Here is a 72,089-nt window from a genome sequence, read left to right as displayed (position 1 = left end):
TTATTTATGGGGAGTTTCTGAAGTTAAGTCCCAAGTCCACAGAAATTGTTTCATTGCAGATGCTTACAGTAAAGCACACCACTCTGTTTCAGTATGGAAAGTGGAACACATGGACCATATGAAAATCATAGAATCATCAAACACCCTGAGTTAGAAAGGATCCACGAGGACCATGGAGTGCTGGACTGAGGGCTTCCTTTGGTTCCTCCATGGGCTTCAATATAAAGGATGAAGGTGGCTGAGATGGAAAACAACTTTCAAAATGGTGCTTGAGCTCTCTTTCTAATCATCCCCAAGTCTATATTAGCTGAAGCACTGCCCCACTGCCCCACACAAGTATTTCAATGTGGATTCCAGATGTCATCTGGCTCACACTGGGGTCTCCCTACTTGATAGAACTTGCAGTTTTGGTTTTGGGGTAAAATATGAATGGGGCAGACAAGAGATCTCTCTGCCCTTGTTGCTTGTTGGAGAGAAACCCAGCCATGAACTGTAAATGACCCTCAATTTATCTCAGGAGGACTTTCCTGGGTGGTCCAGAGCACCTGGCAAGACATTGTAAAGCAGTTTATATAGGACATGGTTGACTTAGTAAAGAAAAGATCATAGAAAAATTAAGGTTGGAAAACACCACTAAGATCATCAAGTCCAACCACATGCAAGGACTGGGATATAGGGAAGGATACACACATATTTGAAAAGCCTTAAGGTGCGACTGGGGGAATTGCAGCTCATCCTTCTTTACAATTGTCCTGGGGAAATTAGTCTGAAATGATATTTAAAAGCAGGATAATGAAATTCAGAGAGATGCTGATGATTGGAGAGCATGGGCCCACTGGCTCCCACTGAGGGATTGTGACTCAATGACCATGCCAGGAAAACGGTGGCTGAAGGAGTCCTGCTCCACTCCGTGCATTTGGAGATCCGGAAGGTTTCTATCCAGGTCAGAGGCCCTAAAGGCCTTCCTGAGGGAAATCAGGCGTTGCAGGATGAGTGGGAAACTGTTCTCGTGGCTCTGCAGCTGTCCTAGGAGAAAGTAAAGAAGAGGATTAAACAGGCAGGTAGGGTGCTCAGTCCCAGCTGTGCTGTGCTGGTTAACGTGCTGATACCTGGCTTGGAAAGAGAAACAGATGGATCTGCTGATGGCACAGAGCTAATTTAGGTAGCCAAAAGCAAGGAGGAGCTTCAGAGATGCATAAACAAGGGAATAAATAGCATGGCAGAGGAGGTTAAGCCCTGGTAAAATGTAAGCTAACTCAGGAGAGAGGGGAAATCAAGCAAATCAGACAGGACAGGATTCTCAGATAACCTGTGTCTGCTCGAGAGTGACACTTCTGCATCAGCACAGACAGGTCAATACAAACCTCTTTTCACTCTGTAATTGCAGACAAGAAAGCCAACAAAACACCAGGTTTTATAAATAGTGGGATGCTGACTAATGCTGATAGGGCCTTCAGATAAAAATCAATGCTTAGTCTTAAAAAAAATAATGCCAAAGCCATGCAGACAGTCTTAGCTGAGATCTGGGGCTCTGGACTTTTAGACTTCTCAGCCCTTCTCCAGAAAGTCAAAGCCCTGATAGCATAGGAAAAACGTGACTGCTTCTCTGTATACTTTGTGCCATTTGCAGAGGGACAAATTTGCACTTTGCTGGCTCTCTTTTTTATGATATAGGCACACACAGATTAATCTGTTCTCATCTCAGCTTTGTCCCTTCCTACCATTACTTCATTCATGATTCTGGGCTCACGGGTACAATGAAAATGTTGAAATTGCCCTAATATACATGGGGAATTCAACCTGATTAGGTGACTTGGGCTTATTTTTGCTGTCCATGCCCCATTAGGTCATCAGCAGATCCTTCAGTGCCATGACTGCCCAGTGGGACCCAAGACCCCAGATCCCAGCACCACGACTTCTGATCTCATCACACCTCTTGGTTGCCTGCCACCAGATCAAGCTGCCCAGGGCCCCATCCAGCCTGTCCTTGAACACTTCCAATCTGACCACAGTCAAGATTTTCCAAGGGGATAAATAGAGATACTGATGAGTTCCATAGCACTTCCTGTTCTGAAAGAGATCAGGGGTGGCCAGAACCAAGAGAGGCAAAGCACAAGGGGAGATCAGCTACAGGTTCAGTGGACTTTAATAAGGGAATGCTTATTAACAATCCTTCTGAACAGTCAGAATAACTGTAAGATTTACATTTATTCCCTCTAGAGTGGATTTTACCATCTTAGACAGGGCATTTTGTGGTTAAAAGCTGCATTTTGGGTGTTTATTGAAGTTCAGCTATTTCAGACCAGAGCCTTTTGGTAACTGCAGCAGTTTTCTTCCTCTTTGCTCGGAGTCATTGAGGAGGAGGATAAAGAGAAGAGGAAGAACATGGTAGATGAAGTCGTGTACCTCGGCAGTGTGAAGCAATTGCTGTCACACCTGTTATGTTAGATTGACACTGTGGGATAGGGAAATAATAGAAAATGAAACACTGCCATTTGGATCCAAGACAAGAAGGGAACTGAGGGTCTTGGAGCTACAAAACCAAGATATCGTGACAACAGAGCCCTCAGAATTGGGTAACTGATGAAAGGAGCAATGCTTGTGATTCAAGAATGGTCCATGTGTCTAGAAACAGCTCAGAGCACTGCAGAAGAGCAACACATGGTTAATGAGTTGGTAACACTAAAGAAAGCATTTTTCAGAGCTGGGTCAGTTTGGGACTAAGGAGGCAGAGATGTGGTGCCCATGTGAGCTGACCCTTGCACAGCTGAGCAAATTATTTATGTTTACCTATCTTGAAAGCAATGATTTCCAAAGAGAAAAAAAAATGGGGAGAATTTATGGAGGAAAAAAGAGAGAAAAGTTTTCATATATACCCATGTACATACCTTTACAAGAGCTAGAAAATGTGATTGTGATTTTATCATAAACTTCAGTTGCAATAAATAGACCATTTTATGTATCCACTGGGGAGGTCTGATGAAGATGAATTAGCATAAAAGTGACTCAATCTCCCTATGTCTAGATTCCTCTGATTACACTCCATTTGTTTTCTGCTTATAATGACAAGCTACTTTCACTCATCAGCAATGTTAGCACACAATTTTTTTTCTAGCTGATGATACTTACATGTTTTTTTGTTTTGGAAAGAGTTCAGAGAAATCCAGAAAAAGACTGGTATTTTTTTGTTAACTTTCAGGCTGAATGTTAGGAGAAAATTCTTCTCCAAAAGTGATGCAGTGGCACAGGCTGCCCAGGGAGTGGTGGAATCACCATTCCTGGAGTGGTCAGGAGCTGTGGAGATGTGGCACTGAGGGATGTGATCAGTGGGCATGGTGGGATGGGTTGGACTTGGGAATCTTAAAGGTCTTTTCCAACCCTAATGATTCCACGATTCTATGAGTCTCCATGATCTGGTTTTATTCACCAGTATTTTTTGGTGAAGTATCATTAAAAAATATGCCCATCCAACTCCATGTTTTCTCTCCCTAACTGGAAATTGGGTGTAATTCACCTACATACAGCATGTAGATCATCACGTTCATCCTCACCACCTCTTCTACAGCCAAAGATTCCCATCCTGCTCAGCCTGTCTGAAGTTTTTTCCAAAACTCTGGTCATTAATCCTCTCTGCTTAAACTTTTCTGAGTCTATTACACCTTTCCCCACAGTGTATGGCCAGAGTTAACATGACAATTTCAATTCTCATTCCACCAGGGATATCACTAAGTGCATACTATCATTATGCGCACGGCACGATGATGTTTTTCCTTTATTCTCAGTTCTTTTCCTAATAATCCCTAACAACGTTCTGGCCTTTTTTGACCATTTCTGGGTACAGAGCTGAGGTTCTCATTTCAGCAATTCACAAAGATTCAGCATCTCTTCGCTGAATGCTAATGACTGCTTTTGAGTGCATGACCACGTATGCATAGTTTTTTCCTCATCTATATTATTTCGCCCTCATTAGCACTACATTCATCACCTGGCAATGTAATATGTTGAGATCTCTTCTACAAGCATTTAGATTAACTGTTGACTGCCCTGAATAATGACAGATAACTACCGACCTGTTTACATCTTTCCCAGGATCTTTTTGGAATATTGTGACCAGTGTGGGCTCCAGCACCACTTTAAGGGAATTTCTAACAACCCTTCTCCACTGTGAAAGGTGCCTGTTTAATCTACTTTTTTTTTTCTCCATTTATTCAATGAATTATTAAAGCAGAAGATCTTTTACTTTACCCCATCACAGCTCAGTGGATGACATCACTTCAGAGGAATTTGCAAAGTGAAACAAACAGACAAAAAACAGATAAATCTCAGGCTTGGCATAAATAAGCTTATTCCCCCCAATTATGATTTGGGTAAATATGAAAAAAACAAAATCCATACTGCACTAGGCAACAAGTACCTAATGTATCTTAAAAACATTACAGCCCCTGCATCTCTTCAAAAGGCAGTAACTAATGGAGGGATTGGGAACCAAAATAAATGAGGAAGGATTTGGAAATATCTTCAAATGAATTAGGAATCTCTCAGCTGAGTGCTGAACAAAGGAGAAAAAGGCTTCCTGCACTGCAGCTCTATATGAGAGAGGCTGGGTGAGCCTCTTGCTTTGAGAGTCTTAGATCAAACAGAGCAGTGAAAGCACTATCACTGATTGTTTTAAAGGAAAAGGGAAAAAAGATAAGAAGATTTAGCCTTCACATTTGTATAATCGTAAAGAGAGGGGAAGGGGATCTTTGTACTGAGGTCCGTTTGGGTCAGCAGCAGGAGGTTCAGCACTAACAAACTGTTTTCTCCTCTCACCAAAACAGGTGCAATGTCTGGGCAATATTTTAAGCTCAGCAGGACTTGCCAGGTCAGGCATAAAAATATAAACCAAGCAGCACGTTATGAGAAATTAACCTGACTTCCTCTATAAGAAGAGCAGGAGTACAGATTTCTACATCAAGCCCATTACTTCTCCCTGAGCTAGAACACATATTCAAAAACTTTTTCTTTTTTTTACTCTCTCCAAAGTTTTGCATGTTAATACCTCACACATTGAGCTGTTGATGGGGAACCTTTATTTTTCTGTTTCTGGTGTGGATTATTATGCTGAACTCCAAAGTCCACTGAATCTAGCAACCTTTATCAGAAGCATTTTCACTGAATACCTGAGGTCTTCAGCTTTAACTGCAGTTTCAAAGAAAGGAAAGCTAAAGGAAGAAAGCTGATTCTTCCCACTGAAGTGTTGAATCTTACATTTGCCAAATCAGGTCAAGGGCATCGCTTTGTTTGAAACTGTTTGTATAATCAATGGATATCAAGATGTTACAATCACAAAATAAACAAGAGAGTTAGGCAAAGTAGATTATGATAGCAAAGGAGAATAAATGGAAGGCTTACCCGTAGTTGGACTCACCACAAAACACCAGAAGGAGGGATCTCCAGACGAGATCCTTCCCCACTGGTAGCCAGCTCTTAAATAGGTCTTAAATAGGGTGAATTGCCTTCACCTGTGCTCCTCTGGCTCCTCAGGTGATCAATCAGAGGTTCAGGCCAAGACTCAATAGTTCCCATACACTGCTCCTTAATGTTGCCACGACCATTTGGATCCTGAATTAGAATCTAATCCTGTCCTCCATAATCCTCATAGTTCCTTCTTCCATAATTTCTTTAGTTTTCATAAACACAATCTCTAATATATCATCTGGATCCAGATTAAAAATAGAGCCCAGAGTAGGACCTGAGGCAGTGGTCTTGATGGACCACGTGAAGTCTCCTTAGAAATCAGAGTCAATCCTGATTATATCCAAATATTTTAAAGCCAGACCTATCTGAGGTATGGATTTCCTATTGGTTCTGCATTCAGCTGGCAATAGTTCTAACCAAATTACATTTTCTTCTTCTGTGAGACTGTCATGTGAAACACAGAGCTGTTAAAGTCAGTGTAGTTGACTGATCACCTGCTGTATATATGGGGCATGTTTTCTCCTTTTAGAAATACTTATACTGATTAGATGCAATTTGTTCTCAACAACTGTGCTGGTTGTCTCCATGTATGTGCTGGTACAGGATTTATTTTTTTGTTGCTCTTTTTTTTTTTTTTTCTTTCTGGGAATTGAACTTTAGTTGTGTATGATGGTGGGGGTTGGCTTAATTAATTCCCTACACCTATAGAGCTTTTAAAAGCTGGAGATGGGGTTAACACCCATAGTGCAGTTCACAATGGATGACCAACTCACAAGACTAGAAAAAATGTTCTTCTAATGCCCTGTACGTAGAGTAGGGAAGAGAACATAAGAAAAAGCTCAGAATGTAGAATGGTAAGGCTCAAAGGGAACCAAGAGGGCTTAGTTTGCCCCACCACCAAGATTCATCTGATCTAAAACAGCACCCAAGACAAACATTTGTCCGAACTCCAGTGATGGAGACTCCACATCCATGCTGGTTAACTAATTCCAGGAATGGATGATTAGAAAACTCTTTACTGATTTTTTTTGTGTGTGTGTGTGTTGAATCATAGAATCACTCAGGTTGGAAAAGACCTTAAAAATCATGGAGTCCAACCACGACCTTAACCATACTTCCCTAACTAATGGGTAATGAAATGTTGATTCAACAGCTTCGCTTTACATACCATCTTTTGGGTGGCATCTTTTGGCTTAGGAAGATATGAGATGCAGCCTGGGTTTGAAGTTTATCCTAGGCAGAGGAATGCTTTTGCCAAGAGAGCATAAATGACTATTTGAAGTACAATATATATACTCATTTATGTGTTTCTATGTGTATCTCTGGAAACTTATCTAATAATCGCAGAATCACAGAATCACAGAATTGTAGGGGTTGGAAGGGACCTCCAGAGATAATAATACATATGCATAAATATAATTCCATAAGAAAACATATCTATATGCTGTCATGCCCCCACAGGCTAACGTTTTGTGAAGCAACATATACTTTTGTATGCCTAAAATAGGTTAGAAATGAAAATGCCACAGCAGCCAAAGTTAAATTGGATCTGTACTATGAATCACCAGCTGAAAACTGTAGTAATAAACATGCATAAAACAGTGGCAATTTACACACAGATTAACATTGCTGCTGTCAAGGTAGCAAGACTTTTAAACCCATTAAAATTACTTTGCTGTAATAAAAACAGGGTAACCCAAGGACATTTCCTTTCTCCAGTAGTTTGTTGTGAAATTCCAATCTGCGCCGAGGCAACTTGTAAATGACAAAGAGCTTTTGGGATAACTCAATGCAACTGTAGTTTCACTGTGCCAGTGTGATGTTCAAATGAGTGTAAAGCTGGGCTTTGGGTTTTTGTGGGCCTTTTCTTTCATTTTGGTTTTAGTTTTTTTGCATTCACCTCAGGTGTCTTTGAAACTCTGCAACCGAAGACTCAGTTTCACAAGGAGAAATTATAATGTTATTCTGCTTACAACCATGTCGCCTCGTGAAGCATTCTAGCTGTGGACAACACTGGATTTGGGACATTCTCTTTCTGAGAAAAACATCATCCCTCCACAAAACAACTCAAATTTCTGATCCATGTGTTATTTTATTAGCCTTCATAGCAACGACAGATCTGCAAGGAGACAGCAATGGGGATGAAACAGGCAGCTTCGTTATCTCTGAGCAGTGGTGCTGTTACTTAATTATGGTTAGATTTCAGTAAGAATTCAGAGTTGAATGTTGGGCCTTGGGGTTTTCCTCTCCATCCATGAAATATCTGTGGAGGAAGGGAGAGATAATATAGATCACAGGTGCTGGACTCAAATTATTTTTTGGTGAAATACCTGGATTCTTGATTTAAGGTCTTACTGAGATGGTTGCATTTGCCAGCTGACTTCATCCTGGGCAGAGCCCATGCCTTGCTTGAGTTTTCTTTACATAAGGGAGACAAGTGAAGAAAGTTCAGCAATTTTCAACCTGTGTGAAATGTTCTGCTTGGGACGGCATTGTGAACAGGAAATGGGAGAGCTGGGCATAATAAAAGGAAAACAGTGTTTCCAGAAAATGCACGCACACAAAAATTTATGCCTACTCCCCAGCCTTCAAACCCCAAGATACCTGTTATCCAGCAGGATTGTACAGAAGAGATCTTTGAAGTTAGATAATTTTGGCTTATTGAAGTGAACAAAACTGAACATTTTGCTCTTAGACCTTTTATTTTCTTGTGTCGTGGGACTTCTAGATGGGTTACCATCTCTACTTCTTCCCACTGGGGACTCTGCCTCGCAGCACACCATAGGGATTGGGTGGTGTGTGATTTGTCCTCCAGGACAAATGTTAGTCTGAATTTTGATGATGCACAGAACCACAGTAAATATCTTGTGTTCCCCAGGGGAGAAGGAGAGGCAGAACTTTGCTTTCTGTCTGTTTTTTTTTTTTCCCCCAGTATTTACTTCTGCTCCCAGCTCATGCCTTTTAACATGCTCCTGCAACCATTTTGTACACGTATATCAATGGATAGCCTAGGATGTTCCGAATTAAACATGAAACACCTACCTTCAGCTAAACAGATTTTTTGCTCTAGATCTCTGTAACAGAGTTCAGACATCTGGCTCATACTTAGACATCTTACTGTAATGGAGTTGTTTTCATCCATGAGCTGATTCCCATCAAGCTAACCAAGCAGAGCAAACATAGCTGTGAACAGTTTCAGTGTCACTACACATGATCTGCACCTCCATGGAGGGGTATTTAGATGTCTGAAGATGGGAAACAAATGGATTCCATTGCACTCAATGGCTGAAGTTGCCTTGGAAATCTCTGGGCAGCTCCCAGCTCCAGCAACAATCCTGTCCTCTGTGGAAAGGTCTTCAAAGCAGGTCTACTCAAGGGCTGATTTTTAATTTCTGAATGGCATTCAGCAGTAGAAGTTTTACTGTGAGGATGTGAACACAGAGATGGCAAAATGACCTTGTTGACCTAATGTACATTGAGGACTAACATTGAGTTTTCTCTCTCTACGTGGTCACTTTGGCCTATGGACAGAGAAACAATTTAACTATGGCATGGATGGGCTAACTAATGTCCAAACAAAGAGGACATACAAATACCTGTATCAGAGTAGGTCTTTTTTTGCTGAGTAACTGTTCTGTGACAGTAGGAACTATGTTAAGAATATAGGTGAAGAAAAAGCCAACCATGATATTACTTGAAATATTCTCCTAGCAGATAACAGTCTCTGTCTCAGGGATTTTTTGGATCAAAGATTATATAAATGCTTCCAAATGCCCTTGATAGACTTCTTTACCATGAAAGCACCTCATTACTGTTCTAACCCCTATAATCTTTTGGCAGATGCAATATCTTGCAATAAGTTCTGCAATTTAAGTTTGTGCCATGTGAAGAATTACCTCACTTAGTTCATTTTGATAATTGGATTTGATGTCATTTAGCTCCTGTGTTATGAGAAATAGTGAACAATCATCCATATTCATCTTCTTCCTGACACTCTTGATTTTATCATCCTCTGTCATGTTATTCCTCAGTCATCTCTGTTTTGCAGGAAAATGCACTTTATTTTAATTGTTCTTCAGATAGATATGCCATGTCTTTGGGCATGTTTGTCAGCCTTTTTTTGAACCCTTTCTAAACTAGTCTAACCTGAAGAATAGACAATAATCCAATTAGAGATACATCACAGAGGTGAAAGGCTGTTTTTCAGGTTGTTCTTGAACTCTTTCCCAGAAGTCCTTACTATTTACTCTTCTCCTGCCATCAGATATTGGCTCAATGTTTTCATCTTACATCCCCTCTTGGTTTTCCCTTTTGCCTTTCCTCTTCCAGTGTTTTGGTTCACGATGTATCTCAACCTTCACAAAGCCTCAGCAGCATTTTCACCAAGCTCTTGCAAGAGCTCTGCTGTGTCTGTCAGATTTTGTTTAATGATGTACCTACTTTGGTTGATGATGATGGTAGGTCTGTGTGCATAATGACCTAGAGAATGGTGTAGGGGCAGAACTACCTGGGTTTGACCACTGACCTGTGCAGAAAGACAGGAAACTTGGGACAAAAGCTTGGGAGCTGGAGGAGAGTATGCTTAGCTTTTTGAGGAGCCTATGTGGTGCAGCTCACAGATGTCACAGCCTGATTGTCTTATCTGGCCTTGGAAAAGCCTGTACCCAAACTGACAGTTGTATTCCTACTTCCAAAGCAGGTTCCAGGCTCTCCTCAGCTTTCGCTTCATCTCATCGGAAACCAAACCCAGCAGTTCATCAAATGCTGTCTCAAATGCAGACAAGTGCTGGAAGGCTGCATGAAGATATACACGATCTTTTAAGGGTTGCAATGAAACAAAATGGCTGAGTCAAACTGGGAGAGATGTTGGACCACCACCACACTTTACTACACAACCCTAATCCCTGACTGTGCCTTAGTTACACAGGTCATACAATGTTACACCAGTTACACAGGTCATACAATGTTCTCCATGGATTAAATTTGGGATGAGGAGAGATGCTCAGCCCAGCACTGTGGTTCTGGTTCTGAAGACTCACTTAGCCCTTGTGACTATGGCATGGGTCTTGCTCATCATGCCCTAAAGAAAGTCAACTAACAATTTCCTCATTGAATTCAAGCAGGGCATCAGCCTAGCTTGTCAGTCATGCAGAAAGGAAGGAAGTCCCTTCAGAAAACTGAGAGTGGCATCAGCCAAGAGCATCCTTTGCTGCAGGCTTGCCAGAAGACACAGCATCTGCCTCCTTCAGTATCAGCCTGACTCAACCACACACAAGCACAACCAAAATACATAGGTCAGTCATGACAACCTCATCCTGGAGCTGTTGAGCTGCAGTCAGAGAGCTGTTTCTGTAGGACACACAGCCTTGGGCTCTGTTCCATCATTTGCATTGTAAAGAACTATTTCTGGGATACCTCTGTCGGATGTTTTCAGAGCTCTGTTTCTTCCTTCACCACATTTCAGTCTCTGTTATATGATGCTGCCCTAGAGTTCTGTGGAGCAATTATCTTCTGTTCTTAACCTGTTCTCCCCTTTGGGATTTCCAGCTTAGAGCCCCTCCCATGATACACAGCCATGAGGAAACTGCTGCCTGGTATCATCAGGATGCATTTTGGGAAGTGGACTATCTAAAGTGAAGCTGGAGCATGTGAAATGCTGCTTTATTTCATCATGGGTAGGTTTTTTTTTTTTGTTTGTTTGTTTGTTTGTTTTGGTGAATGAGGATGGAATTTGAACTTTAGAAGAAAAACTATTTCTTTTCTCCCTAGTGAAATCTTCAATAAGCTGAGATTTCAGTTTTCATTAAAAAGCTTACCCTGATGGAAGTTTGTTCACCAGATCTGAGCATAACCATAGGATCATTAAGATTGTAAAAGACCACTGAGATCATCAAGTTCCCACATCAACCCATCCCCACCACGGCCACTAAATCGTATCCCTCAGTGCCAAACCTACTCTTTCCTTGAACATCTCCAGGGATGATGACTCCACCACATTTCCTGAACACTCTTTTGAAGAAAAATGTTTCCTAATCCCTAATATGAACCTCCACTGGAGCAACTTAACGCCATAACCTCTTGTTACCTGTGAGAAGAGGCCAACTTCTACTTCACTACAATCTCCTTTCAGGATGTTGTAGAGAGAAATAATATCTCCCCAGAAGAAGAAGAGTCTCTTCTTCTTCTGACTGAATAATCCCAGCCAGACCAAACAATGACATAAAAAACTCAAATCCCATAAACCATGCAAATCCCACAGACTGTGCAATAGCTTTCCCTCTTCTTGCTCTCCTTCATTCCCACAAGTCATGGCTGCATCCACACCCCTTCTGCTACATGTAGTACCTGGGAGAAGGCATGGCTTGGTCCAACCCCTTTATCCCTATGTGGCATGAGGTAGACAACATTCTCTTCTGACTTGTCATCACAAATTCTTGCCTGTGGGAATGATAATCCTTGTGGAATTAAAAAAAAAAGCCTTTGTAAAAAACACAGTGGCTGGTAGCATACAGATTTTACTTCCTCCCTCCCTCATCCCCTACAACCTCTGTTATAAAAATCAGACACAGCAGCAGTTCACAACCATGTTTTAGACAGGTTTGTGCATGTATTTGGTACAAATAAACAAAAATATGTGCATTTTGTTTCATAGAGCTTACATCAATCCAACATTACTTGAATCACAAAACAGAAATACTCCGGCTAATAAATACGTCTGGGAATGAAAAATAAAAATCTATACATAAAAAATTCCAATGTCTGCTAAAGAAAATGTACACTTATATACACACTGTAAACAATAGTAATGCAACCCAACTGCTGTCCAGCTCAGGCTGACAGGGACGTTCCTTCTTCCTCAGATGGGACTCATGAGAGTCTACAGCTCTTCACTACTCAACACTCGACTCATTGAAGCAGCAAGCTCTGATGATGCAAGAGTGGCACAAAGCCAGTGTGATGAGGTGATTGCTACTGGATAACCAAGGGATGAGTGCTTTGGGAATGGCTCGCTTGGAAAATTTGGAGAAATGGGGTCTTATCCTCAGCTGGTCACATCCCTTGTTGGTCCACAAAAATCAATGGGATCAGATAAAATTTACCTTCTGAAGTCTGAGCTCGTTTTTCCAAGCTTGGAGTTTAATGGAATCAGAGGGAAAAGCGCAAGCTTAAATACTTAGGTCACATTTCATACAACACTGTCCTTCTTCCCCTGGAGCACAGGCAGACCCAGTCTCCCCTAAATGAGGATGTACAGAATCCAGTCCCAGTATGGATTCTTCTGATGCAATATCCTAAAAGAAAGGAGGGCCTTAGGTGAGAAATGAGTATTTTCTCTTAGTGTGGAGTTTGAGATTTTTTCCTACAGCACCTTGTAGAGTATCTTCTCTGGGCTGATTAAACACCCACAGCTGCAATGGGGGAAAGTAAATGGGCCAGAGTGTGGGCACTGTTGTATGTGTATGCACAGGTGTGCTTACACAGATTTAATCCTCCTTTTCTATCCTGTGAGTCTTTAAAAGATTGGGATTGAGAGACAGAAAAAAACCTCAGAATATTCCTTCTTTCCCTTCTCTATATATTACATATGTAAAAGCAATAAAGAGAGCGTGTGTGTCAGTATGGTCATGGGTGAGCACTTTACTCAGTGCTATGGGTGTCTGGCTGGATTCCCACCGAGGCTGTGCAGCAGCACTGAGGCAGATCTGCTCCTAAGCATCAGAAAGAATCCAATGGAAAGCGCCCATCTTCCCCTTGGCTAGACTTTCACAGGCAGGTAGTAATGCATTTGAGTTCAGTGTAAATGCAGTGCTGCCCATTTGTCTTGATGAGGTTAACGGCTGGGAGGAAAATATTTGGTCAAAATCTGCAGTAATTCATCCAGTTCAGAGTCCATTGCATTGAGTAAGGGGCAGAAAGGTGCTATGGGTGCTGAGATAGGGTCTACTCTGAGTGCCATCTCTCAGCATGGGTTTAGATTTTCTTTAAAGCAGATGAACAACAGGTAGGAAGTTGCATTCTCCATACCATGCCTGGGAGTTCTTTGTCTCCTTTGACAGCCATCCTTAAAATGATTAGGTGGATGTGCAGTAGGCATGCTCATGAATGATTCCTGAAAGGTGTGGGGGACAGTGCTGATGTGGACTAGTTTCCATACAGAATATACTCAGCATTGTCTCCACCCTTGATCTTTATGTTCCCATTCTTAATTCACCTTCAGATTCAGACTGCCTCCACCACCTATGTGTCTCATACCTCTGCCCATGGCTAAATCTTATAGTCATTATTTGTGGAAACTCTTAGGCTCATTGACAGTCTGAAACTTGACAAAAACAATGCTTACAATACATGGCCAAGAAAAGTTTTCTTAAATGTTCAGCTCAGGATCTGTGAGCTTAGGGCTGAGCTATCCTGTCCCAACTGCATCTTCCCTGAGGTCCTGGGAGGAGGCCATGGTGCCTTCCTGAGGGAAGGGGACTGTGAGACTGCAAGGAGGGCAAAATAAAACACCACACTCTTACAAACACAGCTTTTGTCCACACTAACCAAGGTTAAGTGCTGCTAAGGCTTTGATGTGTCAGGAACAAGGGAAGCTGCCTGGGAAAGGAATCATGAATATAAAGTCATTGAATCATCTGGGTTGGAAAAGACATTCAAGTTCACCAAGTCCCACCATCAACTTGACTGGTTCCACCACTGAGCTACGTCCCTTAGTGCCACATCTATCCACCTCTTAAATACCTCCAGGGATGGGGACTCCCCCACTTCTCTGGAGAGCCCATTCCAGTGTTTGACCATCCTCTCCATGAAGAAAACCTTCCCGATATCCAATATATATCTTCCTGGTGCAATGTGACTGCTTCCTCATGTTCCAGTATGATCCTGACTGGAGAGAAGATGCATCCATGTGAGGGAGCTCCCACTGCATGTCAGCTCCATTTAACTAATGAGTAATAGAGCCAGAACTTAAATGGCTCTATGTCTGCCCACCACACTCCTGCTGAGTCACAGCTCTGGTTGAGTGTGAACATGAGCAAAGCACCTAGGATGCATCTTTACTCAGTGCTGTTTGACAGAAACAGCAAGTGAGAATAAGAAAGGGAAAGAAAAAGGCTGGGGATGGCCAATATCAAAAGGAGTTGCTTTCTCTGTGTCACAGCAGGATGCTTGCTGGAACAAAGTGGGCTGCACATTTTTTCACTGGAAACTGGAATTAGAAATGTGTCACAGGTAGGAATTAGAGAAAAAAGACCTGCACACCCATTGGATCAATGTATACATCTGGACTGTTCCTCTGTCCTAAAACCAAATGATGTGGTGGTGGCAAAGCTCTGGGCACCACAGACATGATGGCTGAGGGACAAGTTTCCCCAGCCCTGCTTGGGAATACTGCTGTTTGCTCACCCAGGCAAAGGCCTGGGCCAAAGATCCTATTGAGCCCCACAGTCCTGCAAGCTCCCAACACGTTGTCTAAAGGATCAGCTGCCAGCTCTTGCTCACAGCATCCATTCTGGATGCCACCTCTGGATGGAAACGTTATCATGTATACTAAGGCAGAGTTGGCACCTTCTGGGGTTCAGTCCTTCCAGTAGTGGTGTTTTTAAGGCAAAGAAGACATCTTGTATTCCCTTAATTGGACAGCTTCTTCCAAAGTACAAGATAAGCATCACATTGGAGGAAACAGACTTTTTCTGAAGGCCGTATTCACCCCACACTTCCCCCTCTTGCCACAGCTCATTACAATGGGATATTCCACTGGCTCTTATTTGAGGAACACATAATCCCATAGAAGGAATTGATGTCTCCATGGAGGATACTTCTAAAACCTTTGGGCAACTGCATTTTATACCTGATTGCTGCTTCCAGTCTGCCTGACAGACCCATAGATGGTACTCTTTTGTTTTTCTGCAAGATACCACTAAAGAAACCATCGACACCCATCCCAGCGGCTTCAAATATCCGTTTCTCTCAACCCACAGCAGTCTGTTAAATCATAGGTTTGATAGTCAATGGTTTCCATAAAGTCATGAGGGATCCCAATAGAGACAGACTCCACCTCTGTCTTGTAGGTGGCCGTCACCCCTCCTTTGCCGGACCCTCCCCGGATTTTGTTAGAAAGGCTGTTCATCTTCTCTTTCAGCTGGGCGGATGCTGGTTTCTGGAAAGGGGTGAGCATTTTCCAGCCCTTGAAGCTGAGTGTTCGCCTCTTGCTCGCTCTCTCCTGCAAGGAGGAGTTAAATATGAAGGAGCTATTCAGGGTGCTAATCCTGGGCCTCAGGTCCGTCTCGGAGTCCTGCACACAGCTGTTCACCGAGGCCCCTCGCCAGTGGTGGTCGTAGACACGCCAGATGGGCCGTCTTCTGCGGTGGCATTGGCACTTGAGCAGCCTGATGAACGCTCTCTTGAACTCCTTGCTGGAGCAGGGGTAGATGATGGGATTCACACAGCTGTTGAAGTATCCCAGCCAGAAGATGACCTTGAAGACCATTTCTGAAGGCTTCAGAGATGGGAAGAAAGAACCTTGGAAGAGATGGAAAGAAATAAGGTTAGAAAAAGTGAAAGGACATGGCAGCACAGTGTAGCAAGGCTGGTGGACAGCCATTTCCTGGAAGATGAGCCCAGAAAGAAAGCTGAAGTTGTGTTTCTGACATCAGGTCTTTGGCTTGCAATATTATTGATATCAAAGGAAAATCTGAGCACTATAGTACTGGAAGGTATAGAACGTAAAGATGGATAATACCATCTTCTTAGCAGGAACCTCCCAGCCTCCACTGTAACAGGGCTTGTAGTCGCTGTCCTGCTCTAAACTGATGCAGGAGAGCCAAATCCATGAGGCACCTTCCATATCTCGGGACTGAGTTGCTTTTTGAGACCTTATAGCAATGTCTGAGGGTATTATTTTGGGATAAGATTCGATAGTCTGGGGAGGCAGACCTCAAAGGCCATTCAGTTCTAAACCCCACTGCAGGCAGGGATGCCCACCACTGATTCAGGCACAAGGTCAGGTTGCCCAAAGTCCCATCCAACCTGGTCTTGAACACCACTTCTGAGCTGGAAGTCCCTGCTGGTTTTCCTACAACAGTTGAGGTTTTCTTTGCAGCCAGAAGATGTCAGTGTTGCTCCCACATGGCCCCATTCCTTAGCATTACCCACTCACATCCGAAATAACTTTCTGACTCAGCCTTAATTTCTTTTAATTTTAGCTCTGGATGACAAATCATGTCACCATGTGACTGAGCGTTAATTCGTATTTTAGTAAATAACATTAGCTCTGGATATCATTATTATTTTCCCCACGCTCAAAAGCCTGGTGTCAAAACAGTCAAACAGGTGCCAAATATTCAGGACTAAAGCTCTGAACTTCCACAGACTGCATTAAAAATCCCTACAATGGTGGTTTTCTACTTTTTTGATAGGAAAAAAAAAAAACACCAAAAAAAAAAAAAAAAAAAAAAAAAAAAAAAGCCATCATCCAGGAAACTCAGAGCTCTGATTTAGGCAAAGCCTTCTTACATTCATCCACCCCTCCACAGTGCAGAGTTTGCAGACAGACTTAGTCTGTAATGGGGGCTCAGTGGGGTATGTTGGCTCATACACAGCGGGGTATGTGGGCTACCCCATCACAGAGAGATTTCCACATTTTCTGATGATTAGGGCAGGGAAAGCACACACACAGAAGTATAAATCAAATATCTGCCATAGGCCAACTCAAGCCATAGGGCTGGAGCTCATGCTGGCTGTCAATATGTGCTGTGGGTGGCACGCAATAAAGATAGCAAACAGGCCTGATGTCTCTGTGCTGAAAAGACCTGGGGCTGTCATGGAGATGGATGGCATTTGCAGAGTAATGAGCAGCTTCTGGTGGTGCAGTCCATGGTCTCAAACAGAGCTCGGATAGAGGTCTGCAGAAGCCGTGCCCCTGCTGTGGTTGTGTTTGAGTCAAAGAGTTTATTCCTTCTGGGTTAGTGCTGATTTTAGAGTTGTATTGGCTCATTGACTCACAACATCAAAATCTAACCACAGAAGCACCATCCGTGGAGTGTTTAGGCCCCAGCAGTGAAGGAGCAGTCTCCATTTGTACTGCATTTAGTGTCTTCTCCATTCTCCAGCCACCTGAGCTTTGAGCCTTCCCCTTTTCTTGCACCCCCAGCCCACCCCAAGGATCCTGATGCAACATTCCATCCTGATGTAACATGGACCAGTGGTAGTTTCTAAGATCAACACCAATTCCTATCCTTAATTTCAGATCTTGGCCAGAATGGGTGGGAACATTTTGGGTGGGGAAGCTCTTTACCAAGAGAGTGGTGAAGTGCTGGAAAAAGCTGCCCAGAGAGGTTGTGAATGCCCCATCCTGAAGGTGTTAAAGGCCAGGTTGGATGGGGCCCTGGGCAGCCTTGTCTAGTGTTAGATATGGAGGTTGGCAGTCCTACCTGCGACAGGGGGGTTGGAGCTTGATGATCCTTGAGGTCCCTTCCAACCCAAGCCATTCTATGATCCTGTGATTTTCCATGTTCCACCCTGGTCCAATCTCCAGGACCATGGGTTCCTTGACTTTCAGCTCTGCAGTATGACCTTACATTGTCCAATCTTGACTCTGCCATAGCTTGCTGTGAGCACTGGGGGCCAAGGCAGGCAAATAAATCCTTGAGGCATGAAATCTCACTCACATTCTTGTCAAGGGAGAGGTTCTGTGCCTCAGTTTACCCACTGGAGAAAAAGGACGATTGCCATCATCTCTTTCACAGTATTATTGTGAACCCTATTTGCACTGTGCATTTGGTTCTTAGAGGAACCATAGCTTTATGCAAAATACTTTTTTTTTTTTTTTAATTGAGAAAGGGGAAAATAAAACTTCATTGCACTGTGCAGTTTCTGTGCTATGTTCTTTGTTCTAGCATCCTGATTGTGAATACAAACTGAATAGCACAAGCTACAAATTCCCTGTATTTCTACTTTGGCTGGTGTTCACCTCCTAGAACCTTGTGTACATCTGAAGACAAGGGGCTCATTACCATCATCATTACCATGCAAATAAGCATGCCCCCTGGAAGAAACGTGTACTGTGTGCATCCATGGTTTCCTCTTTTGATCATACTGGGTTGAACAGAACAGGGCAGGGAGACCCCAGAATAGTTCTCTGGCTTGTAATCTTGTGCATGCTGGAGCATTTGGCTATCTTGGTAAGCACTGGGAAGTTACTTCTAAAAAAGAGATTTGGGGGCATTTTAGAAGAATTTAAGAAAATAATAAAGTATAGAGAGAATTAGCTTGTTCTTTGTGCACACGAACATTGAATTACATTTTGATAGATGGAAGGTTTACGAATTGAGCTGTAGGACAATGGATCATAGAATCACAGAATCATTAAGATGGGAAATGAGTTCTAAGATCCTCAAGTTCGAACCCAACCCATCCCCACCATGCCCACTGATCACGTTCCTCAGTACCACTTCTCCGTGGTTCTTGACAACCCCACCTCTTCCCTGGGCAGAAATGGTGTTGGAAGAAAGCACTAAGTTAATGGGCACCTAAAATGCTCAGGAAAAAGTCCGATACTTCCAAGGTCTAGAAATAGAAAACCAGAATAAAATGTCAGGTATAGCAAGGAGAAATGATGCATTAGCATATGAGCTTGAAAACTCAGTGCAGGATCATATTTGGATGATCTCAAAACATCAAAAACATAACAGGGCAATATCAAAGGCAGTAGATGGAGTCCAAATGTTTTAGGACCTGTGTGACAGCACTATTTTTGAACTCTCAGTTGTATCTTGTTGGAGGATGTTCCCAGGCAGGGTGGGATGCAGAGCTTCATCTTTCGTATTTTCCATTGGCTGGTCAAAAAAGTTCTGTGCTGCCTTGTGCAGATGCTACTGAGGTCTTCATTTTCTCCTATTATATATATATAGATAGATAGATAGATAGATAGATAGATAGATAGATAGATAGATATCCATATAATAATGCTCTTGGGGGGATAATTGAAAGTCTTTTTTGAGTTCTAGTTCATAAAGTACTTATGAGCATGAAGCTCATTATGGGCTTTTCTGGCCACAGTCAAAGTGTTTTCTTTCTTTTCTTCCAGGCTCACACGAAGTAAATTAATTAAATTTGGCCCAAAGCAATCATATATTGTCAGTTTCCACTTATTACATAGCTTGTACCCTTCCTTGCTGGACTTCTATGAAGGACAGTACAACTGACATATCTGCCAAGCCATGGAACAACAGACTGGACATCAGCAAAGACTTCTGCCTATGTGTGGGGCTGGGAATCTTAAGTTCTAGCTAGTCTTTTACAACCTTCTCCTCCATCTACTGTCAATAAGTTCCTCTGGCCATCTGCAGGCATATCAGGGTTCACAGAGGGTTAACATCTCCCTGCAACTGGTGGCATATCTTGGGGTGATGCTTTCCTAGGATGGATCCAAGAGCTGCTTGGCGAAGGGAGGAGGACAGTGCGTTCACAGTGACTCCAGCATTTTCCCCAGAGGACAATGGCATTAGGATATTGAGTGGAATTCCTCAGGCCTGTGAGCCTTCCAGCTGTGGCCCAGCCCCATAAACAAGCTGCAGATAAGCAACAGCTTCTGTCACGCCAATGAAAACCCTGGTAAGCTGCCTGTGTGCATCGCTGCATGTAGGCATGCCTGTTTCTCTGAACTTGTGCACACTGATCCTGCTGGGAAGAAGAGCATGGAGAAACCACCCCTTCCCTATTTATTACTGATATTCTTGGCAGCATTGTTTTGTCCCACACTGGTGGTTGGATAGGCTCTTTCTGGAGAGCTCCAGCAATGACAAAGCCCATGAGCCCATGGAATGCAAGGTCCCTGTGGCAGAGAGGACAATCTGCAATGTGGTGGGGCTCAGTGAAGCCTTGTGTTAGGGCTGAGGGCAGAAGTTGCAAAGATGGAGGATGCCATCCATGGGGGTTTCTGGAAGATTTGGAGAACCTTGGCACTTTCAGTAGCATATCAAATCTGAGAACTGAGCATGGTTTTCCCATAAGCAAGCAAATAATAATTTGACAGAACCTTATTCTCCTAATTTACTGATGCAATTCACTGCTCTCCTAACATGCTGTGGTTTGCCCAGAGATATGGTTGATGCCGTGTTTCTGGAGACTTTTAAGGCCAGGCTGGATCTGGCCATAAACAACTTGAGCTGTGGGTGTCCCTTTTCATTGCAGGGGAGCTGAAATAGATGGCCTTTGAAGAACCTTTCCAGCTCTAAAGTCTCCATGATTCTATGATGTCTCCTTAACTTTCCCCTAAGTTACACCGCATCAGTAGAAGTTTGGATGAAAGCTCCCAGAGCTCTCACTGGGGCTTTTCTCAAAGCAATCCTGTGAATGTGAACCACCAAGGCAATCCATTGCCATGTGAATCTTTCCAAGAAAATCTACCTGCTAACCAACTCACCCATCTAAGTTTAAGCATCTTAAAAGGTCCCAGGGCTCCTCTTCCAATCAGTGGCATAACTGACAGTGTCAATGGAATGGATGTAGTAATCCATTTCATTGTGAAGCTCTAGCCCATACTGGCCAGGTGAATCGCACTCAGTTTCTCCCAACTGGACTTTTAGCTCATGGGCAGATACCATGCTATATAAAGGCAGATCAGGGTGTGACTTGGGACGAATTTCATTCTTAGTGTCAGTGGCACCTCATGTTCTCCAGTCTTGGGAAGAATCTTGCAGTCTTTCAAAGCAACAGTTTCCCTTGTGACTCCCATCACTGGGAACATTTTGTCAGTGAACCTCCCTAATGACAAAGGGTGGCTCAGTGGAATTCACACACATACATTTGCCCAGGGAAATAGTAGAGTTATTGTCTCTGGAGGCTTTCAAGACACGGGTAGGTGTGGCTCTTATGGACATGGTTAGTGGGCATGGTGGGGTTGGATTAGCAATTGAACTGGATGAACTCTGAGGTCTTTTCCAACCTCAATGATTCTCATGATTCTATAATTCTATGATCTAAACTAACAGCAACAATAGGATCTATCAACAGAAACCTAACTTGTCCAAAGTGCTCATTTGCTTAGAATGCTCCAACTCAATCCCTCCAGATACATCTCATCCAGGGAACAATTCACTCTGGAGACAGCTCTCAAAAGGCCAACAGGACATGACTGTGAAGTCCCCTAGCAATGTTGCAGCAGGCTCTGTACCCTTAATCATTTCCATATGCCTTTATGCCACATCACAGGGCATAAAATGCAAAGCATCTATTTAAGACTAAAGATCCACTCTGGTGGGCTGTTCTTCCAGCGATCCATCACTCCTGCAAGAGACTAATTATTCTCTAGGACCACTGGGAAAGTGCATGGGGCCCAAGAGAGGCTTTGAGCCAGAGACTATGAAGTACAAAATCATAGGATATCTTGAATCGGAGGGCACCCATAAGGATCAACTTAAACTCCTCTTTCCATACAGGACCATCCCAATTCCAAGCTCTATGTCTGGGAACACTGTCCAAAAGCTCCCTGAGCTCTAGCAGCTCAGGGCTGTGCTCACTGCCCTGGCTATGCTATTCCATGTCCACTGCACTCTGGGGCAGAACCTTTCCTTAACCCCCATGTGACCATCCCCTGATTCTGCTCCATGCCATTCCCTTTAGTCCTGTCACTGTCACCAGAGAGCAGAGATCAAGTTTCCAAAATACAATGAAGTCAGGTCTGGACCCAGTGTATAGGCTGGGAGGGCACTGATGCTTTGTTTGGGGTCACGCAACTGAAAACAGCAGAAGGCAATCTCCAGGAGGAGCATGCATCCTTAGCATTCTTCTTCCAAGGAACAGGATACCCCATGCAAAGATACATCATGCAAAGATTCATTACCTTGAATCTAATGCTTCCCATCTTTAATTAGGGATTTATAAAGACAAATGTCTTGCAGAAGATAAGAAAGGAAAATTAATTTACCCTTGGGGACTATGGCCTGCTGCTGCATAGAGTTTGCTCTAAAGATGTACAGAGTCTTGGATCTGTAGAAGAGGCAAGAGTGGATTCCCTTGATTTCCAGCTCTGTAGCCCTGTGGCATGATTATAAAATCATCCATTTCAAATATTTCTGTCAGCAGTATGAGAGCTTTTCCCCTGCTTCCTGATATCTAACAGGAGCTATGTGCACATGAATTGGACAGGATCTGGCAGAGCAAAGGCAGAGATATTCTGAAACCACATCTGGGGTTGAACGTTGCAAACCAAGCTCATTTCTCCATTTTTAAAGCTTTGAAAAATGGTTAAGAAAACATTTTTGCAAAGGAATGAAGAGCAAGACTGAATGTCTGCTTCACATTTTGTAGAAATCAATGTTGACCCATTTGCTGTCTCATGCTTGCAGTGAAGTCAGGACCCGGATTGCTGTTGACCATAAATCCCGGGTCACCTGATGAACTTGCCATCAGAGGTACGTAGGATGATGGGTTTTAAAAATGAGTCACAGGATTAATAAAAAGACAAAGATGTTGGATTTTTTTTTTTCCTTTCATTTTTTTTCTTTGGCTCCTAGTACAGACTCCCTTAAAAGTAATATTTTTGCAGCATCTATTATGCTTGGGAAAGATAGATGTATATCCAACTGCCTATTCCTTAATGATTCACAGATAGCAGCCTGACTCCAGCCCCAAAGGGAACTTTAAAACAAACCTTAAAATTATGAGACTCAGCAAAAGGACGTAAATAAAATTAGGAAAGCAAAACAAAACAAAAGCACGTCTGAAAGACTCACCAATTTGGCAAATCCAAAGGGAAATACAAGGAAGGTTTTTATTTGCCTAATGCAAATAAGGAAAAATAACAATAATAAGTCTCCAGAGAGAAGGAAGAAGTCAGGGTAACCGAGTTGCATGTCAAGAGCTCATCTTTCTGTTTGAGCAGGATGAGGATTGGAATTCACTTGCTGATGTTAGAGCAAGCACAACAGAGACCGCAGTGAAATTCTTGCCTGCATGGTTAAACAGATGAAACAAGCTTGGAGCAGCCTCTGAAAAGAAAATTTCCATCTGGCTCGGGATCTGAATGAACACAATGGCCATGCGATGTTGCTAGGTTCCCTCCAGGGCAATACAAAAATCAGTGTGTCATTCAGAGAGGAGCACTCCCGTGGCTCTCTGTCGTGCAAATGCTGGAGCGTCCTGAGCACGATGGTGTTGCTGCATCTGAGCCTGGCAATCTCTTCCGTGCATGATAACGTCTCGGAAACACTTTTGGGTAATGCAGCCAGTATGACTGTCCCGTGGGGGAGGGAAGGATTTACAGGCAAGTTTGTAAAGTAGGAGTAGACGTGGCCTTGGAAGTGGATCGTTGCACATTTTGTTTGTTGGACTAGATGAATCTTAAAGGTCCCTTCCAACTGAAGCAATTCTATAATTCTGTTATTCTGCGGACAAAACTTCAACTATAGGCAAAGATAATCCACAGATGCTAGTTATTCAAGTTCCCTGTCAGCTAACCATACACACACAATGTGTATGAAGCCAACCTGTGAAAATTCCCAGTAATGGATAATATTTTCCTAAACTGCTGGTTTGCATAAAGTGCTGTTTTGGTGGTCCATAACTCCAAGCAGAGTGTATCTAACAGCCTTCCATTTATGTCCTTAGCTTCCTGATGTTTGCATTGCTGTCTCATGGGTGTGACTTGGTTAAATATAGGAGATTTGAGGAATTTTTATCATCCTGTTGTATCTTTCTTGTCTTAGCCATACAACTGGCAATAAACTGCTGCGACCTTGCTATTTCCCAAGAAAAAACATGCTATGGGAAGCCAGTATGGGGCTAAGTTCAACATGGGGTTGGCTAGGATATACAGTATCCATTCAATCCCTCTGTAAAAGGAGGTGTGTGGCTTTAAGGGGAATTTCTACTTCGTTGCATTCCCAACTGGCTTCCATTGGCAATCCATTGGATCTGTTTTTCAGTCTTTGTCAGCAGAGGTTCCCAACAGACTTCACACTAATGCAGCACCTGGTCAATATTAGGAAATACTGTATGACTAATTTGATGGACTATTCTAAGAAATCAACAAGAATTTTATGACTATCAGCATCATTATTTAGATAGATGAAAAGATAGCATAGCAGTGGCTGCCAACTCAATAAATGCATGCTGATATAAATGCACAACAACTAAGGAAGAGAGATGGCAAAAATTATTCTGGAGGGATCTGTTGAAGATTCATCACAGTAATCTACTTGAGGAAACCTGAGGTATTACAATGAATGAAGTGATGACAATCTTCCCCACAAGGTGGGTAAGTCAGTAGACACATCGCTATACTTATTCCTCTGATATCTTGTTTGATGCATATATTTCATGGAATGCCATCAAAGATTTTTGCAAGTAGATTGCAAAAATGTTTCTTCAGCCCTTGCCACAAAACTTTGCTCTTCTGTATCTATAAATGATGAATCAGTGTAGTACAGGGCTTTAAACTGGTTGTTCTCCAGCTTTTCTGAACCAGAAGCTGTTAATCCTCACCGCTTTTTGCAGACTGCCTGGCTCCCTTTAAATCTGTTTTTCCATTAACCATTTATCAAGATTTCATAGACCAGCACGGTCTGGAGGCCACAACTTAGGAATCACTGTTCTAGACTACTGGTTCTTGCTTTTATTAGCAAACACAATGACTTTGTGTGGAGCACTGCAGCTGGCTTTCTCTATGCAAATCCTTTCAGCAGTGTTGAGTGTTCTCATAAAGCTTCCTATGCAAATAATTATTATTCCTCTGTGAGTTCCACAAACAGAAGCCTGGCTTCTACCCATCTCCAAGACAAGATATCCCTTTTCTGTCAAACTGTCTCCTCCACTGTTGTCAGAAACATTGAGAACGTGTATTTTCTTTTACCACAAAGTAGAAAGCTTGGGAAATCCTGGAGAAGAGAAAGAGGAGAATAATTCCCAAGCAAGTCATCTGAGTCTTGGAAAAATCGCTGTGTTTGCTGGGTCGGTCCCAAGACTTCTCTTTGTTTTTCCAACTCAGAAGTTCTTTTCTCTGCACTTGGTTTTCTAAGAATGTGAACTCACCCGCCCCGTCCTGTTTACAAGCTCGTAAATATGTAGATCAGATTTGGCTGCAGGGTAGGCTTTGGAAGGGCTGAATCTTGCTGGGAACACATGGCATTTTATGTACACTAAGGCCAGATCTGAGAAGCTCGAAGGAAAAACTCAATTTTTCACTGGGCCCTACCCAAAGAAAATTCTCCCCCAGAGCAAAATTCGTCAGTCCTGGCTTTAACTTACAGTGCGAAGCAAGCAGCAATCACCTTGAGTGGGTAGGCATCACCAGGGCACGAATAGAGAAAGGATGATTGACCTAAAAGGTGAAAAACTGTTTTCAGCTGATTGTTTGTGATGCTTATGGCCCTAAAGCATGGAGAACTTGGTAGTGGCGGGACTCCAGCTTTTGGAAAATGCGCTATTGGAGGAGGTGTGGGAGCTTCCTTAGCGTGTTTCCACCGTACCAGTCCCAAGGACATTCTGTTTATATCAGAATCCAGCAGACAGCACGTCACCAGCCACAGAGCCTGGCACAGCACCACTTGCAGCCCGTGTCCCTTCCTGGAGTCGCTGGCTGTGAAAGATGCTGAACGGCATCCTCCAGAGAGCTGCGAGCTGTGATGTCATGGAGGAAAGGGTGGGGAAGAAAGACTGGGGGAGGCTGGTATTTTCAGCTTTCGTGAAAAACCAGGACCTGTTGTGTGGGCTTAGGAGGGGTTATTCAAGACCAGCCAGCCAACTTCTTGTTTCTTGTCAAACTTGGTGCGGAAAATCCTCCAACGCATGCCCGGTTTCCGCACCAAGCTCCAAGGCACAGCCCTTCTACAGTTATATTGCGCAGTAAAATCTGCAATTATTCATTGCTTGCTGTTCTTTCTGACTTCTTCTGATGAGAAGGAAAACTTTTCTAAAAGTTTGTATTTTCTTTTTCTTGCCAGCCTGAAAGTATTCCAAGGAGACAGATAAAAGCTGCTCTGTATCTCCCAACACTAAAAACCAGCTTTCAGCTGATATCAAGCTCTAAAAACATTACACTCCCCAAGCAGATTTTTTTCTCCCCCTAGAAAACAATGGGTCACTGTAACAGGGCTCCAAAAATACAACAGGAATGCTGATAACAACATTCACATAGCTCCCAACAGTTCCTGAAGCCTTAGCTTGGAGGGATAAGACCTCATGTGTAGTGTCACGAGGGAAACCCCTCAGTCCTTGCCCCCATCTGCATCGTGAGGATCATGTCTGATATGTCCGGCTGTGCATCTTTTATCTGGTTATTTAGCAGTGTTGGCTTAAGCCATATTTTTGGGTCAAGTCAGCAGGCACAGAGCAAGGGATCAGATTTTGACTGAGGGGCACTCAGGCTGTTAGCAGGGACCATGGAAAGAGTTTGGCCTGAACTTGGTGCAATGGGCAGCAGAGCCAAGGGATGGATGGGCATGCTGATCCTGGTTTGGGAGAGTTTCTGTGTGGCAGTGCCAAGCATGTGGAGAATGCAGAGACCCCTTATCCCCTTTATTTGCCAGCATTGTTGCGTTGAGTTTGGACTCGATGGTCCCTTCAGGTCCCTTCCAACACTTATGTCACAATAATGTCACAACCTGTCAGTGGGAAGGAGTGACAAGCCCAGAAATCCCAGATGATCATTTTCTTTTCTTACTTGAAACACACATCTGGATGTCATGGATGAATAGAAGGCAAAATGACATAAAACACACCAAAAAATGGTTATTCTGTTGACCTAACAGCAGAGCCAAGCCTGGGATGAGCACTGAGATGCTGGGAAGGGTTATAACAGCAGTCCAACCGCCATCATGGTTGTTTTGTTCAAGGTTTATAGCCACAGGGAGTCTTAAGAAGACTTTTTTGGGGGAGGGGGGAGAATGCAAGGACCTTGTCACACTGCCTGGTTTAAATGCCTGCACAGGGCAATGGGATCTTTGCTGAGAGGAGATGAGTGTCTCAAAGAGCCTCATTACAGTGATGAGGCTCACTCTCCACTGACATGTTCCCACTCTATCTCTGCCCTATCTCTACTTCTTTTTTAATCTCTGATTCTGAGGGGAAAAGATGGGAATTTGCATTCAATTTCCATGGCAATTTGTGTACATCCCCTGAGATACCCACTTGCCTCTCTCTTGCCTTTTCACCAGATAAATAAACCTTTTTGCCGCCCCTGCTCATCATTCACTGCCCAAAAGTAATAGCTGTGGGATCTAGTACGCCTGCCTTAATGTGTCCTTGACTCTTAATTAACTCTTAGATGTGCTAATTTTGCATACTGACTTCTTGTTCCAGGGAGCTAACCTTAAGTGGACTTTCCACCCCTTCTTAGAAAAGTGCTGCTTTCATGGACAATCCCTGTCAAAATCTGTCTGGTATCATGCCAGATAATTATTATATCCTCTCCTCCCATCATCACAAATTTTTTTCACATATGCCACCTCCCTCTGATGAGATGTTTATTTGATGAATAAAGAACCATGCCATGTATATTTTGCTTTACTTGAAGACTTCCACCAGCAGTGTTTCCTAAAGGCAAAGAATCTGGTGACTGCTGGGGAACCCCCAGTGGGTCCCCAAGGCTTGTTTATCTTTGAGCAGAAGTCACTTGTGTACCTTGTGCAACAGATCTGCCCCCAAATAGAGATGTTGCATTTGCTCTGAGACAAGACCCAGCTTCCCTGCAACACAGATCCTTCTTGTTCCTGCATCCAACATATGGTGGATGCTCCATACCTGGAGGTCAGGTAGGATGGGGCATTGAGCACCTGATGGAGCTGTGGGTTCATCGCAGGGAGTTGGACCAGATGGCCTTTAAGGGTCCCTTCCAACTCAAACCATTCTGTTTTTCTATGTTAAATTTTTACAAAAACAGCACTGCCTCAAATCCTCAAACCTTTAGGCTTTCTTGTAGGACATAAGCCCTCAAGACCTTTGCTCATCAAACCCTGAGCAAAGACATAGATAGAAGCTTTCTGTAGCTCCAGATTCTTACTCTGCTCCTATAGATCACCTTCAGATATTCAAAACACTGAAAAGAGCAATTTTGCTGGCAGCTGAAACCATCTGCCTCAGTGGTTCTTCAGGACTATCAACTTGTTTGTACCCAAATAGCTTGTAACAGAGGGTGAAGCTGAGTCACCTCATGGTCCCTAGCATGAATGTTATGGTACAGATTTTAAGAATATTTATGCTCTGAACTCTCATTAAATTCATGGCCATCTTGCGTGAAAAAAATATCCTTCTGAACAGGAGGAACTTTTCCTCTGTTTCAATCCCACTATCACATACAGTAGCAATATTGTCAGTTCTGGAGGAGTGCCTTTGCCCCCCCGAAGAGCAGCACATGGGAGCATTTTGGTGAAATGGTTCTTTAGGGAAATACATTTCTTTCCAGTAACAGTTGATGACTTGATCTTGCAGCTACCTCCTTCACAGAAAGGCTGTCAAGACTGTTGGCAGAAGGACATGTGTGATCCACCTCGGAGCAGTGATTCATGGAGTGTTAGTAATAATAACAAAAACTCGGATCATAAACAAGCCAAGAAAAGGAACAGATGAACTGGACCAAAGAAGAGTGAAAAATAGAGGGAGCTCTTATGGAAAACCATGTTCCATTTCGGTGCCCGCAATGCAGGAGAGATGCTGAGGAGATGGAAAATGCTCTGAGGAGCTCGACGAGATGATGCAAAGGTCTGGAAATATTGACTTGGAGCATGAAATTAATGGAGTGTGATCTACTGGCATTATCCAAGAGAAATTGAAGCAAGTTGCTCTTGCACTGCAGTGACATACAGGGGAAGACATTTCTGATAGCAAATGAGTTTTTAATCCAGCCAAAGGCAGTAGAAAAGCTTAATGGCTTGAATTTATAGCTAGATAAATTTACATTGGAAAGTAAGCGGTCATTTTTAATAGCAGTGATACAAAGGAACTGGAAAAAATCATGACTAGAGACATGGGTTCTCCATTATTTGCAGTCCTGAGTGTCTTTCTAAGAATAAACACGTTTTTGAGTAATGGGGTGAGTTGAAGAAGTTATTGAACAAGGTGCTTGTGTCGTCAATAAATCACAGCAGACAGAAACTTCTAGCCTTGCAAACTGTGACTAACATTAGCAAACCCTGTTCAAAAATGAGGTGGGACCTGAATATAAGACAAGTGTAAAAGCCACCATGTTATAAAGGGTCTCCAGATACACTAAATGCAATAGCTGTCTGAGAACAGTACATCTGCTCCAAAAACTGCTTGAAGTGGGAATAGCAGTGGACTTTATTCCCCTCTGCAACATCCTTCCCCGTGTTTGACATGCACATATGCTGTGATGTCTACATCTCTGTGCGTTTGCTCTTAATTAGAGCGACTGACAATGAGTCAAGCCTCTGTGTCAAGAGGTTTAATTGAGTATAATGAAGGTTTTGCTTCTTGGGGATCATGTCAACATTAAATTAATTACAATGAGCTGCAATGTTGGTATTTGAAAACAGTCGGACTCTCTGCACTCTCGCACCCAGAGCTAATATCTTTTGGTATGCCAGTAATTGCCCACAGCAAACAAAGCTGAGAAGAAACAAGAACCACAGAGTGCACTCTGGGCTCTTCCTCTCAAAAGAACGGCTGTCACTTGCTGGCACTGATGGCAATGTTTGCATGGCCCTTTGAGTGCCATCAGCAGAGACCAGAGCCAGCTTCAAACAGCCATTCAGGTCCCAGCAGCATTACAGCTGCGTTTCTTGTGCTGCTGAAGAAATCAATGCATCACACACCAATACTCCTGGGCAGATCTGGAGACTCAAAGCAACTGGTGAGAGCAGCCTGGTGTGTCCTTGTGCTGTGCAGTCTGGTACCTGACCTCATGCTCTCCTTTAGGGTCTCTGTCAGGCTAAGCATGATGAAGACACACAAAGTGACCTCCTCGCATTTGTCTCAAGAGGAAAGCAGATAAATCCCCTGATTCCAGCTCTTACAATCGTGCCTGTGCTGATGGCTGCTATCTCCCAATTACATACCGTGTAGCATTACACAGATAGACCAGACTTCTGTTCTTCAAATGCATATGCATTTGACTTCCAAAGTGCATGACCCAAGATAGCAAGGAATGAGGGTTGTAATCACTATTTGCAGCCAGAAGCTCCTTGGTTGATTAAAAAAAATAATATGCTTTTCTAACTGAATCAAATGTCTTGGTGTGTGTGCAATGGAGAGGATGGAGAAAATGGTTTGGGCTGCTGTGCTTGTACATGAGTCCTAAAATAAAGGTCTGGCACTTCAACCTCATGTATCTGGAGATGAAGACTTCCATAGTACCCTACGGGGTTTTTGGACTCCCCCGTTACTCTTGGAATGCTCAAATCTCTCCATGCACACATGAATTTTCCATGGAAGTTGGGCTAACTCTGTTCCAAAAACTGCACATAACCATGTGGCTACCTAAGGGCTAACTCACAAGGTTGAACCTTGTCAAGAGTGGTTTTTTTTTAATGTCCTCCAAGTTTGGAAAGTAAGAATAGCACAGCTGCACTTGCCCTCTTCTGATAACCTCTTTGACATCTCCTAAAAGCAACTACAGAACATCAATTCATTCCCATTACCAGTACCACTAAGTGCATGTCTGATCAGAGAGGACAAAACATCCCCATGAAATCTATGTGATTCCCCAGTTAGAAATGTATGGGGAGGTGCTGTATTTGACTCACCTCTGGAAAGTAAAGCAGTAAGCTGTTCTGCAGATGTGACCTTACTTCATGCTTAGGGAATAACATAGACAGATGTTTGACCCTGCTTCAGTAAAGAAATGGGAATGTCAGCTGAGAGTTCTTCTTTGCTAATGGCCATCTTCTGAACTAACTCATACCATGAGACAATCAGCCTCAGGGAAAGGATGCTCGTGTCTGTTACATGTAGGGACATCCTAGGAGAAAAAAGAGCCATTTACAAAGATGGGGAAAAAGGAGACAAGCTTTGCAAAGGCTGAAATTATTCAGCAGGAGTTGAATTTAGAGTCAGTTTTCAATATAGAGTACAACTTGCACTGCTGGTGAACTTAAGAGCTTTTTCCTCAATGATAACCTGTATATAACAGATCTTTAGTGACACAGGCACTGCCCAATATATATGAAGCAACAAAAGCAGATGCACATTTCTGGGAACCAATTTCTGGGCAACCAGAAATTCCCAAGTAAGGGAAATATTCATAGAATCGCAGAATGGTTTGTTTTGGACCTTTAAGATCATCTAATTCCAACCCCTCTGCTATAGGCAAGGACACCTCCCACTAAACCAGGTTGTTCACAGCCCCATCCAGCCTGGCCCTGAATGCTTCCAGCGAGGGGGCATTCACAGCCTCACTGGGCAACCTGTTCTAGGCCAAATCCAGCTTCTCTGACCTGAAGGAAAAGGAGGAACTGGGTCATCTCTTAAGATAATTTCCAGCCCTGGTCATCTATATTTTGTGTCACAGATCCCCATGATTTTAATGTGAAAAGGTGGAATTTTAAGAACCTTTTGCAGAGTGTGTCAGTGCGTGCTTGGGAGCAATGTTCTCTGGAAATCCAGATGTCTAGCTTGTGGGAAATTTCAGTTTGATATTTGCTTTCTTCCCGAAACAGAATGCAATAAAAAATTAATGAAAATTTCCTATGAACTATAAATTAAAAACAAATAAACAAATTCCAAGAACCTCCAATGCACACTGTTGTTTAAAAATGATGGACCTCTGCAACCCTGAGAACTACCAGCTGAGGAGGAAATGCTTGTTAATCTACAGAGACAGCCATGCCAACAGCCAGTCACAACCTGATGTGCACCACTGGGCAGACTCCCTCTTTTCAAGCCTTCCCAATTGCAGGGTTCAGAAGATGTAAAGTTCTTGCCCATATATGTTCCCCAGGCTTTCCATGGTTTGATCATAAGAGGAGATTAGAGAATGGAAGTCATGTAGTCTTTAGAATTTTTCAATCTAGAGTGCCCTAAAATCTCCAATATTAACACGATTGTACCAGGAAAACTCAAAGCACTAGAAAGCCCCTTCTGGAGCCAGTGAACTCAAGGCTTCCAGGTTACTTGTGTTGAATCCAGGAGCGTTCACCGGGTTAGCACAGAACTGCCAAGATTTTCAGCCTGCTGGTTGCATGGTAAGAAAGCCATGGGAAACTGGCATGAAAGCACTGCCCTGGAGCTATGAGTAGCAATTGAAGTAGAGGTTGTTAAACCTGGAACATTTCCACTTGGTTTTCCAACTGGCATTTCCCAATGAAATCCTCCTTTGTTGGCCAGAAATGCACTACTTGGGAATCTCCTGTGTTCTGTATCTGCTTAAATGCTTCTCCTGAAGGGAGCTTATGAGCAGGAGGGGGGTTGACTTTTTACATGGTCTGGTAATGAAAGGAAAAGGGGGAATGGCTTTAAGCTAGAAGAAGGAAAATTTAGATTGGATGTTAGTAAGAAATTCTCTACTCAGAGAGTGATGAGGAAGAGAAGCTGTGGATGTCCCATCCTTGGAGGTGTTCAAGGCCAGGCTGGATGGGGAGTTGGGCAAACTGACCTGGTGGGGGGCAACCCTGTCTACAGAATGGGAATTGCCACTGGATGGTCTGTATGGTCCTTTCTAACCCAGGCCATTTTATGACTGATTCTATGATTCTAATCTTCTACAATTCAGACCATTGCACACAGGAGAATGATATGTGCTTCACAGGTGTGCAGGAGGCTGAATCCACACCCCAAATATTATGAGAAAGTCAAAGAGGAATGGTTTGCTTATGCTGCTGACTCTGTATTGGCATTGGAGAGTGCAGACTTCTGCCATGGCTGCATAAAGGAAGGAGGAGTGTAGAGGTTGCACAAGTGTATCTTTTCTCCAGTTTAACTTCTGCTTACTGGTTTTCTTTTCTTATTCCTAACTCCTCTTTCCTCACTTATGTACCATACATAGTAATATAATACAAAAAGATGCCAATCAATCACCCGCAGACAGTTAAGCTGCCAATTTTGTACCCAGAATAGCCATTTTTAATTTAGCAAATGGAAATACATACAGGTCTGCCCAACGTGCTTGCTCTTTGCAGCAGCATGGATGTCATCAGACCTCTGAGCCCTGCAGCTCTGACTGCTGTAAAAGGCAGTACTTCCACCCCCAGCCATGCTGGGCTGGATAAAGAATTAAGCTGTTGATCTGGGAGAAGAGAAATGACATAAGTAATAGCAAACTAAGGACTCTTTTTTGATTGCTGATGAGAAGGGAGGGCAAAATATTTTTGCCAAGGTAATTTTGCTTTTCGTTTGAAAAGAGTCCTTCCAGTAGTTGGAGAAGATCAGAACATGCCTTAACAAATAGACATCATTTTTCAGATTATCTCAGGGCTTGATTCCTATCCTTAGTCTTCTATTAAGGTAGCTTCTGCTTCCCTGAAAAATTAAAGCATCAGTGCTGCTGAATTGCAGAATATCCTACCGTGACCCTGTAGAGGGGATGGGGAAGGGAGTATGACTTCCCTCTAAGCCAAATTCTTCAGAGAACTCCTGGTCATGGGGGGGTCATTCTCTCTGGCCCTCACATTGGGCTATTTGAACCAGAAGAGGAAGAACTTGGCTGACATGAGATATTCCCTTGGGCGCCAGGTGACAAATCAGCACAGAATTCATCCTCAAAGGAGGGGATGACCATTGGACCAACTGGGATATTTCTCTCCCAGGGTAAAGGTGCTCTCTGCCCCCCTCACTGCCTGGTACATCCATACCATCTCTGTCTCCTGTCCATTCCTTTTGACCTCTCCTGGCTTGGCTCCCTCAGAGACCTCCCTGAGGAACAAGGAGGCCTGGCATCAATTAGCTGGTCATCAATTCTCTTTGATGCCTTGGCACAGAGAAATCCCTGGATGCTCACTCAGAGTGAGGAAATGGTGCAATCTGTGGATGGACTCTGCAGATCAAGTCAGGGCTCCCAGAGGGGATTGAGGACCTCTGGATCAAGAACATGCCCTTGTTCCTCATCTCTCATGGCAGAGATGTCCCAGATGTGGCCCACATTAGGAGGTGCGAGGGTGCCATGAAATTCAGAGCCTCAGAGAAAGACTTTTAGATAACACAGAAGAATTTGACTACATGGCTGAACATGACTCGGTGCCATTCACCAACAACCAGGTCATGCTGCAAGTGAGGACAGATGAGTCTGGAGGCTGACAATCTGCTCCCTGTGTGGGATTTCTTTTGAGTGTACCTCCAGCCCTCCTTAAGTTTTCCTGTCCACGGCAGCAGTGGAACTAGGTCATTTCTATACATAGAGTGCTTTGTAGATGGAACTTGAGGTCTGAACAAGTTTCTTGTGGTGTGTCACTGGGCAAGGTCCCAAGCCACAGAAGGGGACATGCTTTTTCCTGCAGAGCATCTGTGCCCTGAACTATTCCTCCATTGGGGTCTTCAGCTATTTCTCAATGGGAAACAACTGCTTCCCCCCTGTAGCTTGCCTGTGGCGCATTCCACAGTGGTCTGGTCCCACTTCTCCCCCTCCTCTCCCCAGAATATCCATTCTGAAGATGATGTGCTCACAGCTCCCTGCAGCCAAGACAGCACCATACCAAGCTGTCCCTGTCACAGAGCTCGGAGAATTCTGCTTTCCTTGGCCCCTAATGTTGCTTCTGCAGCCAAGGGCATGTTCAACTTGCAAGCCAAGAATGTCAGACTGACCCCTCCTGCCTGGGATGTGGGAGAGCTCAAGGGTGATTATTCTTTTATGGACATCCTTTCTCACTCTCTGCCATTAAGAGTCCTTTGAAAGAGACCATTTAAAGTGATTCTGAAATATACAAATCAACAAAGGTGCATTTCAGCCTGCCACTTGTTCTCCAGAGCGAAACTGAAAATGGGGCATGATTAGGAAATGTCAAGGATGTTCATAGCAATGCCACACGTCTACTTTGTTCTCCAACAGTCTTAATCCCTTTACACACAGAGATTCCCAAGTGCTTTCCAAGCAGTACCACGGTATCTCTCCTGACACAACTCTCATGCAGCCTGCCAGAAAAAAAAAAAATACATCTGATGAGAGCAGGGGAAAAAATATATGGGTTGGCTATTTCATTCATTAAGAAGCATGCAGATTAGGGGAGACAAATGCAAATATTCACGTAGAGCATACTCGTAAAATGTATTGGCCAGAGCAGTTGAGATAGAAATAATTTTTAAAGTCAAACACAGAGTTTCATTCCTGAAACATTCCTAAACAAAACTTTTCTTTTGAGGTCCAGGGACAGGAATGCCAAAGCATGTTGTATTGGAATTTATATTTCTTTTTAGAAACAAAATCAAGCCTAATCAGAACAACAAATGAAATGCAACACTGTGGGCCAATTTGAAATACAGAGTTTAATTTTCTTTTGGTGACCTTCCTATCTTCTTTCACTGGATCCCAAACCTGCATTACCAACCTTCAGGATCTCCCTTGGGTAATTTAGTCACATCGTTATCAAACTTTTTGCTGAAAACAAGCACTTTTGTGTGTGTGTATGTGGCACTCTTCTGTGCATCTGCTGTGGGTCAGTTGTGATGTCCTAATGGTGAAAATTTGCACAGTTAAGCTCTCAAAATCAAGGCAATAAAGTCTCTGGAGTGAGACGCTACCATTTGGCTATGGAAATTCCAGCTCTTGGATGCTCAGGGATGCTGCAGCAGCAAAATAGGCTTTTATTAGTAGGAATAACAAATGAAATGTTCCCAAATGATCGCATTCTTGCATTTGCTATTTTGTTTGTTTGTCTGTTTTCTTTGTTAATAGCAACAAACAGCTCAGTTTGCTTCTCATTTGTAGGCTGTTCTGTGTGGTTTTGCAAGCATTCCCAAATTTAATGTAAACATTTTCCTGGTGGGATGCTTTTTGCTCCTTACCAGTACCTGGGGTGATGGAGGCAGTGCTACTGCTTAGCTCTGGTGTCAACCTTGGTGTTCTCTGCCCAAGTCTGCAGGACTCAAACTCCAGTTTACCTATCCAAACCTGCAAAAGTATTTCTTTTTCATGTGGGGAATGAGAGTGAACAACAAAAAATTAAGACAACCAAGGAGAGAATGAAATCAAAGGAAAACTTTCCTGAGTGGCCACCCAACATCAGTCAGACAAAGGAGTCGTTCAAAGTTGGATGGAAACAGCACTATTGGAGGAATGTAGAAATGAGAGGATGGCACACCAGGTATAAATACAGAATTAACAGGGGTAGCAAGAAGTTCCTAAATCTGAGCAGGGCTTTTGATCCTGAGACTCTTTGCTTCCTTTTCTGACTGGAGCAAAGGCTTTCCGTTTTGATTGGGTTCCGTGTGCTGCTGAAAGTACATGAGCACCAGTATTGCAGAGCTAGCTTTAGTATGGTCCAGACCAGCTCCCAAAGCCAGACTACTTTGAAACTTTACTGATGGAGTATTTGATGGGAAAAAAAGGAGAGAAATCAGGTCCTGACACTGTTTGGCTGACTCAATCTTTCTGTCTCTTTAGAAGAGATTTCTCCTGGATTGCCACAGCTCAAATGCAAATGGTTTGGAACAAAATAACTGGAATGGATTGCCCAAAGAGATGGTAGAGCCACTGTCCTTTCAGGAAAAACGTAGATGCCATATTGGGGGACACAGGTCACACAGAATCACAGAATCACAGAATTGTAGGGGTTGGAAGGGACCTCCAGAGATCATCGAGTCCAACCCCCTGCCAAAGCAGGTTCCCTACAGCAGGTCGCACAGGTAGGCATCCAAGCAGGTCTTGAACATCTCCAGAGAAGGAGACTCCACCACCTCCCTGGGCAGCCTGGTCACAGCTTAGTGGGCAATGGTGGTGATGTGTTGACGGTTGGATTTGATGTTCTTAGTGGTGTTTCCCAAACTTAATCACTCAATGGCTCTGTGAAACCCCCTTGAAGCCTGGCAAGCTGCTGCATCCTCAAAGCATAGATCACTTCTGGGCTGGAAGTGACAAGGAATGGATATGGGGAAAGAAAAATTGACTCCCAGATCATTTTTCTGAGGTGCTTGACCCAGTCACTATGGTGACCACAATGACTCACATCTGACAGTGAAGCAGCATTCTTAATCCACATCTCAGCGCTGCCTGAAAATGTCTCACAGCTTTGAGGTGTGCCTCCAGCAGTGGCCCGGGGAGCTATTTTCAGATGATTTTGGCAAGTGAGTCCTTTGGAGAGCCCCTTATGAAATGAAATGGCAGCGAACAGGATCAGCTCATGAAATGAACCATCTGGTACAACCCTGAGCACACACTTGGAGGCAGAAGGTGACATCTATTTGTTTGTTCAGGCACGCTTCCTTAGAGATCTCTGTGCCATGATTAAATCTCAGTGTTGACTTAAAAGATCACCATGACTGCATGGTGGCATTTGCAGAGGACAGCCACCAATAGGCTGAAGGTTGTTGTCTTCTGCATCTCTCCTCCAGGTGGGAGGCGTGATCTCACAGAATCATAGAATGGTTTGAGTTAGAAGGGACATTTAAAGGCCATCTGGTCCAACTCCCTGCAACAAACAGGGACACCTACAACTCCATCAGGCTCTCAGAGACCCATCCAGCCTGAGCCTGAGTGTCTTCAGGGATGGGTCATCCATCTCTCTGGGTAACCTGCTCCAATGCCTCACCATCCTTACTGTAAAGAACTTATTCCTTATGTCCATCCTAAATCCCCCCTCTTTTAGCTTGAAACCAAATGTCATTGCTACATTACCACAAAGCACTGCTTGCCCAGAAACACCTTTGACCTATGCTCTTTCAAAGGACTGAATGTGGTCATGATCATGAGCACAGAGTTGGTCTCCTAATGCATCCAGATCACCTGTGATCTTCTAAAGAACAGGAAATCCAATTGGACCAGTATAAGAATATGAGTGATAAAAACAAAAGGAAGCCTACTAAAAGAGATGAGTTTTGGCTTGTTCAATACAGCAAAACAGAGGCTGTAAGGGAAGAAGGCATCTGACCCCCTATCTGCCTGAAGGGTGAAATCCAAAGAGAGAACAGAACCACTTAAGGAAAAGGTGATATGGTGGAAAAAATCTAAATGATTACAAAAGAGGCATGTATATATTCCTGTGAAAACAGTAAATTTTCTTGCACTTAGGAACTGTAAGATCCAGAATGGTGTCCCCAAAGCATTGGCAACAAAGGCTATGGACTGGGGCACACATGAAGTTCCATATTTGATTTTGAATGGGATTGTGCAATACAGTGATCTGCAGGAGCAGTCACTCTTTTCTCAAGATGGAAACAGCTACCTGCAGTCTGTGCACACCAGAACAGGGTATGGACAGGAGGAGAACAAGTGAAAGGATGACAAGCTACAAAGGAAGAAGGTACCCGAGGAACTGCCAATGCACTTGGTGGGATTGTGGACCTAATCTGACTACACGTCCTTCAAAGACATGTCTGAATTCTGCTGTGAGTCAGCCTGTTCTGCTTGGGGTGGTAAATGTCTCTTTTTGGAGCAAATGATTTTTGTTCTGTCCATTAGGCTGCTAATTTAATCACCTGTGGTTTCTTTATGTGTATGCTGATGGGTATGCAGCAGAAGTGCAGAGAGTGAAGGAACAGACTTTTTCCAGCTGGATGTGTGGAATAAATCGAGACATGCTGAAGGTCACACTCAATATAAACAATCTCCACTCAGCTCACTACTCTTACTTCCTTTAACTCAAAGAGCCTCAGATACAGGGAAAGTTCTGTTTTCAGTGCAAATGCTTTCCCTTGCTCTGACATTGTAGCAGGGAAATGAAACGCCCACGTTCCAGTTCCCCTGACCTTTAGGGGGATCCATCCTGTAGGAAAGCAGTGGCCACGCTGCCTGCTGGGGCCATCAAGGGATGCTAATGAAACCCAGGAGGAGCCTGCACATCCCAAGTGCTGTTTTTTGAGCTGGTTCTCATGTCTCAGTACAAAAAAGTAGGCAAAGACTAAAAGCTGGGATGGGACAAGCTTTGTGCACATTAGAGAATAACACAGCCTTACTATGAGCATACCTCCTCAGTGGAGAATAACACAGCCTTACTATGAGCATACCTCCTCAATGGAGAATAACACGGCCTTACTATGAGCATATCTCTCAATGGAGAAACTAATCCCACCACTGACAAGCGTCTCCACATTCCCCATCTTAGTTGGCCAACTGGGTCCTACTTGCCCAGACTGATGCACAAGTAATGGAGCCTATAGGAGAAACAGACAGATCACACTCACATCACTTGGATGCTCTTCTCCCTGTCTCAGCCCTTCTTTCAAATACTTCTATACATTTTTCTACTTTTTCAGCACTGAGCCATTAGGTGTGGAATTTAGTGCTTGACAGCAATGCAAAGGAAGGCAACTTTACTCTTCATGGCTACACCACCTTAGAGGAAAGCAGCAGTGACCCATTTGTTTTTGTTCTTGTAAGCCTCAGAATTAGTAGGGCTTTTTTTAGACCTTGTCTTTCACCCAACTTCTCTGTATATTTGCCTCATCTACCATCTTGGACAACATTGGACATCCATCTTAAGGAACAAAATTGCACTCCACATCTGGTTAGCACTCTTTCTCTCTAGACTCCCATGGACAATAATGGGAGATCATAGAACCACAGAATCATAAAGTGGCTTGGGTTGGAAAAGACCTCAAAGATCATATAGTTCCAATCTGCCCGCTGCGATGAGACATTCAGACCATATGCAACCACCCACCCATAGACAACTATATGGAGAAGTCTTCACCTGTGAGTCTGGTCCCACATACCTCTGAAAACTAGCAATAATTACATGCCTTGTTTATCAAATAGATGAGAGCAGAAGCAGTGGTAAGCAGGTATTCAGGGAAGGAGACTCAAGGAAAGAGCGGGGTAGGCTGGGAAATGATCAGATGCAAGGTGAATAGGGCTCTTCCCTCCTGATTTCCTTCCTAGGATAGCCAAAGCTATCTACCAACATCTGCACAGCTATTTTCTACCTCTTTGTCTGAATGCTGCCAAAATAACAGTTTTCCTGTGTTGATCCAGCCTTCCATGCCTATGCATGCTCAGCTCTTTGTGAGGACTACACTATGAGAGTTTTGTGATGTGCAGGGGCTCAGTTTTGATTCTCCAAGTCCCTCCCTGCAATATGGAGGGAGGCAGACAGGCACATGGCAGACTGCCTGCTTGCCTTCATAACACATCCTCACAGCTTTCCTGATAATTCCTGTAGAAAGCATTCTGGGAACAGAAATAGCCCATGGCTATAAAACATTTCTGGTGCTGTTTGACAAGTGTCTCCTGGATAAATAGGCTTTAATGGCAGAGGTTCAAGAGCTGGCACCTTTTCTGAATCCAGGCCATTCTCTGTTTGCATTTAAAAGAGGTTGGTGAACAGCTGATGGTGTTTCCATCCTTGTGTTGTGTCATGTCTGTGTGACCCACGCCCTCCCAAATTGCATTTCTGAAATTATGTGTGGGATAGGGATGCACATCAGATCCTCCACCTCAGATGGGAGCAAAAAAAAAACACCACTGATAGCTCTACCAGTTAACTAAGGGGCTTGAAACTGGTTCTGAGACCCTGGACTTCAGGTTCCCTAACCTTGGCCCATCCTAGCACAGAGGGATGGCCGTGCCGTAACTATGGATGATCTTTCTGCTGCATGGAGGGTGCCCATCCCTGTCGTGTTCACACTGCTCTTGAATTGCCCCTCTTGGTTCATTGCCATGGGGAAAGTCCATATTGTGAAAATGTCCTGCACCTCACTGCTTCTATGCTGCTTTATCATCCTTTTTCCTTTTTTCCTTTCTTTTTTTTTTTTTTTTCCTTCTTTAATTTCCTTCTAAAATTTCTCCACGAGCTTTCCTCCATGTAAATGATTTCACAAAGTTTGTAGAATCCACGTTGGAATCAATTTCAGGACAGCATCCTTATCAAAGGCTGGAGCTGCCTTCTTTCATAGCAGGGGCTGCCCATGGCTCAAGCAGTCTTTGCATAATCAATCCTTACATGGGAGAACTCCTGCAGAGCCTCCTCACATATTTTTTCCCCATTATGGATGTCATTTGGAGGATTTGCCACGTCTCTTTGTCAGTGCCTTCTCAGCTCTTGAGACCCTATGTTGCTACAGTTTTGCAAGGAATTGCAGCCAGAATATTTTTTGGACCTCTTTTATCCGGAAGATCATAGAATCTGGAATCACAGAATACCCCAAGTTGAAAAGCACCTACAAAAATCATCAAATCCAACTCCTGGATGCACACAGGACAACCACATGATCTACTCTACCCTTTATCTCATAGAGAAAAACACAAACCCTATTAACTATAATGAATACAAACTGCTGAGCAGAAGAGGGGCAGCTCTGACTGCAGGCTCTGAACCCAGATACACCAAGCTGCTCCTGCCCACATGGCTTGAGAAGCCTTTTAAGGCAGGTTTGTTTTGGATGGCCTGACAGGGCAAAGCCCAGTCCTTGTTCTCTCCTGCTGATCCTCTTTCACTGACAGTCATAAATGAACCCACTGTGAACAAATGGACACACAGCTTGGACTTATCCAGGGCATGGATTTCTCACCGCAGAGATCCCTTGCAATTTTTATTTATTTACTTTTTTTTTTCCTAGCTACTGGACGTGGGGAAAACTAAAATTTGCATCTCAGAGGCCTTAATGACAGAGTTGTGAATTGCTTCGGGTTGGAAACTTCCCGGGTGGAGGAAATGCCCTCTCTTTAGTGAGCTGACAGCTGAGTCTCTGCCACCAGACCTGGTGGTTCTCTGGCTCTGCTCCAGATGCAACAGCTAAGGAGAACTCTTAGAGAAAGGCTATTCATTAGGAGCAGCTAAACAGCCATATCCTGTTCCAGCCACTCCAGTAAATCCATCGTTGGACTAATCATGCCCATAAATTATGGTGCAAGGAGAAGTACGGTCTTCTGTTTCAGCATGATGATTTTTATGCAGAGTTATAACAGAGAAAGTAGGACAGGCAGAAGTGGCTGACTGGTGTGTCAGCAATGCTGGAGAGCTACCAAATGACTGTAGTATGTCTGTTAGCAGTGCCTCAGTATCTCTAGCACCAAATGATGATGAACTGTGTTGTCTCCTTCCCTCCTAAGGCCACCTGTGCATGTTCTCCTTGTTCCTATGTGGTCCTTTGAACTGTAGAGCTGTCACCACTGGGACAAGTTTGTCCTCAGTTTACAATGTGTGGGAGGGTGTGAATTTTACCTCTGTCAGATTTCCTCGCCAGCCTGGAGTGCAGATGGTCAATGCCACCAGTGAATACCCACCACATCATTTTTGCACTGCTGTGGCTACAAGATGCTCTTTAGGAAGTGGGAGAAAAGAGGGCGTTTGGGGCTGTGTGTTCAGTTCCAGGTGTGAAGGGTTCAGAACTCTCCAGATAGAAAGAGCTTGCAAAGGCAAAGAAGGAAGTGCTCATCACTCACTGTCCCTAATGGCACTTCAAAGGAAATATTTACAGCGAATACCGATGATGATTAACTGCCAAATGAGAAAGTATTTCTCCCATGGAAGCATCCAGCTGCTGAACTTTAATTCTGAAGCAATTCCTCATGAACTCACTCACTTGCAAATCCCCAAACCCTCCCAACCAGAACCAAAGTAATAGCAGGTGCGTAAACAAAAACAAGTCCATAAATGACATTTGGCACTTGGAAACACTCCTGTGGGGTTTGAGCACTGGGAGAGAAAGGAGACAGCTCTGTTTTGGGGCTCAGCAAGCCCACTGGTTTTGTGTTACATTGAAACCCTACGATCTCAGGGCTGATGGAGACAAGAAGTGCTCCCAGTTCAAGCATTCCTGCACCTCGCTGGTCTCACTGTATCCCATGCCTACTGCTCTTCCATCTCATCTCCTCACCACCTTCCACTTCTCCATCTCCATTTCCTAGATTCAAATCTCAAATCCCGTGTGAAGAAATGAGCTACTGTGAATGAGGGGCTCCACCACAGCGACAAGGGAATGGCTGTCCCTGACCTCATGGCCATAAGTTTATGAACACAAAGGTTATAAACCTTGCTTTTTCAGACAACATCTGTCCTCATCAGCATTGCTTGGATTTGTGTTTATCTTAAAAACATGAAAGATGCCTGTAGGAATCCCGTTAGTGCACATGGAAAGACAAGTGATGAAAATACAGTGCACAGACCACACCAGATGGGTGTCCAAACTTTTGGTTTGCCTGGGCTGCATTGAGTGAAGAGGAAATGTCTTTGGGATGCATACAAAATATAGTTAATGTGTATAAATAACAAAACTTCTTTTAAAAGCTATTTTTTACTAAAACATAATAAAAAGATGGTAAAAAAAAAAAAAGCATAACACTCATGGGCTGGATACATATGGACTACAGCCTTTGCAACTACCAGTTCTGGTCTTCCACTGCTGTAAAGATATATTTTCTCAAATATTTTATTAGATTCTTATGTTCCTTGCTTCACAATTAATTCCTGTGATAAAAACTGTCTCATTTAACTCACCTATGCTAAGTGTAGACTGATTTCCAAACACTTTGTACTACAGCTTATGTAATAAAACTTCAAAATCAAAAGTAGTGGACTTGCAAAGTTGAAGACTCAAAAGATAGACAAAGTCAAAGTGGAAGCACATTTACAAAACTTCAATTTCTTGCATTTAAAGAGTTTAATTTTAATTTCAGAATTCTTCTCTACTCTTTCTGCAGTGCCCCTGCCACGGCAGCTGCAAGGAGAAGTGGATGCTTAGTTGAGTAATAGCTTGACAAAGCTATTCAGTGTCTCCTCACTGGTAAGTACGTGGCTCCATGCTTTATAAATCACTCTGCTCAGCCCTGCTCTGATGACAGAATTATTTGTTTCCTCATGGATTTATGAAGGTACTTATCTCAGTGACAAACACATATATATTTATGAACATATATATCTATCTTTGAGGAGACAAAGCTGCCTTAGAATCGTTTTACCATCCTACCTACCGTGCAATTCCAAAATATGTCTTTATTTAGCCCTTGGTGCTTTTGGGGTCAAAAGTTTTCATGTTTCTGGTTTAGTTAGGAACATTAGGATGAGATGAACCGCAGACTAAAAATACATCTTCTTCATTACTGCCTACGTAGAAAACTGAAGAGGAATGGACTGAAGACAGCACTGTTGGCATCCAAAGCCAGGGACTGTCTTTACAGTAGGAATGGAAAACTTTCCCTATGATTATTTGACACTAGAAAGTGGGACTTTATTTATGAGGGGTCCAATAATTTTAGTAGGTACTATCAACCCTATCTACCCTACCTGGAATAAAGCACAGGAATCCTATCAGGTAAAAATCCTGAACAATTGATTTGCATTGCTTTCCGAGAGAAAATACATTCAGTTTCTGAAAAAACCTCGAGCAAAACTGATGTATATATTCATTAAAGTGAATGCACCTCTAATTAAAGCCTGCAGGTAGAAAGAACATTTTACAACACAACTTCCTATCATGACACAGTTGCTCAGACCTAGTTAATGCTGTTTGTTGTGACAAAACCAATTAAAAACAAGCTGGTTCAGGAAGATTAATCAGCTGCCTTGCATGATCACGACAAAGAACAATTTTTGCTACATCCATTAACCAGTTCAGGAGAATTAGTGAGTAAATATTTATCCAGATATGAATGCAGATAGATCAGGGGAATTAAAAACTGCCTCCCGTAATATCTTGGACAAAGTTTTGTGTGTGTAAGGATAATAAAGCTTTCAAACTCTCAGCTTAATATAAATGCATTTAATGTTACATTGCATATTTTCCTATTGGTTTGAAAATTCCTGTTGAGAGAATTTATAACTTTCTGCCCACTGAACCACAGTAGCTTCACATTTTTCAATGTTTTCAATGTTTGGGGTGCATCCATTATAGCAACTGCCTCCAGATGCGTCAAGGCACAGAGATAAAAAAAAAAAAACCAGACATTTGGCTTTAAATAGTTTTATCTGGTGGAGCAGTGGGTGGAATGGAAGCACAGTAATCCCATATATAGGCCATGGGAGATCTGGGTCCTATTCTCAGTCACTTCATTGAGTCACTACACTGCTTTGGCCAAGTAGGAAAGAGCATATGTTTAAAGTTGGGTGTCTAGGTTGTGGTTTGAGGTCCAGATTGCTGCATCTCTTGTAACAGGCAGAAAAACTGTATTACAAGCATCCATCTGTTGCCTTCTACATAGAGTGGTGGGTAGAAAGAGAACCGTGCACACACTTGGGCTCTAAACATTCTTTTTTGCTAGCTATTTCATAGAGTCATAGAATCATTAAGGCTGGAAAAGACCATTAAAATCAAATCCAGTCATCACTCCATCCCCACCACAGCACTGAACCGTGTCACTCAGTGCAACAGACATAGACAGTTTGCCTGTTTTAGATTATCTTCAGGTAGATGCAATCAATGTGGATCACTCATAGCCAGGGGCTGTACATACCCAGACTCTCCCATGTGTCCCCCTGCCTTGCCTTCCATGCACATCCTAGACATCATGCCATACAAAACGAAATTCTGGTAGGCTGCAACAAAGCTCTGAAGTTATTGTAGATACCCTGAACCAGGAAAGAAAATTTGCAGAAAGTACATTTGAAAACTGATTAAGCAGCAGCTTAATATTCCTGGGAAATTAATGGATTTGCCCATACTGCAGTGCCTTAAAAATAGATTTGAAGAAAAAGGTCAGGAATGGTTCAGGGCCATGTAATCTTTCCCTGAGACATGTAGATAGGCTGGAAGATCCATCCATCCCCCATGATTTAGCTAATTTATTCTAATGTGGTACAAATCCATTTGATGGAAAAAATCCTATGGTGGAAAGCAGATGAGAAGAATTTTCTCTTTTGCCTGGGTGGTGTCCAATAAATCAAATTGGAGCCTGGCACTGAACAGATTTTGAGCCTCTGGGCTTATATCTTTGCTGGCATTTTTAAGGAATTATGGTTCCTGTGGCTCAGGATCAGTGGGGAACATTTGGCGGATGGAATAGTCCCTTGCTGTTGCTCTGCTTTCTGTTTTACTTGATGCTTTGATTCCAGTTCATCCCACTATCCAGTCAAAAATCCTTCTTCAGGTCAAAGCAGCTGCCCATTTCTTTTTCCATGCCAATTCTGCCACTTCCACCATGACTCAGAACATTTCAGGAGATATAAGGCATTGTCCTTATGATCAAAGTATCTGAATGGTTTCTCTTTTATCCTCCTTCTCTCAAATTAGAGCAGGTCCTCCTGAGCGCAACAAAATTAAAGAAGTCTGATTTTCTGTGGAAATGTGCATTTTTAGTGAATAATTCTTTAGTGTCTAAAAGGGAGCAAAATTCACTCTGCAATCACAGAATCAAATAAAAAATCACTAAGGTTGGAAAAGACCTCTCTATGATCACCAAATCCAACCACCCACCCATCAATCCATCAATCTTCCCTCCGTGGGGAAGGGTATCTAAGTTTCCACTCATTTGCCTATCTGCCCACATTAATGAAGCTTGTGGGAATTTAATAGATTGGAGATGTTCAGCACTTTCTTAAATGCAACTGAGATTGATGAAAGGCTTCAGCAGAGGGTGGGAAAAGGTTGACATGCACATAGGCATAGAGTGATGATATAAGCCCTGCTTTTCCTTAGGAAAATGTGCTAAATGCTCTTCTACTAGAATAGAATTAGATTCTCCAACCAGAAGAGACCCTGTCTCATCTGAAATGTGCTTCTACCCACACTGTCCTCTCCATCATTTATTTTACAAGTTAGTTTACAAAATATGAGCAATGCTATGCCTCTGTGAGCCCATCTTGTGCAAAATACTTTGTGAAAGGACGTCTTCTGCCCTCTGCAAAATAGTACCTACAAAAGTAATTTCATTTTGGCTTGAAAAAAACCTTTCTTAACCCAGTTTATGTAGCTGCCTTCAGGATGAAAAGAAAGAAAAGCCAGGATACTGTTTCTCCAGGCAAGTGTAAGACAAGGATTTTTCTTGTACCGAGGGATTTCTTGTCTGAGTAAGATGCTGTTTGTGGGGAGACAGGGTGAATGGATCCTTAGGTTGTCAACTTTGGCCTTGAGTGGCACTAGCCATGGGTGTTGTGCCCTTCTCACATTGGCAATGACTTCATGCAATCATTAAGGTTCAAAAAGACCTCTGGCATCATGAAGTCCAAACATCAACCCATCGCAGCCATGCCCACTAACCACGTCCCTCAAAATCTAATCCAAAGAATAACAAACATAGGAGCCCACCACCCAGACTGGACTACCCTTGTTAAAAACCAAGAGTTTTGGAGGTACCATCTGAGGTACATACTTCATCCCAAGGCATGGTTATTCTTCCTGCATGCTCCTGGGGTGGTGATGAAGAAAAGCTTTGCCTTCACTCTCCTGTGGTCCCAAATTGGGTCCCAGTTGGGATCTTTTCATGCTCCCTAGACACTGAAGAGTGGATGGGAAGCAGAGCTGTATTAGCATTTTCTTATTTATTTCCTCTTGCATCACAATGGAGACCGGAGCTAAGTATCTACAGGTGTTGTATGGAGGATTTTGGTTCCTTCAACTACTGCATAAATGTCTACTGAAAGGACTAATTCAGCACCTAAACTTGCTTTTCCATTAGCAGAAGAGCCAATGAGTTCTCTATGGTTGTGTTTCTAAAGAGACAGCTGATGTGTAGATTCTTCTGTGTCTAATAAAAGGTAGAGCTGATACAGCATTGAGCTTTTCCTCACGTGAGAATTTTGCTTCCATTAAACTTCAAAATATCTAGACTAGGTTATATCTCATGTCTCTACAGCTGAGATGGAGGAGGTACTGATGAGACAACCAAAGGAACATCAACTGTATCATACAGAATACCCTTTAATACCTGCCCAGCATCTCTGAGAAGCCTCCAGTTATGTTCGCTTGCCAGGTCTTTGGAAAGCAAAGAGGCATCCTGGCATAAATCACAACCATTACATGGGATAACCAGATAAGGCAGGTTAGTAGAGGTCTACTGTACACCCAGCAAAAGACACAGCCCATTAGGACTATCTTGTAATTAGGATTTCATCTCTTGTTGAACAACCTGCAGCTTAAAAACTCTCATTAGCCCTGCAAACCAGTAATTGTGTTAAAACTCCTGGAGATGGCATCTTATGCTTGGGGACATGTATCACAAGCCCAAGAGCTAAATTACTCAGCTGATAAGTAGTCTGTGGAGGTATTTAGAAATGAGAGCTGATTTAAAGAAGCACGTTTGCAGATTACTCAAGCACGGAGAAACAACTGAGAGCACTCAGTGCATACATGGGTCCCATTACTTAAAGTCTGTAGTAGCTTCTCAGCGCTGATGTGATAAATATTCATTTTGTTTAATTAAAGTGGAAGCTGTGCTGCAGAAAGATGCAAAGACGTGCACAGCCTAACACAGACGCTGCTGGCAGAGCCATTTGCAGATGTTCTGATTACTCAGCCCATGCTATGCAGAGCTGGAAGGCTTTACTCATCACTTATCCCCATTCAGGCAACAGTTGGTCAACAGTCAATGGCTACTTCTTGCAAACTCATGACCAATAGAATAAGAAAGTCAAAATGTTTTCATATTTTCAGAAGAAAAGGGAGCACATTCATTACATTTTAATGCAGCATCTCATGCTGAAATGCACCTGAGTGCTCATTCTTTAATAAACTTCTTTTCATCCTTTCCTTAAATTGGAACAATATGTTTAACTTCAAATGAAAATGTTGCTTGTTCCCAATCAGTGTTTCACTTTCATTAAAAATATATACATTTATAACGTTTCCAATTGGCTCCAAATACGTTCTCATGTTTGTCCAGCAAGTACAAAGGCCATTCCACTTAACCATTTACAACCATTGCAAAAAAGAGCTTCTCAATGCATGGATTTGCAGTGAACTTCACTGATTTCTCTGAATGTCATCTCCTGAGCTGTAAAATCACAGATTGGACTTTGCAAAAGTTTCTGTCTTCCTCCTAGATAGCACTGAATGATTAGCTGACTTGAATCAGAAAAAGCAATTAATGAAAGGGAGGTGAAATCAAAGGCAGCATACTTTGTAGTCACAAAATAAACGAACTTTTGCTGTGTTTATATTATGCACATAATACGGCAGGAAGTGGAGATCAAAACTGTGTTTATAAAGAACTTGCAAGCTTGGAGGAAGAAAATGGGTTCAGAGGAGGCACTTAAGGAATAAAGCCTGGATTTTTAGCTGGCATAAATCAGCATTTTCCTTTTACTTCAGTGCAACAGTTGTGACTTACATCACTGCAGGAGCTGCTTCAAGGGTTTCAAGGCAGGACAGATAAGTTTAAAAAAAATATTTTTGTCAGTGGAAAACACTAAAAAAAATCCCCCAATATTGAAAGGGGAACTGAGGTATTATCAGATTTTGGCTTTCATAGCTAGAGAAGCTTACCACAGCCTGAGCTAAAGCACCAACATCCCTACTCACACTGGGTGATCACTTAGCAGAGCTGAGAGTGTTTCCCTACTCTGACACGAGAAGTGTGATGGATTGTGGACACAAAGTTCCCACAGTGGGTGACAGACCTCCCTGCTTTGCTGAGCTCTGTGCAAAGCCCATGGTGTACATTCGGAAGTTCTTTTAACACTTTTGCTTTCTCCCCTGATTTATCTACATCACTCCAGATGATTAATGTGTTCCCTTGAGCTGATGATTGCTGCTCTATGAGATGAGGTGAAAAGCTCTGGGTTCCCTGCATTTTGTGGTCCAGGTGTTGTGTTTGTGCTGGAAGGGGTCTTGTCAAAACTTTAGAGCACAACCTGGCAGACAAACCCAACTGAACACCCAAAGCCAGGAACTGAGGGCATGACTCTTGTGGGAGGAAGACCACCCAAGGCCATCACCATTCAAGGTAAGACCTGGACCTGCTCCAGGTCCCAACAGAACTTCAGCTTCCTGAGAAGTCATCAGGACTCATGTTTCAGCCTCTGACAGAGATTCATAGAATCCTTAAGGTTGGAAAAGACTTCTGAGATCACCAACCATCCACCCATCCCCACCATGCCCACTAAACATGCCCCGTGCAGGGTTAAACTTCCCTCATCTTCAGCATCACCACCAGTTCCCAGCTGGGGTGGAAGCCCTGAGCACATGGAGGCAGTTAAGGTGCCCTCCCCAAAACTGGGGTGAAGAGAAAATGGGGACAGAACTGTAAAGCTGTTGGGAACACTTGTGCTGTAATTACAGCCTGTTCGAAACAGAGCTGCCTCCCCAGCCTGAACTTCATTAATTAAAGTTCTGAATGCAGAATAAATTAACTAAGCCAATTTTTTTTTTTTTTTGTTGCTATTTTATCCAGTTGCTGTATATTTTGATGGATTATGTGCCTCCGATTAATAAATATTGAACAAGTGTTAATTAATTGGATTAATTCACGGCTGGGTTCTTGTTCTATCTGTCACCTTTCCCTCATCTCCACACACGAATTGTGTCCTGAAAGTTTATACCAAGGAGTAAGGCCACAGGGCTCCGGCTGGGACAAGGAACAGGGTCACTTACCAAAAGGCAGGACAAAGAAGAAGGGGAACCAACAGAGGATGAAAACGCCCACAACGATGGCAAGAGTCTTGGCTGCTTTTTTCTCACGGGAGAACTTGAGGAGCCGCACAGAGAGGGAGCTCCTGAAGTTGTGTCCCTTGCTCCTGGTGCTGGAGAGAGGCTCCTCCAGCACGCTGCGGCAGTGGATGCGCAGCACCACCTCCATGGATTTATTCCTTTCCTTCTTGACCCCCGCCTCCAAGCTCCGGGTTGTCCTCCTGGCCACCACGTAGATCCTGAAGTACATCACCAAGATGACCATGAGGGGCAGGTAGAAGGAGAAAAGGGAAGAGAACAGGGCATAGCCTGGCTCCTCGGTGATGCTACAGATGCTCTCATCTGGCGGCGGCGGCTCCTTCCACCCCAGCAGCGGCCCAATGGAGATGACCATGGAGGAGAGCCAGACCACCACCAGGATGACCCCAGCCTTCCTCTCTGTCATGATGGTGGGATACTTGAGGGAATACTTGACGCCGATATACCTGTCCACGGAGATGATGCACAAGCTCATGATGGAGGCGGAGCAGCACAACACGTCCACCGCTGCCCAGATGTTGCAGAAGATGCGGCCAAACACCCAAAAACCCAGCACCTCCAAAGTGGCCGAGAAGGGCAGCACGGTGGTGCTGAGCAGCAGGTCGGCGATGGCCAGGTTGACGATGAAGTAGTTGGTGACTGTCTGCAGGTGCCGGTTGCAAGCCACAGACAGGATGACGAGGATGTTGCCCACGATGGCCGAGAGAATGAAGATAGCCAAGAAGACCCCCACACCCACTGCCTGCACGTCCAAGGCGAATGTCAGCGTGGTGCCGTTGCCTTCGGGGGACTCCTCACCTTGCAGCCCCCAGGATCGGTTGGCACCGCTCTGGCTGCCCTGTCCCGTCCTGTTCCCACTCAAGCTGCCATTGCTCAGCTCAGGGAAAGTCATCGTAAAAAAAGTCCAGGCTCCATGGAGGGCGAGGAGAAAGCGATGCCGAGGCGCAGCCCCCCCGGCATGATCCTCGCAGCCCCCTCCACCACTCGCTCAGCACCTCACCCCCAAAAACTGGGGCAAGGTCTGCCTCCCCCGAGTCGGGATGGAGGGATTTCCAAGCCCTTTTCACGCCGGATTGCGGTGCCCCCCTCCCCGCGACGGCCCCGCCGCCGTCCCACCGAGGGGGGCAGCGAGGACGGGCCCCCCCCGCTGCCCTCGCATGCTCCGGGGCTGCGCTGGGGCAGCGGCTGAGCAGCGTTCGGTGGCTCTGTTCGCTTTCCCCGCTCGGTCGAGAGAGCTCCGGGAGGGGCGAAGGGAGGGAAGGAGGGGTGGGCCGGTCCGGGGGGTGTCAGGTGGAGGAGGAGGAGGAGGAGGAGGAGAAGGAGAAGGAGGAGGCGGTGCGGCTCTACGGGGCGAGGCGAGCCCCGGGGCAGGGCAAAGCCGGTAGCACAACCCGCGGGGAGGCAAAAAGATGTGGGGGACAGGCATCCAGTCTCGGGGACAGGACCCAGTCGGGTGGAGGCACCCACACGGGGCGATAGGACTCACCGGGGTGGGGGGGAAAGGAACCCCCATGGATGGACACGCGTGGGAGAGTGGGGAAGCATCACGGCGGGGGCGGGCAGCGGCGAGGGGAGAGGGCGCACATTCGTGGGCATCATCAGGCACCGCTCGGGGATTCAGGCAGCGCTAGGATGCAAACGCCCCGGAACGGGGCAGCAGCCGGAGATCGCCGTCCCGCCGCCCGCAGCCGCCAGGGAGCAGCAGAGCGCAGGGATTGCCCCGCGGCACGGTCGGACACCAGAGCAGGGTGTGATGCCCTATGATGTTGATTGTTACCCTCCTGCTCTAGCATCACAGCAGAATGGTGCCCAAAAAGCTGGAAACCCCCTTCCATCACTCCCCATCATCAGCATCCCACCACAGTGATGCCCAGCAAGGGCATCCCACCCATCTTCCATTCTTCAATATCCCACCAAAATGATGCCCTACAAGTCTGGTAGGTCTTTCATGCCTAACACACAGGGCTTCCAGCAAGCATCCTTGCCAGCACTGGTTGCTTCCCCCCAGATGCTCCAGCCCAGGCATCCTGCCTGCTTTGTGAGCATGGTGCCCCTTGTTCACCCCTTGTAACAGTAGCAGGGACGATGGATGTCACACTCAGAGATAGCAACTCTGAGTGATTGGCAGCTCTGTGTCTGCAACTTAACCTGCTGCAGGACTTTGAAACAGCAACATATGATTAAAACATGTATAGGCACGTATTTATGGATAATTTAAGCAGTGTTTTGTTTTGTTTTGTTTTGTTTTGTTTTCTCCCACTGATAAAACCAAATCCTGTTTATGCTGGTTTCCTCCCAGTGGCCCTACTCTTCTGCTTCCATACATTGTGATGGGGACTGACTCCACTGTTGGACAGAGGTTCTCCCTCAGCTGCTTTTGACTCTACACAGGAAATATTTCCTTGCAGTGTGTTTATCCACGAGTTTTCAACTTTTCTTTCTTAACAAATTGCATTAAAAAAAGGCTTTAAAGGGCAGTTCAAGTAGATAGAGAGGTGATCTAACTAACAGAGCAGGGCACGTCTGTTGATTCAGTGGATATGAGAGTGAACAAAAAATGATAGTACATAAATTCCCATATATTTTCCTTGACATTCACTGCAGGAAATGACACATTATTGATCTTCCTCATTTCTTTTGTGCACTTTTCTGACCCTTAAGATTTAACCCGTCTTCTTAGAGCTGGGTTTTTGACCCTGCTGGGAATGAGCACAGTAGAGCAACTGGAACACACAAGTAATCAAGAGCAAATACTGTACAAGGAAAATATTCAGCGGGATGGTTTTGCTCTGCTTAAAAAAGAATTAAAAAAAAAAAAAAGAGAGAGAGAGGATTTAAAAATGTGAATTAAAAAGAGAAGCCCAAGCACTCAACACTTGAGGTCAAATTATTCGTTTTCCTTAGGCTTTGATGAAAACATGTCAACCGGCAAAATGAATTATTGTTTCTTGTTTGGATGCTCAACTCAGCATGGGATTATTGCAACGCATGGAATTTTGTAGCTGTATCTCTGTAGCTACAAAGATTGCTGTCTGCACAAACATATCTCAACTATTCTATGTGACATGAAGAGAAAAAGAGAATGTGCATTTCTACAAAGTTAAGTCTGGACTGAGCTTCTTGTGTAAAGCACAATGGTTGGGAAAGAAAGGTTTCTCCCAAAAGATGTGCTAACAAATGCCAGTAGGGTGAAGATTCCATTTACCCTGAGTCTTGTCCTTCTTGGGGGAGCTCTGCTCCTCTTCTCGACCCACCTCTCTTGCCCGTGTTGTTGGGACTTGACCCATGAACCCTTCAGGGTTGTGTTGGTGCCTTTCTCCTCCAAGCAAGGGGGAGCACATCTGACACCATCACTGAAGCTCAGCTAACAAGCATCAACTCATTGAAATCCAGCTACCTTGTTGCTTTCCATCTGTCTACTTGTTTCATTCTAAACTGGTTCTGTGACAGTTGATTTAAACTGAGAAGGGACAGGGTTATGCTAACTCACTTAAACCCAAATCCAAGTGCTCCTGTAGGTCTACATGGAGGAACAGAAGTGCCTGAAAGGAACACAGCTCTGTGAGACCCTGGGACATGGGCAATCTCTTGAGTTTTGGAAGGACTGCAACGTTTTCTCCCCTTTCATAGAATCATGGAGCCATAAAGGTTGGAAAAGACGTCTAGGATCATCAGGTCCAACCATGAACCCATCACAACCATGCCCACTTTGACATGCTGTAGTCCAACCATCAATCCATCATCAGCATGGGGACTTTGGCAGCTCTTTCCTCTCTATGTTTTGCCTTCTGTCTGGGGCTGAGTTTGTCCTAGGACTTGAATTTCAGGCACAGGGGCTCTGTGTGGCACTGTGCATGGGGCTTTTTAAATAGAAGTCACATGAATCCCATGAACATGTTACGTTTTACACCATGGTAATTACATCTTGTGCCTTTGCCTTGTAAAAGTCAGGCAGTTTCTCAGTGCAGAAGACCACAGCTTAAAGCACTTTGGTCCACATTTGCATGTATTCCATATTTGCACTCGCAGTGCCGTGCCTTCAGTGCACCTTTCCTCTGCAAAGGAGAATGAGCTACAGTGCAGCTGTTTGCAGCATCCCCTGGGTCCAGCAACTGGAGAGGTGGATCCTGTTCTCATCATGCTGGAATTATAGTATTTAAGTGATTGTAGAGATGTGCATGGCTTGCCACGGGCCAGCAATTCAATGATCTCCTGGGAAATGGGTCTGATCTTCGTTGCCATGTCCAGCTGGAGGCTAGTGAGCTCTGCTGGCTTCTCTGATCCTCTGACCCCAGGGCTTCAAACATAATAAAACACGGGATGGAAGTGATTGTGAGCAATGATTCAAACCTGTGCTGCTTGCTGTTTTGTTTGAAAGGAAAAAAAAAAAAAAAAAAAAAAAAAAAAAAGCAGCACTAAAATTCTCAGCTCTTCTTTCACAGTATTGCTCCCTGAACTATGCTGGCCACTGTCACATCAACACCATTAATATCTTTTAGTGCATTTGTTAGTTTTCTGCTGCATCTGTGAATGCGTCTTTTTGTTTGTTCCTTTGCCTGTTTTGTTTTGTTTATTTATTTTTCATTTCATTTCATTTTTCCTTTTTGCTGTCTTTCTGCAGTCCTGGCTGCCACCAATGGTCTCCAGACCACACGTGAGAAGGCAATGGTGGCCCAAGCCCACTTAATAAGGACAGGTTTACTTCTTCCAAATCCATCTCTTGCTCTGGGCTTTTCCTCCTGCAGCAGACCCCGATGCCTCTCTATCCTCTCCAATAGAATGTCTCCCCTGATACAACATACACTTTCTTTTTGTTGCTATTTCATGCCTTGTTGCCAGCTGATGTGAAGGCTAATTTATGAACTTCTTATGAGTTTTAGTTTAATTTTTGAATGCCTGTATAGAAAAAGACAAAGGGAAAAAGAACAAAATAAAAGGAAAGGAGAAGGGTAACAAAGCACATTAATTTCCCTCTGATCATTCTCATAGTGCAATGAAGACTCATGTTCTGAACTTGGCTGTGTTCAACAGAAAAGGCTCTCAGGAGCAGAAACTCCTTTGGATTCCTGAATGCAAGAGCAATCTTCTACCTAAAATCTTAGACACAGCTTAATACAGTGAGACAAGGAAAAAGGCTGGGCTGTTTAGTGTAGGAGAAAGGCTCTGAACACCATGCTAAAGGAGGTAGGATGGGGAGATAAAATAAGGAAGTAAGCCTGGTTTGCAGAGCTGATTGGAAGTGTTTGTTTTTTCCGTGGCAGTGTTGATGTGTTTGAAATGAAGCATTCCATGGGGATGTTCTGCTTTGTCTTTTGGTCTTTCAAGAGCCATAGAATAAAGCTCTTTAATACCATTTTCAAGAATAATAATACCATGCTTTAATACCATGTTCAAGAAGAACATTTTCAGTTTTGTATTTCAAAATGGTTTTGGGGTATGGAGGGAGAGGGGGGAGGGAGGGAGGAGGGGAGAAATGAGCAAAATGTAAAATCAATTACTTCAGAAATGGCAGGCAGAATTAACAATTAGCAGAACACTTGCTAATGATCAGTTTAAAAAGAACAGTCACTGATGTACAGAGTAAAAATAAATAGTAGCACAAAAGATACATCAAAGCAGAGCTAAATATATAAATCAAAATGCTACAGAAGGTCAAAATTGCAATGAAAGTGTTCTCTGTTACCACAGAAGAATATTTGTGCTGACAGTTTATTTCCCTTTGAGAAATTTCCCGTTCTCCAAACGTTGGTATTTATTTGCCATTAGTATTTTTCCAGCCAAAGAGGAACTCAGACCATCAGCTGCCCCAAATGGCAGGTATGGTAACAGCCCTGAACAAAACCCCCTCTGATGTTTTAAAGTTTGCCTCCCATGGATGACTTCTTTTGATTATAAAGAAAAGCCTCAAGAAAGCTTTGTAAAAACGATGCCAGACTAAGACTTGGCTTGCAAATAGAAGCTTTCGTGATGCCGTTCCATCCTAGCAACCATTAGGCAACATCAAGGCTTGAGAAAGACCTTGCCCCAAATAACAAATAAAGGAGATGTCTGGAGAACTGGTTTTCAGGAGCACTAGAAGGACAGGAGGGGAAGGTTAGCAAAGAGTCCCAGGTGTTTGGTTTGAGGACTTCAAGGTTAGGTTGGATGAAGCCCTGGGAAACCCTTCTGATGCCAAATCTAGCAGTTGATGACACTGCCTGCAACTGGGAATTGGATCACTGAGGTCCCTTCCAATCTAAGTCATTCTATCATTCTACAGTTCTATCATTCTATGACTTCTTTGTGGCCATCAGGAGCAGGGAACACGTGTGGTGTCAAATCTCTCTGGACATGGTGACCACATATGAAGGCACCTCTGAGCTTTGAGACATCCTGGGCATGAAGGTGCAGAAAGGATATGGACAAAGCAAGAAGAAGGAAGCACCTAGGGCAGAGGGTGACACCGGATGCTCATGGGGTTGTTCTGCTAGCAGGGCTGGGGCAGAAGGCTGAGCTGACCTGTCGTGTTCATCCAGGCCAGGAGAATGTTGTGCATGGAAGATTGTGATCACTGAATCACCGAGTCACTGAATTATTAAGGTTGGAAAAGACCATCAAGTCAAAAGTCATCAAGTCCAATCATCCAAATCTTCATTCCACTTAAGCCCAATACCTAAATCCTTCTGGCAATCTAATTCGCATAATGAATACATATAAATAAATATAAATATATAAATTCATATAAATACAGTATCTATAAATTCAACTTACATTACTTTCTTGCAGTAGCTCATGTGCTTTCTTAAGTGAACACAGAGATCTCCCAGCCTTCTACCCTTTAATTTAGCACAAATAAACACAAACAAATATAAATCCATGGCATGGAAATGTCTGGCAGAGGCTCAGGCTAAAATTAAACACCACAAACTGGGTTCTGTTTCTCAGCTTTGCCTTCAGGAAGGAACAATCAGAGTTACTTTGGCAGCTACTTTGCAATAGGAAAAAAGATCTGGGGTCAGTAAGTATGCATTTATTATTCTTTTTGAATGTCACCCAAAGTAGTAGAGAATGGGGAATAAATGCTGGGGTCATTTATTTGCGTGGCATTAATCAAGTTCACAACCTGACAGGCCTTCTTTCCCCATGCCCTCCTTGAGGCAAGTGTCACTAAAAGACATTTTGATTAAAGACATGGCACAGGTACCACCAAGAGGTTGGACCCAACTATCCACATGCATGCTGTGACCTTCCTTCTGATAGCAGTGACTTGGGGGTGGTTCACTGTACAGCCTCTGCTGGAAAACAAACTCTCTTGCATTGCTATCTTCAGCCACTAGTTTTGTTTGCCCCTTGCAAGTTAGTTCCCATTTGGTGTGCTGCTTTGTAGTTTGGTTTTCTTTACAGTTTAACTGCATAACTATTACAGAAGCCAAACTTTAAAGAGTGCAAATTGAGCTTGTACTTTGATAAAGGAACATGAATATCTTGTCTCCATCAAATGATTGCAAAGCAAAGGGAATGTAGGAAAAAAAAATGCAATGTATCATTTCTTTTCCAATGCCCACAACGAGTGGCAATGAAGGCTTCCTCCTGTGGCCCCTTGCAACTCAATTAAAGGTATTCACCTTCGCTCTGGGAACGAATTCAGTCATTGTTTCTCCCACCAAAATAAAGGTACTATCCTGTCTTACATCTTCTGAGAGACTTGGCCCAACATGTGAATGTGCTGTCCAGCTGGCTTACTTCTTCATGCAGCACAAATACAATCCCTCACTGCAAAGGCTGGTCTTGCCAGTTCTGCTAACATATAACGCCTGGGAGGTTAAAGTGAGCTCATCTACTTCTGTGCTTCACAATCTCAAAGACTTTTTGGGTCTGTAGCATGGGTAAATTAGGATCTCTCTCCCATGCTTCTGTTTTTCATTCTGTTAAAATGTGGCCCATTGTGCAGTGGAAGCCTCCAGCAACACCAAGAATGGGAGGAGGGCATCTGCTTAACCCCATGACCACATCTTGATGACCAGATCAATCTTCCCTGTCCACGCTGTGGAAATTATGACATGCATTTCTGGGTCTTTTTGCTCAAAAGCTTATGTGGTTTTGCTTGGCTTTTGCCAATGCCCAAACTAAAGGAATTAATGGTGTCCTCATGAGTGATGACAACCCAATAGTTATCCAGCCTGGGAATACTACCTTCAATAAGGAGATTGCGTTTGTACAAACACTCAAAGTTGTTACAAGAAGAGCAAAATAACCAAATGCTACTCCAAAAAAATTGTAATGTGATGCAACCTACAGAGTTAAAAGTGACGGTGAATTTAACAACGGGCACAGCAATGTGGATGTAGAATCATTAGCCAGATGTTTGCTTTTCACATGACACGTGTGGTAGAGGCTTGTTCTCTGCCCCCTGGCTCTAAAGTTGCTGCATGACTGCATCCTGCATTAGAGGCCAGAAGAGAACATTGCCTTTGTCTTGGCTAGCAAAAGTGAGAAAACACTGCTGATCACCCTCTAGTTTGGAGGTGAATCAGGTCAGTGTAGCCTCATTAACAAAAGTTTTGCTAAAGCAGTGACTTCACTGAGCTGTTGAGGCTACGGGGATGGCAGCATCAATTTCTTATCAGTTGATCCCAAGTAGTTCTGTGATCCTCATCACTGCAGTCAGTGCACTTGGCTTCCCAGCACATGGCTTTCTGTTATCAGGCAGAGCTAGGGAGGAGAATGGGTAGTGCTAAATACAAAAGTGCCTTGCCTGAATCACAGAATCACAGAATGGCCAGGGTTGGAAGGGACCTCAAGGATCATGAATTTCCAACCCCCTGCCACATGCAGGGCCACCATCCTCCACATTTCATAGCAGCCCAGGCTGCCCAAGGCCCCATCCAACCTGGCCTTGAACACCTCCAGGGATGGATGGGGCATCCACAGCCTCTCTGGGCAGCTGTTCCAGCACCTCACCACTCTCTCTGTAAAGAACTGCCCCAACATCCAACCTAAATCTTCCTTCCCTCAACTTAAAACCATTTCCCCTTGTCCTGCTGTTATCTACCCTTTTCAAAGAGTTGATGCCCCTCCTGTTTGTAGGCTCCCTTTAGGTATTGAAAGGCTGCCATGAGGTCACCCCGCAGCCTTCTTTTCTCCAGGCACTTCAGAGAAATAGGTTCTGCTTCTGGAGCCAGTGACTATATGCAGATGTATATAGTTGCTTTGCTATGGATATGAATTTTTCTTTGAATTTACATGGGGTTTGGAAACCACATGGTCATAGAATCATGGAATCATGAAAGTTGGAATAGACCTCTAAAATCATCAAATCCAATAGTCAACCCATCATTGCCATACCCACTAAACCATGTCAGACCTACATGGTGCAACCTGTTTGTGACACCTGGTTGCTCTCCAGGACTTAAGGTGATCACCTCCTCTTCCATTCTGCTACAGCTCAGTGATTCAGCCACACTGTTGGATGGACCTTCTACTCTGGTGTTTCTAATGTTGACACTTTCCAGGAAACCACTTGGTAATTGTATCATATTCCTTTTTCTCTAAGCTTCTGGAGTGCTGGGTGTCAAATCCAAACCCTGTAGATATGTTCAGGCTGGACCAGGCTCTGAGTAATTGAATCGAGCTGCAGATGTCCCTGTTCATTGTAGGGGAATTGGACTAGATGACCTCTAAGGCCAACTCAATAGATTATATGATTCTGTGATCTTGTGGTCTAATTTTTTATTTTTTATTTTTCCCCACTGGCAAATTACTATCCTCATTTACTGAGAATCTTCTTCAAATTATACCTCCCAGTTGTGAGGTAATTTCAAAAGCATTTTGCATATTATCCTCCCATTAAAGACAAAGAAACAAGGGTATTAATCAAGATCCTTCTGGGAAATTATCCAAGTCTTCTGTCTCCACCATTAGATTTCCTGGATCACTGCAGTTCCACATGACCCATGTTGGTCACCTGCCCTCACAAGGCTGCAGGGTACAAAGTGTGGGGGAGATGGGTGATATTTTGGCATATCTTGGTATGTTTCATAATTTTTTCCTTTCTTGGACATCAGATAGTCCTTGTAATGATGATACTGGCAGGGCACTTGGTAGAGTCATGCTTTCTTCTGGTGATGATTCCATGGGGTCTGCTTGCATTACTGCCTCTCAAGAGAAATCCAGGTTTTACATGCTAGTCAGGAACAATCTCCCCAAAGGCAATATCTGAGTCAGTCTTTCTGATCCTGGCTGTTAGGCTTGAAATCTAATGAGTCAATCAGACAGAAGACATGACTCCCAAAGACTCATGAAAATTACAGGGCAGAAGACAATAAATAATCTTGCGTCAGCTAAAGAGCTAAATCAGGCTGGGGGAGATCAGTCATTATTAAAATGATCATCATTATTTTTAGTAGGGACTGGAATATAAATATACAGAGAGGAAAGGTGGAGAAATACACTTCTAGAAAAGTGTGCATTAAAAGCAGCTTATAAAACTGGTAGGTACACAAAAGAGATTTTTTCAGCTCTGTTCCAGGAAGGAAATGGGATTTAGTATTTGCTCTTCAGTGTTTGGGTAAAACTGTGTCCAGAAAATCAAAAAAGAGTTCCTTGCTGTAAAAATTACATTGCAACATTGTTAGATGGGGGAAGACTGGAATGACTCTGAAGGATACAGCTGCTTCCAGCTTCTGGTTTGGAGCAGTGCTGATTGCATGCCGTGATGCAGGAGCAAAAAGGAAAGTGCAGTAATCTAATACAGATGTTTCAGCAGTGAGTGAATCCTCAGTTTTGACAACAGTTCTCTGGTATTCAGGAAATGACTGTGGTTAAAGATTAGTGTTTTCTACTGCTCCTCTTTCTGCCAGGATGAGGAAAAATAAATCATGAAAAATGAATGCAAAATTTGAAAAGCTGAGAGGCGGTTTTAGAGTTTGTTTTTTTCTCCCACATTTAAAACCATGTTTGCTGGAGAAAGTGTAAGAAGCAAATGTTTGCCTTGGGTTATATTTGTTTATTCAGAATATAACTGCCTATTGCTACAGGCGACAACGACCAGAAATCAGGTTCTCGCTATCCAGGGTGCCTCCCAAATCTAAATAATTCCCTGTAATGGGAGCACCTTAGCACAGCAGGGTCAGGATGAATGTAAGCAAAATTAGCATGAATGCTTGCTGAATGCTAGGAAAATTATTTGTCTGGGAGAGCTCTCAGCGTCCACTCCTGTTGACTTCAGACTCCTTCAAGACAGAAAATCTGCCGCTGAAACAGAGATCAAGATGGTCACTGACAAATGAAAGTAAGAAGTTATTACTGAATATCACGTTACAGGTCAGCTTTAATACAGGCTTGGCCCCATGTCCACACGGGAGCTAGTTTAAGGGACATTAACTACAACATCTAATGATGAGAATCACAGAATTGTAGGGGTTGAAAGGGACCTCAGGAGATCAGTTTTGCTATGAAGTTTGACTGAGTAGATTAGGAGTCCCTAAGCTGGGAAATGGATGGTTAAAGGTGAGGATGAAAAATCAGCTGGAGTGGAGAAGGACAAACCGTTCTTTATTTCTTCCAGAGGAAGAACTGTTTGTTGAATGAAACTCACACATCAGATGTACATGGAGGGTGTGGCCGTTTAAGCAATGGGCTTTCTTGTCAGAGGATGCTGTGGCACAGAAAATGGCTCCAAGGAGATTCTACACAAGTATGTGAAGAAAGATCTCCTGGGACTTAATAAATGAGCAAATTGCATGAGATTCAGGAAATCCTCTGAGCTGAAAGTAATTATCAACAGCTCAAGGGAAACGTTCTGTTTTTGTGCCATATTCTGGCTCTCCCTCTAGAGTGACAGAGAAACATGCACTACTTTGATAACTTTAAAGCCAGATCTGGGAACATTACCATCATAGGGTCCTTCTCAAGCAAAGGCACGCTTCCAATTCCTCTCTATCATCTTGAAGAACCATGTTGTCACCCTCTGCTGTGCCTTGTTAGCACAGATGTACCTTTTTAACCTGTGTTCCCCATCCATCCCGTGACCTACCCCAAAATCTAGTGCTAGTGTTCGTCTCTAAGCTCCAAGGCTGAGAGTGTTGACACAGTTAGGAAGGGAGGTGGGTCCACCACTGTGCTAATGCCACTTGTTTCCCAACTGTTGATTCTGAGGATACTCAGGTCTATGTTCACTCTGAAGGAACTGGGGAAGATTTAGGATGCTCTGCCTTCAGAATCTGGCACAAAACGTAGGGTCTACAGCTTTACTCTGAACTCCCCAAGTCACTCTGAACTCTGCAATGGTAATCTTCCCTGTTCTGACTGTGAGTATTGTATTTTCCCAGAAGAGCTGTTTCAGCATCACCAGATTGGTTAATGAACTGAAACAATTTCATCAGAGATGAACCTGAGTTGGAATTCAGCCAAGAGATGTAAATGGTTCAAGTACCTGATTAGGATATGAGCTTAAGTCAATTTGCAAGCAAAAACAAGGTCTACGGGATTTAAGTCAATTCCTATCTTGGTCATCATCTCAGGACATGAAATGTAAGAGAGACGAATCTCCATGTGGTTGGCAAAGGTCAGAAAATGTGTTGTTTCCTTCTCATATGATATACTTAATTCCTAAGTATCTGCTGGACAGCTTGAGTGGATTCTTTTCAGTGCTGATTGTCCCAAAGCAACACTACATTCTTCAAAACAATGTACTCAAAGCAACGTGTTCCTATTTAAAAAAAACCACACAGCTGAGAAATTTGCTTAATTGGGTCTTCTCTAGAAATCAGGTCAGATCCACAATAGCAAATCACAGTGATGGTCGTTTAATTGGGATTCGTAGCCAAAGGAGGGCATACCAGGCAAGGCCTGAGCAGGGTGTGATACATATTCAGGTTTCTGGGACATTTATCCAAATGACGTTGAACAATGTGAACAGCCCAGTACTTGCTGATTTACTTTGTACATTTGTATTGCATGCTTGCCACTAACTCTTGGCAATCAGACCCACAAGTCATCATAAATGAGTCACTAAGATCTCAGATTTCAATTTTTAGCCAGGTGCTTTCAAATCAGAGGGAAGAGACAACCACAGGTTGATGTCAATATGTTGTCACAGATGTTGCTCACCTAGTAAATCCATTAACACTGCAAGATTTTGACAAAATTTCCAGGCAGCAAACCTTTCCCTGGTTTCAAAAAGAGATTTATATTTATAATCAATTATGTTGTGCAAGAAGGTAATTAATGGTTGGATACTGAGGAAGTTAGGACCAAGATATAGAAAAGATCTACCATAGCCTTCAGATGAAAATCCTGGTTAATGCTCTCACTCTTCTGTTGCAGTGGAATTCCCTTGAACTGAATAAAGCTAATCTTGGTCATAGCAAGATGCTGTTGGTGAGGCTGAGCTAAGTACTGCTGCTTTTCGCTTCCTTGGTCCTGACTTTTTAAACATGGGTGTATAATAATATGACAAGTACAGTGTATTTATTAAATAAGCAAACAAACAACAAAAAGATCACACAAGACTCCTTGCACAGTGTGGAGGGGTAAAGACAAGAACAGAATTGACCATGTAAATGATGTTTGCATGTCACATAGTTTAGTGCATTACCAGGAGCTGCTCAGACACAATGGCTACAAGCATGATGTAGACAAACATGCAGAACATAAAAAGAAACGGAAGAGATAACCTATGCAATTAGTAATGTTTATCTTTTAAGCCTATCCAAATAGCAAGATCCAACTAATTTTTCTTTTTATTGTGTCTCTGTCATCTAAACATGGAAACCTAAAAGAAAAGAAGACAAATGTGAGAAGGTTTCTAATTGAAGCATTACAGGAAATTTCCTAGAGAATATTAAAATTCCCTGGAATCAGCTGCTGGAGGAAATAGAAGGCAAAGAGATTCAAGCACCAATTAAGCAGATAAACTATAAGGAATATAGACAAACTGGCCACTAAACTGGGGAAAAGCTCTTCTCCATGGAATTTGTCCATACTCGCTGTAAAATTGCGTATCCAAGGGAGCTGGAATGGTCTTTGGGTTTTCTACAAAGCTAGGATGAGAATCACCCCAACAAACACTCCAGCAATTTCCCAGAGCTGTGGAAAACAGCCTTTCGTGCTGTTTGGCTTTATTTGATGTTTGATTTGGTTTTAGTGTTTATGAGAGATGCCAGAACCGATACGCTTGGAGAAAGGTCCCTTGCGTAGCAACAATTCACTCCTTTGCTAAGCAGTGATTATGTTTTGATCATGTGCCACAGCCTCCTTCCAGCTCTCAGTGTGAAAGATTCATGTTTCATTTCTGAATCAATTTCTGGGAAATTAACAGAATTAGTTGAAATTATACATAATGGTGGCAACTAAGGGATGGGAGTAAGGAATTCCTTGATCCAGATGTTTCTGGAAAGAAAAGAGAGCAGGAGGTATATAAAGCAGCTAGAATGTTCTAGTCATTATTAAATGTAATAATGCAGGAGGCAACTACATAAAACAATCAAATAGAAAAGGAAATGTCATGAGCATTAATTTAATAGGCAGGAACTCACTGAAAAAATAGAAGACTGTTTGGATAAGACTGAAATAAAGCTAAGGGATATTGGGAAAATAAGGATCAATATTGATTATAGTCTTTGGAAAATACATTTCATCAAATGGAAGTAGGTAAGATCCAGGAAAGAACTGTTGCAGAGATCTGGCAAAGCCTTAAGAAAATTCTGTTAAAGGGAGACAAACAGATTCATCCCAACATGAAGAATGGCCTAAGAAAATTGCACAGATCTACTTGACTATGGACACTCAGGTATTTCAGAGATAAGAATGCATACAAGCTCTAGAAATTTCATCAAAGCACTTAGGAGCATAATTAACAGACAAGAACAAATATATAGGGACAAAAACGAGACTGTCTAAGATAAGAAAATGAATATCTGAAGATAAATATATAAATATAAATAAATAAAGAGTTAGTAGAATATGCAAGATAGAGTTGCTTCTCATCTCGAGGATGAGAAAGGTGTCAGCCATAAAAAATAGAGCTATTCAATGGGTGTTTTTTGTTCTTTTTTTTCCTCAGATGTAGTTATGTATTTGGTACAGCTACCATGACTGACACGGTAAGAAGTCAGGCTGTAATGGAAGAAAAATGATGTAGCATTTAGGTGATCTGGGCTTGATAACATTCACATTTATGTATTCTGCAAGACAGCTGAATAAAAGCAGATGTATGGTAATGATCACAGAGAAAACAGAGGTAGAGGAATGGGAACGGGTAAATACAGTACAGGGCCAGTTTTTGGAAAGATGGATCAGATATTACAGTGAGTTAGCAGTACCTCAATTTCCAGAATAATATTGAAATAGTCATGATTGGTGTTCCCCGTGAGTTGGCATGGGGGCCTGTCCCGTTTAATATCTTTGCTGATGACCTGGATGAGAGCATTGAGTGCATCCTCAGTAAGTTTGCAGATGACACCAAGCTGGGAGGAAGTGTCAATCTGCCTCGGGGTAGGAAGGCCCTAGAGAGAGAGAGTTGGACAGTGTGGGTAGGTGGGCTGAGGCCAATGGGATGAGGTTCAACTAGACCAAGTGCTGGGTCCTGCACTTTGGCCACAACAACCCCAGGCAATGCTGCAGGCTTGGGGCAGAGTGGCTGGAAGACTGTGTGGAGGAAAGGGGCCTGGGAGTGTCAGTTTGGTATTTGAGTGGAAAGTAGTGAAGCATTAATAACTATTCTGTGAAAAGTATTAAGAAGAAGTAGTGGAAGTCCACTGTAGGAGAAGTACCAGTCAACAGTTTTATTTATTATTTTGTGATGCTACAGACTGATGGCATTTACAATCCACATCAACAGGCAGGAGGAAGATGCCAACATATGAGAGAAAAATATTGAAATCTAAAATTGTCCTGAAAAATTGGAAAAATTGTCTGGAGAAACAAAGTCAATTCAGTAATGCTAAATGTAGAATTCTATCTCTAGGCAGGAATAACCATCTCTGCAACACACAAGAGCAGATGAGTGGCAGCAACTAGTAGAGGAGAACTGGGGCAATTGCAGATACACAATGTCAAGAATTCATATTGTTGTGAATAAGGAAACTGACTTATAGAGATGGGAATGCAGCAGGGCATCATCTGCACAGTACTGTAAGCCATTGAAGTAGTTCTTATCACACACTGCTTTGGGATGTAAGTGGTAGGTGTAATTTTTGGTACCATAGTTTGAAAGAGATGAACTGGGCGAAGGAGTTTGTTGGAGAACATGGAGAACTGCGCAAAACATTGGAGGAAACTTGACATATCAGGAAAGTAGAATGAAGCCGTTTTTCATATTGGTGAAGAGGCTGCTGTCTTCCAACACGTAAAAATCAAGGGAGAAGAGGAAAATAATGTGTTTCATACCTTTTGGTCAAAGCAAAGAGTAAAGAACTAAAAAGTTAGGCACCGTGCCACACTCATATGACTATGTTCCTTAGATCTCCATCCCTTTACTTGGAATGAAGATACCTGTCTAGTTTACTGATATCACCCATTATGGGAAATAGAGTTCTGCTGAAATTTCATAGAATTGTAACATCATATTTTCATCAGGAAGTCCAACACCATGCTCAGAACAGGTTTTACTAGATCAGGTTGCTCAGGCCATGCTCAGTTGACTCTCGAACACCTCCAAGTGCAGAATATTTCTTTCTTTTTTTTTTTTTTTTTCATAGTAAAGTTTTGTTTCTTAAAGGGACTGAAGGGATAAAACTGGAAGTAGTTTCTTTTCTATAATTAGCCTGAATGCCAAAAATCACATGTTAGAAGATGGTGTGGAAAGAATGAATTACAAACATCAAGAAACTGAAGTAATGAGTGAAAAAGGATGGAAGCAAAGGGGGAAAGAGTTAATTCATTTTTTTCTATGGGTTGCAAAGTGTAGAGACAAACAGATAACGGGGTGCTAACTTCCCAAGTTCTTTACTATTTTGATTGGCACAAACAACATAAATAAGTCAGATATAGTTAGAGCTTGTTCCTACATGTCCAGACAGCACTGTAAAAATTTAGAAATTTAAGGAGTGCTGAATCCTGCCAGCACTTTCTCAGACATGTTAAACTGCTGAGTTCAACACCGCTACTCCAGTGGGGAAATATTTTCAAGACCGTGTGCCAGTCATGTCCCTTAAACAGATTGGTCTGAAGTCTTTGGTCAACAGTCTTTTGAAAGCACATTCGATTCTGAGGCCCTTTGGAAAGCTTACCTGGCATTATCTCCATTTGTATTTACAAATACTATAAATTATAAGTGCCACATGGGCTGATATCTGCAAAAAAGGTTGTTATTTTTCAGACAGTTAGGAATAACAAACCCTCCTCCATGCCAGAAAGCATAATTTCCCATTTGGAAGAATGTAAAGAATTAATTATTTGGCAGAACAAATGTACTTGTAAAATTAGGCGTCAGAATACATTTTCCTCTTTGATTCCCTCTGACATTCTCAGATAATCCAGCCTACCCCATATACACAAATCACATACATCAGCTGTTTAGAAGGAAAAAAAAATGGAATTTTAAGTGTAAATGAGTAAAAAATCATAGTTTCAGAGTTAATATCCCGAGTTGCCTGGAATCGTTTGATCCACAAACAATCTAAAAATGCTTGAACTGCATTTTTTGCCCTTGTTTTTGTACATGTTTTTCTGCGGTTATCAAAGCCTGGAGTTTATGAGAGCTGTCCAAGGTGAGACTGTCAAGAATGGTGTCCATACACCCACTTCTAATCCAGGAATCCAGAAAATACCTCAGTAACATGGTAGAGCGTGAATACATTAAGAACCATTCTATCTCTCCAACAGTACCTTGAAAATCCCAGGAAAACATGTACAGAAGATTTATGCATGTACCTAAACTAATATCCGTCAGATTGAGTTACTTCAAGAAAACACTTCTGCTTAATGAAATGCCTTTCCATGCTAAAATAATCTTGATTTTCTTGTGAAAACTGGGAAAAAATGTCCAGAAGAGCAATTGGACTTCATTGAGGTCAAGAGCTCTGGCATCCATATGGGTTTTTGGAAGCACTAAAGATTCCCAAAGCAAAATCAGCTCATTTCTGGGACATGTGGAAGGACAGTTGCAGGAGATACATCTAATAAAGGAGAAAAACTTCCAATTACAGTGATAAAATCAGATATCTCAGACCATTTGTTTTGCACTCTATCTCTGACATGGATAATGCTACAGGTGACATCCTGCTATCAGCATTTATTAATGAAGTAATTGTTTGAACTGGGTAGTTTTAAATTGCATTGCCAAAAATAATGACCATTCACATGTAGATTGTTATCCATTGGTACCCTGAGTTATTCCTCACAGCTCATATTAATGACAAGTGATAATAAGGCAGTGATCAGTGAATCAGCTGCTAATAGTGTTTGCACTGTGACTGCAGGTTTGTAATGCTGGATTTTATTTGCATGATCACCCAATGCAAGCCACGCTGCTTTGACAATGACAGAACTTCCAATGGCTCCAGGAACAACCAATTGAGTTACTGCAGCAAAACACTTCTGTTTGGTGAAATGCCTTCCAGAAAGAGGTCACACAGAAACACTTTGCAGCATTAAAGCCAGAGCAAACAAGAAAGTGAAGCACAGTTTCCCTTGAGGTTTATGTTTTACCCGTAGCTGGCCATGTTTAGTGATGGTTGCAGAAAACGTAGATAAACTGAGCAGCCTGTTGAAAACTGGTCGTGGGAAGGCTGCAGCCAAAGATAAGTAAAAGGTTTCTATGCTGGTTGTAAGAGGAATTTAAAAAAGCACCCTGGAAGCGTCAAAAAATGGAACCTCTTAACCAAAGTTAGGGTAGAGAGTGGCAGGGAAAGGCATAGGGAATGAATTAAAAAAGCAGGAAGGCTTAATTTCGTGGTTGCACTGCAATAGCTAGGGAGATGGGAAGAGGGAGGAGATGAGGCCAGGTGCTTTGCTGATGGAGAAAAAGGGAGGGCAGTCGTCTCCTGTACATGACTTCCTATATTTACACAATTTAGAATGTGCTCTGTGAGAAAAGTACATGTAAAAGCAGTTGTAGTGTGTTGTGGTTTTACTAGGTGGACTTTGGCAAATTGTGGGAAGTTCATAGTCTGAAAAGTTCAAAAATGATGTTTTATTCTACATCAAGTGAAAGGATGGAGAATAAAAAGTGAAAGTGTTCTTCTTCCTTGAGCATAATCTGCCTTATGTGGCTGGTCCTCTAGTAACTGAAATCATCACCTTTGTAGACAGTAATAGAAAGCCTAGACAGAAGGTAAGGGGAATGCATCATTTGAATCATCCCTTACTCCTTTCTGGAGTGGGATCTGTGATGGTCAGCATGTGGCTGGTCTGCAGCACTGGAGATGTGTTTGATGGACGTGACCACCAGAACTACAGCACTGCACAGAGCACAATTTCGTTTGAGCAGTGCATGAGATTACGTTTGCTAATTCCTTTCTGTTCAAAAATTGAGGTCAGCAGCATCACAGACTAAGCTGAAGTTATTGCAAAGGTTCTTCTTCAGATTCAAATCTCTGCCAATTTCTTACGGGCAGTGAACTTTGTTACCACAGCCAACAGCAAATTAAGCATTAGATTTATTTGGCTCCTTCTTTTTTAGCAGGTTGTTGCAAATTGGTGTGATTTTACGTGGCTGCCTCACCTGCACTGAAGTTATTCTGTGGTTCTGCCTTTTCATCGTGGGCTTGTAGTTTAATTTACCAAACTGCAATCATGCCAATATTAATTGCACATAATGAGTCAGTCATGCAGAGTAAAACCTTACCACCAGGAAAATATTAGAGGTGCTTTATCTATTTTTCATGTGCATATTAATCTACTGACTTTAAATCCAAAGAACATTGGTAGACTAGAAAGATAATTATCATTAAATTTAGGGCTGAAACTCGTAATGCAGAAAATAATCACATGTGACTTACAAATGGTCATTACTTTAAACCACAAGAAGTTACATTTCAAGACTTTAAATATTCTGTAAACAGTATGAGATTACCTTGTGTTAATTTCATGTTTACTTCTTTTCTTGACCTTTGTGTCTGGCACATGAATTTGTTGACATTTATCATTTATATCCATTTAACAAAAGGTGACAGAGTAACTGAGGATACTGGGGAGGGAGGGAATGAAATGATAGCCAACGTCTACTTAGAGGAGTTTGTTTAAGCAAAGTAGTGGTGAACCACAGCCTTGCAATGTTTTTCAATTCTGCTCAACTTGTCTGAAATTGCTGTCCTCGTAATTCATGAGGACATCAAGCACATGGCTCTGGTGATACTGAAAACAGAGATGTCATAATGAGTAAATAAGCTAAGTAAATGGCATATTTGCTGAGTTTGAGACATGTAAAGTCCTCCCAAGGAAAATTAAGATAAGAGTATAATCTCAAGTATTTTAGGAATCTTGTGGCAGCATATTTAGTGCAGTCCAACAGGGACTGCATCTGAGCATCTATGTCTGAGCAGATTTGAGATAACCCTCACAATTCTGCTCTTGAAGGAGAGCACTTTGCCTAATCCACTCCAAAGCTGCCTTTACTTTTTAGTAATAATCTGATAGATTGAGCCTGGCACTTTGAAATTTGGAATGCTTTTCATATCAAACCATGCTTTTATGGCAATTAATGTAACATGAAATAGTGCCATTTCACAGCGGCTGATAAGCTGGAGCTTGTCACGGGCCAGTGAGATAACAGCAGAGAACTTACAAGAGCACTTCAGGGTACAACCAGTAACTATTAAATACCCATAAACATGAGAGCAATTTTCAGAAGAAACCACCTCATATTAAATAATGACAATCTCGGCACAAAGAAAGAGAAGCTGAAGATAGTTAAGACAAGTGATAGGACCACTTCAAGGGTCACTGTCAAGGGTAAAGTGCCTTTAAAACAGCATTATGTATTAATTAATTTGAGATTGGAAAGCTTTAAGAAAAAGGGCACACGAGCAATGCAGAGCTGCAACAAGCTGCCAGCCAATTTAATAGTAATAGCATTATAATAGGAGTTGTTTTTTTTTTCCTAAGACTTTGAGCTTTTAGAGTTCCAGTGCTTAGAGTCA

General features: G+C 43.0%; 1 protein-coding gene across 2 annotated transcripts; it reads right to left on the bottom strand.

Moving 5' to 3' along the window:
• Positions 1–12,047: 12,047 nt before the first annotated feature.
• ADRA1D (adrenoceptor alpha 1D) lies at positions 12,048–52,233 on the bottom strand. Of its 2 annotated transcripts, XM_042871403.1 has the most exons (3): positions 50,953–52,233; positions 25,705–25,777; positions 15,639–15,978 (listed from the first exon to the last, which is right to left on the bottom strand). In XM_042871403.1, exons 1-3 carry the CDS (start codon positions 51,917–51,919, stop codon positions 15,720–15,722), a joined length of 1,299 nt encoding a protein of 432 aa, XP_042727337.1. In that variant the 5' UTR covers positions 51,920–52,233; the 3' UTR covers positions 15,639–15,719. The 2 variants fall into 2 exon arrangements, with proteins under 2 accessions (XP_042727336.1, XP_042727337.1); XM_042871402.1 differs by lacking the exon at positions 25,705–25,777 and having other exon boundaries at positions 12,048–15,978; positions 50,953–52,225.
• Between the last annotated feature and the right edge of the window lie 19,856 nt (positions 52,234–72,089).

The sequence above is a fragment of the Lagopus leucura genome, unplaced genomic scaffold (assembly GCF_019238085.1).
Source record: "Lagopus leucura isolate 7727_CA_CO unplaced genomic scaffold, USGS_WTPT01 Super-Scaffold_100004, whole genome shotgun sequence".
In the NCBI taxonomy this organism is placed as follows: domain Eukaryota; kingdom Metazoa; phylum Chordata; class Aves; order Galliformes; family Phasianidae; genus Lagopus; species Lagopus leucura.
Note: the sequence above shows the minus strand (reverse complement) of the source record. Positions and strands in the feature narration are given on the sequence as shown.

Coding starts and splice junctions, on each gene's coding strand:
- ADRA1D (XM_042871402.1), bottom strand. CDS start 51,919: ATGACTTTCCCTGAGCTGAGCAATGGCAGCTTGAGTGGGAACAGGACG. Junction 15,979..50,952: donor CTTCTTTGTCCTGCCTTTTG/GTAAGTGACCCT, acceptor ATCTCTTCCAAG/GTTCTTTCTTCCCATCTCTG.